The sequence below is a fragment of the Cornus florida genome, unplaced genomic scaffold (assembly GCF_030987335.1).
Source record: "Cornus florida cultivar Cherokee Brave unplaced genomic scaffold, ASM3098733v1 CherokeeBrave_3.0.0_Hap2_Chr11, whole genome shotgun sequence".
Classification (NCBI taxonomy): Eukaryota; Viridiplantae; Streptophyta; class Magnoliopsida; order Cornales; family Cornaceae; genus Cornus; species Cornus florida.
In genome coordinates, this window is record NW_026775581.1 from 117,581,549 (window position 1) to 117,653,637 (window position 72,089).

Sequence of the window (72,089 nt, forward strand, 5' to 3'; positions counted from 1 at the left end):
CGGGTTAAACCCTTCAACTTTGACCTGATACAGTTAAGTAAATAGGTTAATCGCGTCGACCCTTTTATGACTCAAATTTGTTTATGTCAAACCCAAACCTTTTTAACTCGTGTCGTAATTTGCCTCCCCTAAAAAATTGACAATAAGCAACTAAAAAAAACCCTCTTTTAAAATTAATTATCATTGAAGACTGACAAAGTGGATTGAAATAATAACAATACATAGGAAATAGAGATTATCATAACCTAATATGGGTTAAATACAATCGCCTCCTAAATTTGACCTAATTACACTAATTAAATGATAAAAAAATTTGCAACTTCCCTCGAGGCTGAAGCGTACAGAAGTTAAAAATTAAGATAAAATTACTTTTGTACCCCGGTTAATTTAGCAATAAAATGATAAAAAAAATTTGATTACATAAAATGACATATTTCCCCAAATCTCGTATTTCCCCTTAGTTCTCTCTCCTCTATTCTTAACTCTCCCATCCTGAATCACAAGCCAATTTCCCTCGTTTATATCACGCGCCGCCAAATCCAATCGCATACAACATCTCTCACCGCGATCGTCTGCCATAACCACCAAAATTACTGTGACCTCCACGGCTCCACCACCATAGCATATAATGAGCCTGTTATTTGTACACAATATGTATTGTCCCTAACAAGACTTATACATATATATATATATATATATATATATATATATATATATATTCAACCATCTGGACTAATATCACATGACAGATCCCAATATATACCAGATAGTGACTTCAAGGAGGAAGAATAACCTTTATTAAAGGAGGGTTATAAATTCTCGATGGCTGACCTAAATTATAGAATTTTTTGCTTCTTTGTGAGGTGTAAGAAACTTAATTATCACTTACCCAAAAAAAAAAAGAAACTTAATTCTCTAGTTGAAACCATATATATATAGTTCTTATTATTTAACCTAATTAAAAAAATTATAGTATAAGAATGTCCTGACTCAATTATACATTCAGCTGAATTAGTATTCACAATAGGAATGACAGAATATGGACACTTGCTAGTACTGCACAAGCTTGAAATTAAGCTTTCCATGAATATATATTAAAAAGCCATTCTGCATTAAACCAAGAAACATTTTCATTCTGCCTAGATATTTTAGTTTTGATTAGATAAAAATTTAGTACTTCCTTTTAATATTATATATGTGTGTGTGTGTATATATATATTACTTTCATGGGCTACAAGGAAAAAGAAAATTAAGATAGAGATTGAAGTAAATAAAGAAAGTGGAAATTAATTAAGAGAGAAAAAATGGATGGAGACATTAGCTAGCTAGGTTATTCCTTCTCACTACTTTGGCTCCAGTTCCTGATAGCTTGCAGCACCGCTTGTTTGACCACTTGAGCATCTATGCTATCGTGTTTTCCTTGATTCTGAGAAATAAAGAAAATACAAATTTTAATTAATAAATGAACTCTTGGATCAATCAGTTTTCAATTCAATTATACTAAAACAAATATAGTTTACACACACACACACACACACACACACATCAATAATATAAAAAATGCATGGATTAGTGTAGTGCAGCGTGCACCCAGTATCCACAACCTTGTAATCTATTGAATTGATAAATTTTTTTTAAAAAATTACAGGCTTAAGAAATTAATATATATATATATATATATATATAATATAATAGTAGCCACTCATCAATTTGTCAGTACACAAAATCAAAAATCCGAAATGAGTGGTTCAAATCTTATAACGCTGATTTGTACAAGTCACACGTGATGTTACAAGTAATAAATGAGATTAGAGTTAAGAAGCTAAAAAAACAACAGGACGATTCAGATAAATTAATTAGCTGATTGATAAATAACAATACAAGAAAAAGAAAAAGAAATTACATCTCCTCCAACAGCTTCTAGACGGAAATTGTCTGAACAAGAAACCCTAGCATCGAGGACGTCAAGGCCCAGCTCTTGAAAAGCTTCCAGTATAGAGACAAGCAAGCCTGGGCAATTCTTTTCCGAAAACACGTTAATTAGGAAACCCTTTTCTAGAGTTTCCACTGTAACCTCCTGAAGTGTATATATATAGATAATTAATAATACTAAATGAATAAAGTTTATATAGATATATAGTAATACTATTGAAGAAGAGATGAATGAAGTTGTGGTGAATTATATATATATATATATATATATATATATATATATATATATATATATATGTATGTATGTACCATCGGTAATGGGTTTGAAATCTGTGAAGAAGTTGCAACTTCTTGGTGCAATCTTTCTACTTTATCCTTCAACTCCTCTATATACTTTGATGCATCCACTATAATTGAGGTCTTGTTCACCTGCACCCAAACAAATGATATATATATATCCACAAATTAATTGAAAAAAATGGGTAGTCTAAGATTCAAGTTCACAATAGACTTTAATTACTTTGTATTATGATAAAGAACTTGGAATTGAAGAACTTGTTGAAAATTTCACTAGTCCAGCAGGTTCGATCTCGTTAATTGAGATGATTACTTCTAGATATCTCACTAGTTGTTTGATATATATATAACACTTCAATAAATCAGATTTTGAATATTTATAAGAGAAATTTAAATGAATAAATTAAGATATAGCTAGAATCTACATATAGAGTTATGATATTCTTAAAGTTCTATTGAAAACATATATGCGTGACACGTTTATTGGGGATGATATATATATAGGATCTGTGTGTGTGTGTGTAAGGAATAGTAATATATATGTATATGTAGGTAATTAAAAGGTTCGGTGGGTGTGTACAGCAGTGGAGTGAGTAGCAGAACGAAGTTGTTGCAACTTTTCATATAGAGCCGCTCTCTTTTGCTCCCTAGAACCCATCCGGCCTCTACCTTCTTCCTCCTCTTACCAGCTTCAGCTTGATCCCAACTTCTCTCTCTCTCTCTCTCTCTCTCTCTCACACACACACACACACACAAAAATACACATATATGATATATTACAGCTAGCAAGTTTTTGAGGGGTTTTTAAAGAGAAGATGAGCTCTCAATTCACATGATTTTTCTCTCTCTCTCTTGTTGGTTTACTGCATGAATATGCCAGATATATGGGAATTACGACATTGCCACGTGATCATTCTAGACTACTGCTTATAATTGATGAATTAATGCCCTCCCTCTGGTGTGGTGTGGTTCAGGCCTGACTGACATCATCATAAAAAATGACTCATGCATAAAAACAGTAACCCAACATTGGTTGGTGAACTAAATTATTCATGTTTAACTTATATATATATATCATTGCTATGTAAAAACTTGCCCCACAAAAGAAAAGAAAAATTTAACTTCCAATCCATGGTGTTCAATCATATACTATATTACAGTAACTTATTAACTTGTGGTATATTTAGGTTACTCCTTTTCATATATATATATATATATATATATATATATATATATATATGTATGTATTATGTGTACGTCTTTGGCTCTATTAGATTCAGATTGTATTAGAGCTTCTGGTTGAGCTTGATTTTTGGTTGCCAATTGCTTTGTTTCTGGTTGCTGGTTGCTGCTCTTTGACAGTGAAGCTTGTACCTTCTTTAGGTGATTTGTTTATATATATGTATGTATTATGTGTACGTCTTTGGCTCTATTAGATTCAGATTGTATTAGAGCTTCTGGTTGAGCTTGATTTTTGGTTGCCAATTGCTTTGTTTCTGGTTGCTGGTTGCTGCTCTTTGACAGTGAAGCTTGTACCTTCTTTAGGTGTTTTGTTTACATTTTTTGTTGTGTTGCTTTTGCTTTGCTTTGAGCTGTTTTTTTTCTAGCCCCCAACTTGTCTTTGAGCTTTATTTGTTGTGCGTGTAATTTGTTGTCTAAAGTTTTTTGGATATTTTCCATAAAATTCACCTCTCATCCATTTTTTTTTAATAAAAAGAAGGGTAAGTATCATGAACAAATTATGTAATCTTGGAGTTGAACCGGAGAAGATGACCATTGTATATATACACACACACACACAACAAATTTTATACCACGGTCTGCTTTTGGAAATACTTGTCTCCTACTTAACCCTTTAACAGTGATTCTGTATATCCTTTCAAAAATGCATGGAAATGGGGAAAATGATTGATGGGATAGTTGATGATTACCTTTTTGTCCCTTTGTAAAAAGTGAAATCCTTTTTCTTTTTTTTTTTCATTTCTTTTGTTTTTTCCTTCACTTTAATTTTCAAGAATAATGGAGATTGGAGACTCATTACTAATATTATTATTATCTTTTTAGCCATAGTTCCATACCTACCTGCTCAAGATGCAAGGAGGAATGATTTCATCTTTACAGTTAATGTGTCACGATATTATTGGATGTTCGTCATTTTATAATATTAAAAAAAAAAAACTAAAATAATGAAAGAAAAATAAGGTGCACGGTATTCGTTCAAAAAACTAAATACTCTACCAACTAAGTTATTTGATAATGCTTGAAAAAAAAAAAAAAAACCTAATACTTTTAGATGGGACAAATTCATTTAAATATAATCTATTAATATAATGACAAATCAAATGAAAAAAACCTAGTACTTTTAGGTGGGTCAAATTCTTGTTTCTCTGTAGTCTGTTCATCCTAATATGTGGAAAGGTTAATAATAACCCAATCTTTGCTCCCAGAATCAATTTTATTCCTTTCTCTCTCGTTTTTCTTCTTCTTTCTCCTTCTTCTTTTACTTATGCAACCCACTCTGATGTAGAAGGGTTTGCCAATGACTCTGCAAATTTTTTGGCCTGCCTGAAGTTTAAATGGGAAAGTTGACAATTTATTTTTTTTTTTTATTTTTTTATTTTTTTTGTGCTTACTAGTTTTTAGTAATTAGATGTCATTTCTTATTATTCTCATAATTTTCAAAGATAGTTCAAAGAGCAGGATATTCCTTCATTTGTGTGTGTGTGTGTGTGTGTGTGTGTGTATCAAATTTCTCTACAACTGAGTTCGCCTATTCATTTTAAGCATTCAACCAATTTATATTCTGGCGTCGTCACATTCTTAATCTCTTTTTCTCTAGTTTAATTTAAATAAAATCTTTCGCAAATCAGATATTATAATCATTGTTCTAAATTTATAGGAGAGGATCGGAGGTAATGATGTTTCTGAATATAAATTTATTATGTTTCAAAATCCCTAAAACTCCGAGGTGAGTCAAATGTAAGCTAAGTTTATGTTCTATGGTTCTACCTTTGAAGAAAACATATTAGGTATGATCAGCACACCATGTTATTGTGCTTACCTACTCAACATGCTTCATTCAAAGAAAATGAGTTTCATTCCTTTTTGACATGGTTGCTAAAGAAAACTAAATTAGCTAGCTAGTGCGACATAGTCAATAAGAACCTTGACGGAAGTCTTTTCGCAGAATATATATATAGAAAGACTTACCAAAAAACAACAAAATAAATACTACTACTACACAAAAGAAGTAGAAATGAAACTGCAGGGTCAATTTGGTAAATGGACGTGACACTGACATTCAGGATGAGCCGTAGATAGCATTGCAAGGAAAGTGTTATCATATGAAATTACAACACCAAAAAAAACTCTTGTAATCGCTCATTTATGTGCACGTGATCTCAGTCCCTAAGAAGATCGTGTTGTATTATATTGTCTAATGATTAGTCTGGATCAATGATCTCCACGTCCTACAATAATTTTTCATGTATGGTCTAAATATTTTAGATTTATTAATTTTTTTGTAAATTCTCCAGAGTGTGAACCATCATGTACTGGATAAAGCTCACATCTATGTGAATTAGCATTCCTCCCAATTGGTATTTCTCATTTTGAGAGATTCCGGTGAATTATGCGGTGATACATAAACAAAAATTGAATTAGTATTGACATATTTATTTATGTGTCCTCACATAATTAGTCCGAAATTTTTGTGATTACGGGATCATGCAATAATTTTTTAATTTCTTAATTTCTCATAATAGGAAATGTTGATTCTCACACACACACACGACACACACATGAATAAGAGAGAGGACAAAAGATGAGGACGAGTGGAGAGAGACAGACTGGGGGAGTGTCTAGAGGAGGATCCCCCGTGAGAAGCGTTTGGAAGCATTTGACAGCTAATACAAATACTACTACTATTACACTCATACAACAACAGTATCAATATATCTTTAACGCCTTCCTTCGCTGCTTTCGATGCGCGCGCGCCCCTTCTATCTCTTTCTATTTTCTCTCTCCTCAACCCCTCTACTTCACGAGCCTCGTTCTTCCTTCCAACGCGTTTACTCTCTCTCTCTAGGTGTCATTCTTTTCACTTGCGTTGGTCAATTCGATCTTTTCGGTCATCATACATTATTATTATTCTACTGCTATTCCCAATTTGTGGGTGGAGTATTGGAATGGATCACTATATTTTACAGTAACTCATATAATTAATATCATATGACACACAGTCACACACATTCTCTCTCTCTCTCTCTCTCTCTCTCACACACACACACACACACACACCCCATAGACAAGTACTGCACATACTATTTCTACATGTGATTTCAACACATATATATTAAAGATAAAGACAAGCCAGATATAGATTATAGACGACACAGTAATATACAGTATATTTTGTATATATAATATAACAAATACATAAATTTCCTAATTCAATATTATACAATGGCTAAGATCTTCAATGTCATATTATATATATGCAGCTAGCGAAATCATCACTACAACTAGTATTACTATACCATAAGGAAAATGTAAGAGAATTTTTTGACCAAATACTCTGTATTGGTTATGTATGTAAAATATAAAGAAGTTGGACGCGTCACTTTCTTATTTAGGCAAGTTTCGAGATATTTTGCTCAACTATTGGACTTGAGCAGTACTACTCATATAATAAAGATCATGCTCTTTGATTGTAATCATTTTTAGGTAAAAGGAGCAGGTACACAATATATATAACCATTAATTTTTATTTAATATTATTATTTTTTGGAGGATAAGATTGAAAACAACAAACTACAAAGAAGACAATACAGATATATAGACAGAACTATATATATATATATATATGGTCACATTTTGTCCTATGAGTATCTATTTGTTCAAGTTGCTGCAGGATGTTTTGATCATAGTATTAAAAAAAAATGATCCAATGATTATATCAGTTCAGAGATATGTTGAAATACTAATACTATGGATGAAAATCTGTCTCAGCAAATAAAACTTTTCTCAAAGGTTTAACGTCAAATGTGATCTTGTTCAATTTACTGGGGAAAAAAAGAAAAATAAAAGAAAAGAAAAAAGAAGAAGAAATAAAATGTCCACCTTTTTGTATGTAATATTGTTGGATATTGATTTTGAAAATCTAATAATATATTAGTTAAATATTATATAATTAATGTGGATGAATATTGAAAATCTACTAATTAATTGGGGTTGGAAGATCGAGATTTGCAAAAGAGTAGGGTATGGTAGAAAATTAATGGAACCATGAACAAAAACTTGACCTAACACCATCTTCCTGCATAAATAATCTCTAGAATTCACTAAATTAAGCTCACCAAGACTAAAATGAAAGTCAACCTAGCTAATAGAATCTACGTACGCTCATATGTATGTATAGTCACACCTTCGGTTCTCGATCACTCATATCTCTTAATTGGCTTTTTCCTTGGTTCCCTTCTCTTGCATGCATTGCCTTGAGGAGTGTCCTAGCTAGCTCGATCACTTTCTTTTCTTCCTGGACACTTAGTGTGTGACTGTGTGTTCTGCTGTCCACATATTCTATATGTGGTGCAAAGCTTGATCATACTGTTTGGTGTTGCTGGACGTTGAACAAGTTAAAAAGTGAATTTAGGTTGATTTTTTAGTTTTACTCGTATTTGGTAACACAAGAAATTTGCACTTAATTTTAGATAGAACATGTTTCGACTCACTTAATTTTAGATAGTACATGTTTCGACTCAACAATGCTTTAGTTTAAAAATATTAAATTTCGTTTAGCTATAGAAGTACAAAGTTTAGGGTATTTTATTTACATTCCTTTATATTTTTCAGATTAGCGGAAAAAAACCCCTAAAAAACTATATATATATATATATATATATATATATATATATTCATATATATTATATAATGCATTACTAAAAACTATTAGACTTTCGAATAGATAACAATTTTTTGACAAACATATCGAATTTTTTTTACTTATTACTGAAAAAAAATAAAATTGAGAGCTCCTAGGTAAAAGAACATATAACAGCAGCAATATGTAACAAGCAGGCATATATTCAGGTGTATATGGCAAAATCTTGAGTCCATTTCCTCTAATTATAAGGGTCAATTATTATTTTTTGTTAAAAAATAAGGGTCAATTATTGCTCACTAAATATTGCAACAAATTTTTTCTGAACATGAATAAATATTTTCTTTTACCTTCCACCAAATAAAAATAAAAAACAACTCCTATAATCTAGGTACACCAAGAGTTTGAGCTCAATATCTCTTATAGTACGATTTACTGACTGCATAAGATAAAGTGATATTGAAGCAAAATAATTTGAGGACGATAACTTAGATGAAAAAATTGATGAAAGAGTTGACATCTACTAAAGTACTAATAGAAATGAAACAAAAAATAATATATTGATGAATAATTGACAAGTTTGACCTTAAGACTTATGCCATTTCTTGAAGAGAGATGACAAAAATGTTGTAGTAGGTATGTTGAATTTTATGATCACATACATAATTGAACAAAATTAATTTGTAGCATTTTCTTATTATATAGAATATTTTACAAGTAATGCAGAAGTGGGGAATTTGGTAGATATATATATATATATATATATATTTTATCCAAGTAAGTAAGCATAGAGGAATCTCAACAACCATGGAAATTTCCAAAAGAAGCCCAGCAAGATTGAACATCAACTTCAAATTAACATAGATGAATAAAAAAAAAAAAAAGCACTAAGAAGTTTTCCAATTTTCCATAATTGAAAAAGTATAGAGAAACAACAAATTTGATGCATTTTTTTCTTTTTTCTTTTTTTTGGTTAAAGGGTAAGCTTTATAAAATAAAAAGAAATATGTACATCATGAGTCAACCAACCACCCCAGGAACATTCTCCAAAGAAGTGCCACAAAAATTTGATGCATCTTGAATATATATATATATATATATAAACTTTCCCAGTTGCCAAACACTGTATGGATATGGGTGAGATTTCAAGAAGAAACAAAGGGTTACAGTTTAGAGGTACATTTTCACCTTCAAAAGTAAAAAGTTCTAGAATTCAAGTTTACGTGAATTTCTTGCTAAAAAAAAAATAATAATAATAATAAAAAGAGATCTCAATGATCTGAGTGAAAGTTATTGTAAGAGGGATTTTTGTAGACGCAATTGATATTCCAAAATTAATTGATCCGAACATTGTCTCCATTCCAGATGGACAAACCACAGCGTACCCACCTATTCACATGTGTGCATTAATCATCAGAATCAAACAACCCATCACACAGACATGTAACCTGTTCCAACCTTGTCTCTTCCCCTACTTCCAATCTTCCTCGTCGTAGGGTTTTAGGGGTATCACTCAAAATACTAGCCAGCAACCTTTTTTTTCTTCAATATATATATATATATATATATATATATATATATCATTCTTTGATTGTGCAATAGTAAAATATCTCACACAATTGTCATATACAAGCTTCTGCGTAATATTAATTAATCATGACGACCTTATATAATAGGATTGATTTTGTGTTCAGTGTGGTTGTCGTTTAGGTTTTTATTTTATTTTTTCTGTAAATAAGATTTTATTGAAAAAAAAGAAGAAAGAACCCAACTGAGCTAAAGAAGAGGTTGAGGTTGAGGTTAGCAAAAACACATTCTACATTTGATGGCATGCATAGCTTGGTGAGAAGAGAAGAGATTCCAGATAATTTCTGGAGTTCCTTTCCTTTCTGAAGTAATATATAAACATATATTGTATTCATAACCGTTTTAATTTTTTTAAATTTTATGAAAGGTTTTGTATTCATAACTTTGTACATCAAAGACCCCGTTCCCTTTTTTTTTTTTTGAGTTGACTTGGTGCCATGGTAACTTTATTATAAAAGCAATAAAGTTATTTAAAATTGCCTAAGACAAGCTAAAATCTGTCATTAATTATTCCGATAGTTTGCAATTACGTCAGAACCCCAGACCTCCCTTTTATGGAGGAAGCGGTGATACCACTGAGCCAATTGGTCCTTTGGTAATCTATCAGCTTTAATATGCAATTTTTTCAAGTATAATATCATATAAAATTTAATTGTTAAAAAAAAATTGTACATTACCCTGAATAAAAAATAAAAAACATTTATATAAGGAGCCTAAAATAGTTTTGAACACTCTTTTATTTAATAACCCATTGAAACATTTATTATATGATTAATTTAAATTTTTAGACGTATAAAAAAAGAACTCAATTCAATAGTCAAGTAAGACGGGTTGATTACCATTTGTCATGAGATGACCATCTTGAAAATATTATTTTATTTTTAATGACACATTTCTCTTAAAAATGAATAATAAAGTCATTGAATTGTAGACGTAGTTCAAAATAAACTATTTTACATTTCTTCAGGAATTAAGAACCTCTTCTGTATCTTTTTGGTATTGTGTTTGTCTTCTGTATTTATATCGGCAGCACAATAATTTTAAATCGTCAATACAATAATTATATAAATATGTTAAACTCTTAATTTAATGGTGTTACATAATTACAATGAGTAATATGATGGACATATATTTATATCTTCGATATATATGTGTTATTTGTGTGATATGTCTTTGTTGTCGTTGTTGGTGTTGCATAATGTTGCATCTCGTGATGTCGTGTTATACTGTGAATATAATGTGTACTACGTGATGGTGCTTAAGAATAATGACATGAATGGGCCAGGCCTTTGCCTGTTGGGCTTCTGTTTGATAAAAAGAAAGTTTATGGGCCACCAAAAAAGAAAAAAACATATGGGCTTCCCAATGTAACCTGCTTTCCTCCGACGCTTCGTCGCCTTCTCACTTGCAAATTACGATTCACAAACTGAACGGAAGATCAAAAGTCGAATACATTCCATCACTTCGGGAAAAAAGAGAACGAAGTGCAATGGATTAACCCTTCATTTTGGCTACTGAGTATTTAGTTTGTGTCTGTGTGTATATATTATGCTGCGACTTCTACCCTCTCCCCATATTCTGTTGCGCTTGTTCTCCCTCAAATTTTCTCGGCAATTTTCTTTTCTCGGGAAGATGAATCTTGCCAGGAATTTGCACCCTACTGCCAATTCTTCAATTCCCCGTCAACCTGTGAGTCTTCCTCTTTATATTTATTTCATTGTTATTTGATTTCTCAATTTACCAAATATAATTTTTTTTTTTATTTTTTTAATTAAGGTTTGAATTTGTCTGCGACATCTTTGACTGTATTCTATCCACTTTGTATATATAAGCTTGTTATTCTGTTCCTATAGCAAATTCAATAGTTCCCTGAAATTGCAGAACTCAGCAATGGAATGTGTAATGCTTAAAATATTTAGGATTTCAATTAATGGTTTGATGAAGTTTTGAAGTGGTTAATTTTGTGTAGATTTAAGATATTGCTAGTTGCCTGCTGAAATTGCAATTATGGAATAGAGGGTAGGCAATTTGCTTGTGGATTTGAGTGGTGGTGGACAATATCCTATGTTTGTCAATTAGGTTAATGAACCACCATGGCATTACCCACCCAGTGACCTAGTTGGTAGAATGCCCAGCTCTCTGAGCTTGTGTGTTCGAGTCCCCTTTCCCCCTAGTTTGCCAGGATAATTAATAATAATAATAATAATAATAAAATAAAATAAAAAAGTTCACCATAAGTGGTATTTCATGTCCCTTCAATTTAAAAGGTAGAGAGATTGAGTCTACCAAAGTGTAATGTGGGAGTTAATTGCTGGGAAAAAAAGCTTAATGATAATTCAACAAGGAAGAAAGATGGCATATTTGAGAAAATTCTTGTCTTCCTTTGAAAATGATAACAGGGTGGTTATGGCGTTGGATTGTATTCACTTAGGCTCTATTCAGATTGAAGGATTTGAAATGAATTAGTTATTTAAGAAGAATAGCTTAAATTTAAATTTAAGTTTTAACAATGTGTACAGATTGATTTGAGAGGTAAAATAAAAAAGGATGGCATATTTGAGAAATTTTTTATCTTCCTTTGAACATGATAACCAGGGTCATTATTTTGTTGGATTATTAACCAGTTTTAACAATGTGTATAGATTGATTTGAGAGCATATTTGCATAAATTTCTGTTATAACCCGTAAGGAGTTATTTGAAATCTATGCTATTAAAGATTCTAGTCGCATGCGGATTGATATAAAGTGTCTTCCATTCATCTCATCTTACACCTTCAGTTGCTGATCATCTGTTTAACCTCAAATCCTATCATTTCAGACATTCATTTATCAAAATGCACCTCTATTGCCTTCAAATACATTCGTGATAAACCAAAATTTATTTTTTACTAAAACCTTTTTTTACTACAAACAAACAGGTTGGGGCGCATGGGCCTTCTGTTTATATTACATCTGGTGCCAATGGTGGAAATTCCCATGATCGAAACCAAGATTCTCATCAGAGTAAAGTGAGTGATTTTACAGGACATCCCAATTATTGTTCTACTTCTGATTCTGCCTATGAGGAAGATTTTCCTTCACTTTCTGCCAGTATTAGTTCTGGTTTAAAGAGTAAAAGGAGAACTAGGATTGATTTGAGAAGTCAGTTTGAGCAAAAATATGAGGAAGAGAGCGGGGACGTTGGTTCAATGCAACTTGAGACCACCCCCATAGCAAAATCCACAAGCCTGCAGGATGATTATTCTCTCCCTACTAGTTTTGGGAAGAAGCGTGTGCCATCTCCCAACAGAAAACCAAAGCATTATAAAAAATTTCCTGCTTATTCTGGTACTGGAAGTGTTGGAAATTCAGTAAGTGCTGAAAGCTTTGCTGCAAACAAACCATTTGATATCTGCTTCGCAAAAAGCATTAAATCTGTTGTACACCAAGATTCTTCACACAGAAAGAGTAGGAAAATGTGGATTTCAAAAGAGCATTCCACAGATGTGACTGGACAAATACTGAGGCCTGGGATGGTTCTACTGAAAACTTACATCACCCTCAGTGAACAGGTGCTATAAGACCATCACTTCAATTTGTGAATTATACCTGTTAAATTTTTGATTCTTTTTTTTTTTTTTTTTTTTTTTTTTTTTGAATTATCATTATTTTTTTCTGTTTAAGTGAGTAAGTTTAGTGTTTTGGTCTTGCAAATTGTTTTTGTGAGCAACAGGCGACAGTCATTCACCTTGCATGAGTTAATCTTTCTGAACATTCCTTATCCTATGCTACCAAATTTCTATATAACATTTCACATCCAATAGACAATTGGGTCTCGATGCCAATCTATGTTTTTCAAATTTTATCTTGGTTGTGTCGTATACATTACCTTGGATTCTATATTAGTTAACTCTTTATACCCATCTAATTATTTTAGGTTAAAATTGTGAAGAACTGTCGAGAGCTTGGTCTTGGCCCAGGGGGATTTTACCAACCTTCTTATCGTGATGGAGCCAAACTTCGTCTGCAGATGATGTGTCTTGGTAAAAATTGGGATCCTGAGACAAGAAAATATGAAGATCGTCATCCAATTGATGGTTCCAAACCTCCTTGTATTCCTCGTGATTTTATTTTGTTGGTTGAAAGAGCCATTCAAGATTCCCATGTTCTAATTAAAAAGGACTTAAGCGTGAGCAAGGTGGAAGAGATACTTCCTGGCATGTCTCCTGACTTATGCATTGCCAACTTTTATAAAACCAGTGGGCGACTTGGCCTCCACCAGGTCAGTAGTAATTTAATTTATATTACCTAATCCTAGAGTTGTTTAAGTAATATATATTTTCACTACATTATTAACACAGAGAGAATAATATTTCTCATCAAAGCAAATATCAATATTTACTTGTCCGTGATTAAGCAACTTAAAATTGCAAATATAGTGGTGATCACAAATATACTGGCGACCTGCAACTTGAAATTGCTTGCTTTTATAGTACAATGATCAAGAAAGTCTAAAGATAAATTTTCAAAATGAAGGGCACATTTAGATGTCTCCTGCATATTGAATTGCCCCTTTATTTTGCACATAATGTTACCTTCAATAAAAATCTTGATAGAATAGAAGCATTAGGAAAAATGGCAGCCATTTTAACGAATGATTCAAATTACATATTAATTGAATTGAATATTTCAGGAATTCCCAAATTGATTCTGTTCCTTCACTTGTACTGAAAACGAACCTACATTTTTTAAGGTTCATATTAGTATGTGTATTGTTTGCAATATACTGGTTTAATTTAGCAGATGATAACAAAATTTGATTTTAAATTTTGTATATATGACAGGTGAAGGTATGCTTCAATTAGATGTTAGGATTTTGTTGGTTTGTCCAGAAGTTTCACATATTGTATTTTTAGAAATGAAAGCTTGTATAAGAACGTATACATCTGGCTTACTTGAATGGCTTTAGGTTTTGGTATATATGATATTTGTGATAATAACTTTCCTTGTTCTAGATTACCGGATGATGTATTTGCAGCATGAACTTCAGAAACATACATATTCTTCCTAACAATTCATCCTACCGTTTGTAAACACAGGACCGTGATGAAAGCTTGGAGAGTCGTAACAAAGGATTGCCTGTTGTCTCCTTCTCTTTTGGTGACTCAGCAGAGTTTTTATATGGTAATCAGAGGGATGTGGAGAAGGCCGAGAAAGTCTTACTGGAATCAGGAGATGTGTTGATATTTGGTGGTGAGTCTAGGCATGTTTTTCATGGAGTACGGTCCATAATCCCCAACTCAGCTCCCCCTGCTCTGTTGGGAGAAGCTAGTCTCCGTCCTGGGCGTCTCAATCTTACGTTCAGACAGTATTGACAAAGCAGCCATCGACTCCTTAGTTTGCGATTTGTTTGAATTGGTTCAGACTTAAATGTAAGATGATCAATTTCGAAATTTGTTCTTTGGCATCATACTGCTCAGCAGCCAAACGAGTAAAATAGTGTAATACTTCCGAAAAAGCTTTTGTAGATAATTATGTATTGGGCTTTTTTTCTTCTACTTCCACAAGAAGTGCTTGTAGCTGGATGTATGAATCGTGTTTATGCTGAGCAGGTTTTGTTGGAATAGCAATGAACCAGAACAAAAAGTTGATTTCATTGATTGACGCACCTTGGACGTAAGTTTAATTATCAGTTCAGTGGACAAAATACTGTGAAATATTATGCAAATCGTTATCCTTTTACAAGCTTTGTATTTTTTGGTGTTTGGTTGAAGTTGAAAAAGAAAACCCAACTTTCACCCACTCTGAGGAAGGAATTATTTGTATATTGCAGGTTTCTAACGTTTGTCATCCGCAACGAATCAAATAAAATAAAATAAAATAAAATCTCAATTATGTTAATTATTTCAATCTTTATTGATTTTTTATTTTTGAAAAGTAATAATGTATGAAAAACTGACAATTCATTCTTTTATTTACCCAAAAGAACAATTTAGACGTTAAATATCATAATTTCTTTAATTTTTAGTTATTTTACTAAAATGTAATGACTCAAACTACTTAGAGTATTACATACAAGCATATAGTATATGTGTGTGTTTATATATATATGTTTTTTTTAACTTGATAAGAAATTCACTCTTTTTTAATTGTGTAAGGAATTTTTTTTTCTTTTTAATAATAAAAAATTAAGATATATATATATATATATATATATATATATATATATATCTATATGTATAAATGTAAAATTTTAAAAATAAATTTAAAATATTTTAAATTAAAATTAACCTGATAAATTAGGAGAGGGGTATTCAAACACACCAAAGCTGATAATGCCCATTTGAAATTATTTATTAGCTTTGTATTTAAAATTTTTTTTTTTGATAAATAAATCTTTTAATATATTTTGATTTCAACTATCCCCTCCACCTGTTCTCGTTGTAGGTCAAGGGCGGTCAAGGAGGTGAAGGGCACTCATACTAGGGATGGCAACGGGGCGGGTTTCCCTAAATCCCGCCCCACCCCTTTTATTTTTTATCAAGTCCACCCCGCCCCGAGACCCTCGACGGGTTGGATTTTCCTGTTCAGTCCCGTCCCGTTGGGAAATACTGCGCCCTCGTGCCCGTCCCGCTAACAAATTTTTTTCTCCCACTTTTTGGAACTTAAGCTCATGCTATTTGAATGTGTAAAGCCTGGAAATGGCACAACATAAATGAAATTATGTATCCCAACAAAAATAAAAAAAATAACATGCACATAAAATAATTCAGAGAATATAATAAACAAAAATAAAAGTTTAATACAACCAATAAGTTCTAAACTCCAACTTCCACCATAACCAAAACAAAAGCAAATTTATCACAAGAAGTTCTAAACTCCAACTTCCACCATAACCAAAACAAAAGCAAATTTAATACCAAGTTTATATATATATATATATATATATATATAAAAAAAATATAGTTATATGCTTAACGGGGTAGGGCGGGGCGGGGCTTCTAGGATATGTATATTGAACCCTTACCCACCCCGTGACCCGCGACGGGTACAAAATTTGTATCCATGCCCGCCCTAACAGTATAAAAAGTGTTTCATATCCTTTATTAACGGGGCGGGACAGAATGGAGCTCCGACTGGAGAGTAAAAATTGACATCCCTAACTCATACTTATTTGAAATTGATGCACGTGGAAGTGCGAAAAAACAGGGACAGAAACCGATATAACGCAAATGTATATTGTACAGTATACATTACATATAGGTATGCATGGTTAAATATAGTACAAGTATATAAATTCTGCCCAGCTGTATTATGTATTATGGTACTCTCAATACATACAATTACTAAGATACTCCTTGAAAAATAAAATCAATAATAAATTATAAAGACATGCATGGTTATATATAGTGCTAGTATATAAATTCTCTTTTTATTTCGGACACTCTTCTTCGTTCTGCCGCACTGCTCTATATCCGTCACCTTCTTCTTCTTCTTCGATACTTTGATTTTCTAGGGTTTCCAGAGCCTCTTCACACGGTTCTTTCGAGCTTTTATAGGGTTTACGGAGTCTGTTGCTTCTTAGAACAATTTCCATGCGCTGCTGTTCAGCAGCTTCTTGATCAGGGGTTTCCTTCTGACCTAGTGATAGGGCTTCGATTCGTCCGTCTCTACTATGAATTTTCATTGCATATGGTATCGTTAAATTAGGCCAAGTTTGATCGTAGGAATTTTTTTTTGGTATTTGTTGGTCGAGTTCGGATTTGAATGGCACTGGGAGATTTGAAGGCGTCTCGATTTTCGCAATCGTCAATTGCTGATTCGAATCAATTGAGTGAGTGTTCGAGCCACAGAGACGGTTATATTGTTGGGCAGAGAAAGGATACGGACTCTGAGACGGCGAGCTGTAGCTATGGCGATCCCACTACAACAACGTCCGCTACAAACATGGCGTATTTGCCGCAGACTGTCGTTTTGTGCGAGCTACGACACCAGCCATTCGAGGCTTATGTTCCCTCTGCTCCGTCTGATACCCTGTTGGTCTCAAAATGGCGGCCTACGGATCGAGTAAGCTATTGTTCTGTAATTCGCCTTTTACATCGTTGTATATTTTTAATTGAGATTTTGGTTATAAAAATTGTTTGGCTTTAGTGTTGTGCTCTGTTCAATGTAATTGCCTAAATTGGTTTATTTTTTAAAGGTTTGAATAAATTTGTATACAAGATGAAACCCATTTTATCAAATTCTATAATTATATCAAGCATGACTTGAGATGATTTTTAGCGATTAGGTTGTCATTATTCTTGTATTTCCGTAGCACTTTGTCAATGTCATCTGAAGACTAACAAGGCATTAATCTGTCCAGAAGAAATTTTTTTGAGCCTCTGGCAAGTTGCCATGGTTTTGAATGTGGCAGCTTGCAACGTTATGCTTTGATTTCAAATTAAATTTCACATTGGATTATTGTTATCAAAAGCTTTGACGAATTGACAGTGTTCATCTGTTTGAGCCTGGTTCTTTCTTGGTTGTGATCGGGTCTGTCAGTGGCCATTTCAACTGAAATTCTGCTAATGAAATGGAATATTTATTGCAATTGTCATCTATATTAAATGAACTCTTCAAATGTAGGTGAAGTACTCGTGTTGGAAACAAAATACTTAGACATGAGTATGAGAAATGACGACATGTGTCTCGCACTATTAATTGGACATGCACTTAAAAAACATTTTCGATATTTCAAATTTTTAGTATATTATTGCTTAAAAATTGACTGAAATGTCTATATCAAACACCATTTTACATAAAGATTTTATTTTGTTCTAAAAAATAAAATAAATATGAATATATAGCTGGTATCCATATGCCCTTATGTTTGGATATTTTGACACGTCTATTCCGTGGATACATACAGGTACCCGACATATATAGCCGAATCCATGTAACATAGGTTTCAGTATTGAGTGTGAATTGCCGCCTAATGGGGTTCGGTGATGAGGCAGTATTTGCACACTCTTCATAAGTCCATAGTAGACCTCCGGGGGCAAACAAATTATTCTGAGGTGAAGCTAAGCACTTGATGTGTTTCATAGACATATAAAATCTGAAAACAACTAATGGATTACCATTTCATCTCCCTATAATTTACTTATTTAAAATAAATCTCCTTATAATTTATCTCGGTGACAAAACTTTTCTCAAATAAAGCTGTTCCTTTGCCAGAGGCAATGATGAACTTGAATTTTGTTAAGCATTCCTGCAAATTTTTAGTGATAGAAATAGTATCATGAAGCAAATATCAGGTGAACAGACATTTCCCATTTGCTTTATCTGTAAAAATTATTTGTATTGATGAATGGTTTCAGCTTTTGGAATAAGCCTGCTTAGAGATTTTTTGATTTAAATACATACGCAAGCAGCAAAAGATCGCAGGCTTGATCTTCTGTGCGAACGTAGTTCTGTTAGTATCCAACATGAAGAGAAAATGAGTTTGAAACTACCTGGAGGAGGCCCAAATAATGGTGATGTGAAGTACAGAAAATTTGCACTTTGTAGTGGGGAATACCAGGAGAAGGTGAAGATGGTAAGTCGAATATCATGATTATTCGTCATTTAGGAACAAATATTAATCACGAGTAGGTTTGAAAATATCTCCTTCCTCTTTGTAATGTGGAACTTAATGCAAGCTCCAATGATTGTTGATTCTTCAAATTGTTTATGAGAATAGATATTGACATACAGTGGAAAATTGGCCCTTAAGACCAACAGGCGAGTGACCTAGCGGTACCAGGCTCCTACTTTCCAAAGGGTGGTTAAGGGTTCGAGCCTCAGTGGAGGCATCTGTGTGTGAGTACCAATTAGGGGGAAAAAAAAAAAAATTTGGCCCTTAATGTAAGCTGCAATGATTGTTGATTCATCAACCTGCCCTCAACATTGTGCTTTACAGGAAATTGTCTTATTTCAGAGTTGGTTTTGCGGACACATTTGAAGACTTATTTTCATTGGAATATAATTATTCTTAATGGTTAACTTTATTGATTGCTTGATACCCGTGATACTTGGAGCTTTCTGAGAGGCCCGTGATACTTGGAGCTTTCTGAGAATCCCTTGATCCCCTTGCCACCCCTCCTATTCCCTCATAACTTATGGAGCTAAGATTCTTTTTCACTATCTCATCTTTTGCAAACCAAAACCTGCTCTTATCCTCTTGTCCTCACTACTTTTCGATCTCCGCCTTTATCTATTGATTTAGAGAACTTCATAGCCTCATCAGAAATGTCATTCTTTCATATTTGTTTTGTTTCATACGATTTTTGTTTTTAACTTGAAGTTGTCTTTGCTCGGTGAGTATGGCCAAAGTTTTAGATGCTCTCTTTTTTTTTTTTAGTTGGAGTTGTCCTATCTTGGTTAGTTCCTCATTTTAGTGCATTCTCAAAAATTTATCAGTTGATATTCTGCATTTTTTTATTATATTATATGCATATATTCATATGTTTTGGTTTAATGCCCAACTGTCATTGCAGATGAAGACAGGGTGCGTTGCTCTTGTTTTATGTTTAGACATTGGCATTGATCCACCCAACGATGTGATTAAGATATCTCCTTGTGCTACATTGGAGTGCTGGATAGGTACAGTTATCACACTATTTGTTTTTCATATTGCCTTTCATTTCTTTGTGGTGGAATGTTTTTGCTGTATTTTGGTTCTATCTGCTGGTACTGGAAGTTATGAGTTATCATGGTTTAGTGTGTAATCCTTTAATATACTTATCAATAGTTTTTATCTAAGGAGACTCAATGACATAAAATCTGGTTCAAATGATTTGATAGATGATATGTTGATTATAGGATGGATTATTATTGCTTGTTTCTTGTCCTCTTTTTTTTTGGCAGAAAAACAAATATTTCTGTATCATTATATGTTACAGTTATTTTTCGATTCATCCTCCATAGCTTTGTTTGTATCTTGTAATTTTCTTTTATTTAACAATCTTCGCTTATTTATTTTTATTGACACATTCACTCACTTAGTACACATACATCTAAACATTGTCATTTTGACTATGCTTGTTTAGTAGGCTTTTTCTTGACTTGCCCAACAATTGCGCCATATAGAACAGTTGGTTATACAGCTCATGTAGTTCTCCTTTACTTCCTAATTCTTATATATCAATGAATCCATATGCTTGGAGCATATCATTGCTTCATTGGTCCATCTTCATTTCTTTGGTTAACATTACACTAAATATGTCCTACACACCTACGTTTTTGAAGTTATAATTAATGGCCTTTCTTGACTTGAGCACGATCAGTGTTGTTGAAGGCGTCTTCAGGCTCATACCGTCGCAACACTTGCACCTGTTGTGTGTCTGGGTGTGCCTTTAACAACATTTGCGCCTTTAATATGGAATATAAATATGATTTAATATTAATTTAATTAAATTGTGTGCCTCGCTTCACTCAGCCACGCCTTTGGCCTTTGATAACACTGAGCATGATCCTGTTTGAACTTAATATGTTATAATGATCATCAGGGGAATTTTGTCCGAGTGTAGAAATTTGGCTATGCTGAACTCACACATAACATAATCTTCTCCTAATGTTTATATAGGTACTTCGTAATTGATGTTATTCTTTGTTCTTGACATAAACTTATTGGATTGAGTTAGGAGACATTGGTTTATCAACTTCTCCCACAAATCAGTAAAAAATCAAGTTTGATAAAATGGAAAGCACACCTAGTGGTTGCGAAATGCAGATGGAGTCCATAAGTTGGTAACATCTGTTCTCTTTTTACTGGCCATTAATTTGATGAATCCTTCGCCGGATGTGCTTAAGGTTTACCATTGGCCAATGAAGCTCATCCCATTTCTTTCATAATGCAAATAAAGCTATGCAGAGCATGGCACCATATTTTGGAGTCATTTTTGGTTTCTTTTTGGCACATTGGATGGTTTTGCAAGAAAAGGGTTTGATACTTATTTTCCTGGTTCAGGCGTGATTTCTAGACAAAGAACTTTACTTTTTTGTTATTTGATATGCTGTGCCATCCACATAATGACAGAGAGAATAAATTAATAATTTGATGGCTTTTTTAGGTGGTTAAGCTATTGATCCAGGCGACTCATCAAACTTCCCTGGTTATGAAATATATTCTAAATGAAACATAATGGTCTTTCATTTTGATTTTTCTAGCTTATTGATTCAGTCATTGTGCAGTATGGTTCTGTAATGTGCACTTATACCCTCGTTATGTATCCTCTCAGATGTCGGTATGTTGACGAGTAAATTTGGTAATTTTGTCTCATTATCTCCATTCAGTGGGATACAAAAGAAAAACATAGCATTGACATTTCGTCTTGTTCCTTACTATGCTGTCATGTATTATGCCATGTTTGGCCTTTAACATGGTGATTGTACTGGATTCAGGTGGTTTGCTGTCTTTTCTTGTTCAGCCTCAGTTTTATTGTTATAGCTACGGAATTTTCTTTTATTTCATTAGGATCTTTAATTAAGATTTATTCTGCTGATTCAGTGGTTTCGGTGAAGAGGACCACTTTAAGATAGCAAGAAAATCGATTAATTCACTTTTGTTATCTTTTATTTGCTCCCCTTTTGTAGATCCATCGTCTTTGGCATCTGAAAGAGCCCTAGAAGCAATCGGTACAACCTTGAGTCTTCAGTATGAGAGGTGGCAACCAAGGGTAAGATATATATATATATATATATATATATATTAATTTATTTTATTTCTATTGTTGATTGTTAGTTACTTCATTAGGTTCAAGTTTTCACTTAACTTGTTTTGAGTTTTGATTAGGCTCGCTACAAGATACAGTTAAATCCTACCATGGATGAAGTGAAAAAACTTTGTACCGCATGTCGCAAATATGCCAAGTCAGAGAGAGTTCTGTTTCACTACAATGGACATGGCGTGCCAAAGCCAACTGCCAATGGCGAAATTTGGTTGTTTGATAAGGTTCTATTACTGATGTGTCTCTTGTCGTGCCATTTTAAGTTTATTGTTTGCTAGATTTTTGTAATGCTTTGACTGTGTCATTTGGTGTAGCATTATAAATATGCCCCTTTGCCATTCAGCGAACTTGATTTCTGGTTAAAAAGACCATCAGTATTTGTTTTTGATTGCTCTGCTGCTGGAGTGATTGTCAAGGCCTTCACAGAGGTACTAACATTGGCTATCACCATTTGATAATGGGTTCCTCTCTCTCTCTCTCTCTCGGTTGTCAACTTGTAATCATTGAGTTTGTCATCTTATTTATCTTCCATATTCTGACTTCAAATTTGATTGCCCCATCTTTGTATAGCTCCAGGATCAGAGTGCATCTAGCTCCTCTGGACCATCCACAAGGGATTGCATTCTGCTTGCAGCCTGCGAGGCACATGAGACTCTTCCTCAGAGTGCTGATTTTCCTGCTGATGTGTTTACATCCTGCCTTACGACACCCATCCAGATGGCATTAAGATGGTGACTTGTATTCTTTTGTTATTGTCTGTTTTTATTATTACTCTTAATGCTTTTCTATTTTTTGGAATATCTGCTAACTTCTAGCGAGACTTATAACTATGGCTATTATGTTCCTTGTCTATGATAGTTCATCTCAGTAATTTAATATGTTTCATAACCTTTTCTTTTAGCTCCATTTTAATTTTTGTAGTTCTTAATTTCTTTAATTTCATTTGTTATATTTTTCTGAGATTAACATCATTTTTTGGACTTTGGGTTAATTGAATTGCTTAGAGAATGCTCGTGTCACTGCTGTTCAATGAGGACCTGTATTGTCATGATTTTAAAGTTTCTATTGTCACATGTTTGAAGTGTTTACATATATGAAGCATTTGTGGTCCCTAGCCGGCCTATTTTTGAAAAATGACATCATGGAGAAATAAACTCCTATTGAAAATCTTGGATGAGCAGAGCTAGCCACATTTTTTTATTTTGGAGAATACCCAAATATTTACCAGTAATGTGGCAATCTTTTTGTTTATTTCTAACTTGATATGATATTTAACATTTTTGTATGTCGACACCTCATTGAATATAAATGAGCGCGATCTAATGTATTTTCTCATTGGACTGAAGTGTAGCCTAAAGTTATACAAATTCTTTTTCTGTAGGACATGTATTCTATAAAACTAAGAAATTAACGAATGAAGTAATTAATGGTGGTGTTACTATTATTTTTTTGTAATGATGAGCCCTATTTTTTGGGGTCTCTCAAGGGGCGTGGGGAAAAAGTGGTTTTTTTGTTCTGCGCTTTTGATGTTTAATGATGTATCTTTTTTTGTTCCATTGATTATGAAAATATAGTTATAAATAATTTAAGAGCAACATAGCCCTATTTTTACAAATTAATTTGTGAAGAACGTAGTCCTAGCTACAATGAATATCTTCTGCGATAGAGATGCGAAGGAAATCTATCAATAAAATGGAAAGAATAGGTCCCATTTTCTCTTTTAGGGATGAGATGTTTACGCTCCACTTTTGTACTCTTGCACTCCTCTTGATTTCCTAATGAAGGAAATGGTACAATTACCCCCTCAAAAGTGGTGTGTAGGAGTAAATGCTTTCTGTGGGTCATTGATTCCTAGTGGAAGATCTGTCTGTTTAATTCCACATGACAGCACCAGCTACAAGAAAAGACCAACTATCAACTTTTTGAATTAATTGGGAATGTGAGAGTGTTTTTAAAGGACAATTGTTTTATTTCCTTTTTTCTTATTTTTTTTTAAAAAACAAGTGGAGTGCAGATTCCTTCCCCTTTTTTATTGATAAAACAGGGAAAATCCTGTTGCACGTACACCAAATAGAACATGCTGGGGACCATAGCTTCGGACAATTGTTTTATTTCCTTTTTTCTTATTTTTTTTTAAAAAACAAGTGGAGTGCAGATTCCTTCCCCTTTTTTATTGATAAAAGAGGGAAAATCCTGTTGCACGTACACCAAATAGAACATGCTGGGGACCATAGCTTCCATTACATAGCTACTTTTTGTTCTTCCTATTAAAAATCCTTTAACTCTTTTATTTTTAAATCTAAAATTTTCAGTGTGGGTTTTGGCATTAGGACTTGCCAAATGAAAGACCGAGCCTGGTGAAGGGCTTAAAAGCGCCTTGGTGGCAGCTATCTGTTGGATCTTTTCTAAGAGGTTAGGTTGGTGGTTGAGTCCAAGCAGTTATTAGTGGTCTCCTTTTATCCCTTCAGGCAAATTTCTCTGAAAAGTGGGACTTATTGGCCTTGGTGGGATTTGTTGGGGCCATAGGGCCCCAATTCTTTTTTATTTCTCTGAACTAAGGTCATTCCAACACTTTTAAGGCTGATTTGTTGGCTTGCGTATTTGTTTTCAGCATATCCAGTTGGCCTACATTTATAGAACATATAGTTATTATGTATCGGGGTTCAGGCCTGTGAAGACATGCTCAATTGGTTGTATTATCTATTTTTCATAGTTCATTGGCTGCTTTTTTTTTTTTTTTTTTTTTGTTTGTGGGATTTCTCCATTTTTTCAATTTTTATTACTGCATTTGTGCTTCTTTTTCCTTGAGGTAGTTTCTTTTTTTTTGGGAATTAAACCCTTTAATTCGGCACGGCGGAAGCAAGATACAAACAAGCACACACAATAACACTATTTAATGTGGTTTGGCCGAACTTGACCTACGTCCACGGAGAGAAGAAAATTCACCATAATGAATCAAGAAGAGAATATACAATTGTAGAGAATGCCCACCCATTTATTGCACCTTTCTACTCTCACCCACTCTCTTCCCTTTTCACTCACTACTCCATTCTCTTTTCTTCTCTACCTTCTCCACGCAACTCCCTCTCTATTTATAGAGTTCCTAACGCTAGCTTGGTGAATGAGTAATAAAAATCCTTGTTCGGTAAGTAATACAGTTACTTGGGGCTCAAGTACAATTACTCTCGGCCCAAGTCTAACAAAACACTCTCAATCCATTACAATTCAAAACCCAGCCCAATAAGAATTACAACAATTTTTTTACATATTTTCCCCTGTTTAGTAATTTATGTTTCCTAAATCAAAGAGTTTAAACCCATGGCAATGGGAATTGTGGCAAGGGAAGTGAAAAACACAACATTTTAACAACTAACTTCCAACCTTGTTTATTGTTTCTTTGTTGGAAAATTAATCTTCTTTCTGTGACGCCAGCCTCTTCTCTTGTGACCCTACAACCTTATCCTCAACTTGAAATTTTTTAATTTAACACCCTAAGGCAAAGGCACAATGAGTTTACCTCACCAAATCAGCATTGAAATTTGTGTTGCTTCTAGGATGGAAGATTGCACCTAATGATCATGAATTGGAACTCAACCACTGAACAAAGAAAGGGGCAATGTTAGATGGCTTGGCTACGCCTACGGGGCATGGGGTGTGGTTGTGCATCATTGGACCTCTCTGTATCCCAAAACTTAGGGTACAGAGACTTGGCTTAAAATATGTCCAAGAATTGGATACAGTTTTATGGACACATCTTGCACATTTAAGTACATAATATGCTATATAATAGCGTAATGTATAATGCTATAATTCTGTAAATATATACTCAGTTATAATTTTAATTTAATTGAATGTGGTGAAAAAAAAAGGGATTCCATCTTTGCAAAATAAGAAGCTAGTCTTTGCTATCAGATTGAATTTTTTTTCTTTTTCCATCTTTGCATGTAGAGAACTTGAGTGTTCAGTTTGGACATTTGTCTCAGATGCCATACCCAAGTCCTTTTGAGTCGACAGAAGTACAGTTAAGGGGATTAGGAATTGAGGAGAGTCCATTTAATGCGGGAAGGGGACAAAATTAGCAAAGAAAATATGCATTTTGTCCCTTTACACCAGTATATGAATGAAATGGCCAATGGTCTTGGAAATACGGTAAACTCTAGTTCATTGAGTGGATTCCTATGTCTCATGCCCTTTGAAATTCTGGTGAAAGCCTTTTAGGTTCCTGTCAACCACTAATTTTTTAGTTTTTTTTTTTAATTATAGAAACATCGTTGTTACATTGTGTTTGTTTGCTGGATGATGCACACTTGGGTATGAACAGAAAGTTCTTCAGTTATGTACTTTGTTGACAGCATGTTATATCGTGAAGTAGGTTTTTATATCTCATAAAAGGGCCAATAAGCTTATAAGGCATCTATCTCTAAAAAAGATTTATCCGATTATCTTCACTTCCCTGCTAGGAAGTTATTAGAAACCAGAAACAATTATAAAAGATGTATAGTATTTGGTCTACTGATATGTCTCTTGCTTCAGGTGCAAGTGGTCTTGAATAATTCTTGGCGCGTTTCTTACTTTTCAAGTACTAAATATTTATAAAATGATTTTGGTTGAAATGCTAATTTTGAGGTTGTCAGGTTGATGTGTTTAAGAGAAATTCGAAAGAATTATTGAGAAGTTTTAAATGCATTGGTTGGGTACAAAGATAATACATGAGTGGTTATGATTTTTCTGATAGGTGCAATAGAGATAGATGACTACACTGGTGAGGGGAGACATATAACATTTGCTTGCATAAGTTTGAGTTTTGCTGGTCCTTTATTTGGGCATTTTGTTTATATGTGCAGAAACAAGGGAAAGACTGAAAATAAAGTAGGCTCATGTAGTTAGGGAACATATGGTAGCATGGGATTTAACTAAAGGGATTATTCCATAAAATGGGATTATGGAAAGGCCAAAATCATGTAGTCAAAGTCAATGTTTCAAAAAAAATGGAATATGTCTTGATTACCAAATTACCCCTCAACTGTCTTGAGAAATAACCCTATTACCTCTCCACCAACTTTCTTAATTCACCTACCCTTTGTCTCTCTCTCTTCATCTCTCTTTCCGGCAATAAAGAAGCACCAAGGAAGTGAAGTAAATGAACATTCTGGTAAGCTTAATTTTTTGAACCAAGCTTCATTGATTCCGGCCAAGCTTCACTCATACCATATATGTCCGGCGAAGCTTTAGAGCAGAAACAAACCGGTGAAGGAGTGGCGGAACTGGATGGCGACACTTGCAATCCATGGAGCTGGCTGGAAGTTTGAGCACAGTTGGAGATTGAAGGTTGGCCGAAGCTTGAGATGATGCTGGAGTTTCGCCATCGGATACGTCCTTCCACGGCCTACCTGGAAGACTCGAATAGCAAGTCTGGTCATGTTTTCCCTCCACTGTTTCAATTTCACTCTCAAAGTCTGTACTCTACAGTCCCACGCACACATTTTCCCTCCCCTATTTCAGTTTCTCTCTCAAAGTCCATACACACACCCACTTTTTCCCTACCCTGTTTCAATCTCTCTCTCTCTAGAAACTCTACAGGCACACACACCCATTACACAGATCAGAAAGAAGCTCAAGATGATAAAGTCTTTCAGCAGAAACTCTGGTGACTCTCCCCAACATGCACTGGAGCTGGCGCCTTCTCCGCCAGCTTCTGCCTCAGCCCTCGGACCAGCGAGACCAATCCACAAGCACAGACCAAAGATGTATGGTAGATTTCCATGATTTTGGCCAAAGACACAGTAAATTTTCAAAGGGGCAGTTTGGGAATCAAAATACAATGTACAGTAGATTTCCATGATTTTGGCCATTAACCTCCATAAATTCATTTTTTTAGAAAGTGTAGATTTGACTCCATGAATTCGGCATTTCACCTCCAGAAATCCATTTTTTTGGAATAATCCCTTTAACTAAAAGCATGCCTTTATAAAGGGCAGAATGGTAGAAAAGGTTAGTATTAGGCCCACTTATTTGGGAGCTATGTTGTGAGGAGTAATGAGAAATACGATTTTGTAATAGTTGGGCTTTTCAGCTTAAGCCCTAATTAGACTAGAGTTTAGTCTCTTCCTCTCTCTCTCTTTGAATGCATATAAATATATCTATATATATACGTGGTGTTATTCTTATGGTATGAGGTATGTTATAATCAAGCAGGTAATGTTGACATCTGTCAGGGACTATGATCGGTTATGGTTGTTTTAACCTTCTAGGGCTAATGGACTCATTTTTGACCTTCTCCCTAAGTTTCTATTTTTGCCTTTTGGTAGACGCAAACTCATAAAAGAGTCTTCTTGTTCACTTTTCTCTAGTTTGTGTTTCAGTGTTGTGGTGACACTTTCTCCTCCCCTCCTCCCTTTCTGCCACTTTTATTTGTCTCATTGCGCAAAGAAACCAGGGGAGGGGGGATAATCTTGCTCACTTGGAGTAGTTGTCTGGATTGTTTTTTGTTGGATTGATATTTTTAAATTTTCTCTTAAATATTTTTCATTATACAATGCAAAGTTCTTGGAAATGCAAAATTTGTAACATATTTATCAACCTTTCTGTGCCTAAGAAATTGATGAGGCCATAGCCTTGTCATTGCTTGACCCATTTGTTTTTTTTCTCTCTCTTCTCTGAAGACTAGAGGGTTTTAATCTCTCTTACTAAATGATACGCCCCTTCTCTATAGCAACAATTGGTGTGTCAGAACTTGTCAAAATGTCAGTGCGCACCCTTGTCTCTCACTTTGTGTTGGTTTTGCATAGAAAGTTCACCCGTGTTTAGTCCAAAAATGCGTAAAAAAGAACTGAAAGATACCTTTACGCTATGCTATTTGTTTTCATGTTGTTGCTTTTTTTGCTTATTTTATTCCTTAAGGTTCTTCGACATAACACAAAAACTCAAACAAAGATAAATATGTTCAATATAGTGATTCATAGGGAAGTATATTTAGATAGTACAAGTTTATTACTGACAGTAACTCACTCAACTTTAATTGATGGTGTGTGAGTTTACATTTAAAATCTGCAGTATAATCAGTTTGCAGTTTGAAACTGATGGAAATGTAGGATATCTTATTTGCAAACTGGTAGTTACATGAGCTCTTCCATTTGGTTCCTTTCAACAATTTTGATACATGAGATTCCCTTGATGCATCCCCATTAATAGGAGTTTGCATTTTGTAAAAGATTTTTTAAGTGTGACAGGCACTTCGTATGATCGGTGTTTACTTATAAAATTGAAAGGTAAATTTAATAACATAGCTATAAGATAATAAGACATTCCATAATTAGGGGATTGAATGTGGGTGGCTAAGGAACTTCATATTAATCAAAAGAGTGCATAACAAATGCAACTGTTGAGATAGATGTGTGGCAAGACAAAAAAGATAGAAACTAAAAAAGAATGCATTCTTGAGGTGGTTGAAGTAGTTTTCATTGGAGATGAAATGAGAGAATCAGTTATGATGGTATGGCCATGTGCAACAACATCCAGTGCCGGTAAGGAAAAGTAATGTGGTTTTTAGCGAGGGTAATACCGGGAAGAAGGTGAAGACCAAAATTAACGTGGGTTTTGATAGTTAGGAGAAATTTGGTAGTATGTGGTTTAATTGAAGTTATGTCCTTGAATGGAGCAAAAGAGCAAAATGAAAGTCATGCAGCCAACACCAAAACAGTAGGGTATTTGTTAAGAATTTTTAAGTGTGAAGTTGTACCAATAAACTACTGTTTTATATTTTCCACTAGCCTGCTTGTCTATCGTCCCTTGTGCATTCTTTATGCTTCTTTGAAGATTTTTGACTCACCCATTTCGAAAAGATACACATTAGAGGTCTATTTTCTTTTTAAAGTTGTTGGATGTTAAACTTGATTTATCTTAATGCCATGGAAGGATGTCAGTGTACTTTTAAACTTATCTGGCATTCATCTTCATAAGAATGCTCAATTATTTTCCATGGCTAAAGTACCCATTTACAATTTATCTATTGGTAAAAAGAACAATGCAATTAGACAATCTTCCCCCTTCCAAATAGCAAGTATATAACCTTCAAGAGAATTAATGCCCTCCTTGCCTTGTTGGTGCCCATAAACAGATATGCATTTTGTTCCCAGGAGTTGCTGAGTTGGTTGTTGTGGGGGATGATTTGATCGTTTGAACTGTAAGTTTACTTGCATTGACATTCTTCACTTTGTTTATTTTGGTTTTGAGGCTATAGGATTTAGCCATGTTACTTGTGACTAAGTTGATGAGTAGTCCCGGTTCCTTTATCCTGCTCTCTTCTCTGAATTTTATAGTTTATTATTGCTTTTCTTATTTTATTTCAAGAAGTAATTGGATTTGACTAATTGTTGATCAATTTTGTATTATTGTGTCTTTTTTTGCTAATTAATTTTATATTTTTGTTTGGTTGTAATATTGGTGTCCACTATGTACCTTTCTAAATTTGCTTTTAAGATCGCTCATAATTTTTTTTTTTTTTTTTGAATTTTTGCTGGCTTTATTGGCAGTATGTGAGTTTGATGCATCAAGTGGTTGTGGAGGTTGTCTGCTTTGCTTATTATCATATACTTGGTCATTATTGTTTATCTATCTATTTTTTTTTTTTTTTTTTTTTTTTTTGTAATTATTGGGTTTTCTAATCTTCTGATCACTTGCCCTGTTTCCCAGGTTCTGCACTCGTTCATTACTTAGTGAATATCTTGATTATTCACTTATTGACAGAATTCCTGGCCTCCCAAATGACCGTAAAACACCTCTAGGGGAACTAAACTGGATTTTCAGTGCAGTAACTGATACAATTGCCTGGAATATTCTCCCACGTGGTAATGAAAGAGACTTACTGATTGCATGTGGAATTGTGCTGTTTTGGGATTTGGATTTTTATTTATTCCTCTTTTTGATGGGTATGTTTAGCTATGACTCAATTTTGCATCCTGCAGAACTTTTCCAGAAATTGTTCAGACAAGATCTATTAGTTGTCAGTCTTTTCCGCAATTTTTTGCTTGCAGAAAGAATTATGCGTTCTGCAAACTGTTCCCCAGTCTCACATCCATTGTTACCGCCTACACATCAGCATCATATGTGGTAACTATTGGGGCCACTCCTGAGCATTATCTTTAACGTGTTCATTTATTTTTTCTTAGTTGGTACTCACACACACATGCCTCCACTGAGGCTTGAACCACGACCTTCCTTTGGGAAGTAGGAGTCTGATACCGCTATGCCACTGGCCCATTGGTAATGTGTTCATTTATTTCTCATTCTGTGTCTTTATGTGTGCTATAGGGATGCTTGGGACATGGCTGCTGAAGTCTGCCTCTGTCAGATTCCAATATTGGTCGAGGATCCTAATGCCAAGTTCCAGGTTTGTTTCCTTTGATTTGTGAATTATAACAACAATTTCTTTCCTGTATTTGCATATATATTTCATGTTCTCCACGATTACCCAAATTATTCAGGGACATGGTGCTTTTAGCTTTCTGTATACATTAATATACTTATCAATTCAGAGTAATGTTGCATTTGCTTCATTTCAGCCAAGCCCTTTTTTCACGGAACAGTTGACGGCGTTTGAGTTGTGGCTTGATCATGGTTCTGAACATAAGAAACCACCAGAGCAGTTGCCTATTGTTCTTCAGGTGTGGCTCTTTTCTTTACCCTTCTCTTGTGGGGCAATAATTTATTTTATCTACATATGGTGACAAAGTAAATATTCTGTATTGTAGGTTTTATGATTTCTGCTTGATGTAGGTTGGGTTGGGCTGCTTTGATACGAATTTGATGTAGGACGAGAGAGAGAATGAGAGAGAGGAGAGAAAGAGAAGGAATATGAGGATGGGGATCTGTAATCTCTACAATCAATAGTCGATAATTATAAAAATTTATGTGCCTTACTACATTAAGCCTTATTTATAGTCAAAACCCTGCTTACTATTTAAAAGGAAACACTGCCAAAATAATAACAACAAATGTAAATTGACCCTAATTTGTAGTGAAAGATGACTCTGTAGGAGAAAACAAGTCTGACATGCTATCTTTAGTCTCTTCTGACATCTTAAGAGGTAATAATTTGCCTTTTGAAGTTTCCTCATTTGAAGATGTAATCAAATTGCCTACGTAGTCTCCAGGTTTCCACATTACCTTCATTAAGACTATCTAGAAGGGTATTGAATAGTTTTGCAAAACAATATCAATTCCTTCTAGTACAAGAGCCATTATTGTCTCCATAGCTGAAAAGCTGCTCTCCAAATGATAACACCTGCTTCTTTTAGAACGTGCCGGAACATCTTGATAATCAATTTGTAACATTCCAAATCTTGCATTCCGAAGCATAACTTGGCCTTTGCGAACATGTTAAGAATTTTGACCTCTTACTGTAAGAATGAGTGAACGTATTAGATATGTTGTCCAAGGATAATACAATGGCATGAGGAGGTTCCAATGCCTTAAAACTTCTTCAATGACTAATGCCTTCATTATTTGCATTGAATTACATGGTTCTTGTTGTATCTTGCATAGGAAGTGAAAAGCTTTATTAAGCAACCAAAGGAGCTCATTGACTGAATATGATGATTGAAGAAGCCTATTTCCAATGTACAAAAGCTGTTGTTTTAATTTTCTTTTTGCACCTGCTTTTTCCCCCTTTCCTCTTCACACCAATAATGATCATCATTTGTAGGAATTCCAATTGATGGTTAGCTTGGGGTGCACCTTATATTGTTAGTGTTTGTCTTAGCATGAATCCTCTGGGGTGTCAAACAAATGGCACTTTGGGCTGAAGGTATTCGGTTAGGTCATGATTAAAAAGACCAAATGAGTTTAGCCAACTCAGTTTAACTGGTTTTGATACCAACTGATGTAGGATTAGGATGCTCTGGTACCAATCTGATGAAGGACCAGAATGAAAGCAGGGGATGAGAAGATAGAAGAAGAGCTGAGACTAAAAGGAGATGAGAATACATATTGTAAAGATATGTTGGATAGACTGAAAGGTTGAGAAAGAGCTAGAATAATGGGGGAGAAGAGAAAATAATTCTGGAATGATAATAATTACTAATCCAAAGTTAGACTTGTTTAATTACGTAGTAGCCTTTATATAGGCAAAGCATAAAGTAAAATAATAAAGTACTAAACTATTCCTAAAATTAAATCATTAACAAAATAATAATAATGAAGAATGAAAATTAACCCTAATTATATATCCTTGCCCCTTCTCCAAAAGTAGAGGCGAAATAAGCATAGCTTATCCATGCCAGTCACCGGTCACATCTCGTTCTCAATCTCCGCTTCTCCTCTCAAGTCCTGTTTCCTTAGATATTGATTGGTAAGGTGGGGTGATAATATTTTCACTTTTGCTATACATTGGCTAATTTGCTGATCATATGGTAAAACCTCAGTAATTTATTCAATGCATTTGCTAGGAATATGACTTGTTAAGGTGCATTTATTTGAAAGGGAGTTTGTATCTGGGAGTCTACTATGAGGCTTGCGTAAACAAACTAAAATTATTAATGTTTACTATGATTATGAAAATGACATTACATGTCCCAGTTTTTCTAATGTGGTATTTGGAATAAGTTATATCCAGAGGATTTGATACAAAGTCCCATTACTGGAGTTAGCATATCATTCCTACAGATTTGTGGAAGCTCTCGTATTGATGGTTATGACTGAGTGGTAGGTGCAATGATGTTAGCGGTGGTGATGGGTTTTTACATGTCTCAGTTTTTCTGATGATATTTAGCTTGAATGTGGTATTTGGAATAAGTTATATCCAGAGGATTTGATACAAAGTAAAAACCCATTACTGGAGTTAGCATATCATTCCTACAGATTTGTGGAAGTTCTCGTATTGATGGTTATGACTGAGTGGTAGGCGCAATGATGTTAGCGGTGGTGATGGCGGTGGCTTTGAATTGTGATGTGGTTGTGGCAGTTGCAACGTGGTTGATAAAGGCAGCAGACAGTCAGCAGCAGTGGGAGTGGATGTGGCTATCAGAAGCTATAGTTACTAATGTACTATTTTTTCTTACTTGCAGCTCATTTGGAAAACCAAATGTTCCCCTTGGAATCCTAAAGTAATTTAATTTAATTTAATTTAATTTATTATTATTATTATTATTTTTTACCTATAGCATATTGTTAATATACCAAAGAAAAATACTAATATAAATTAAAAAACAAAATAGAAGAAGTTTGATCCCCAAATTCCCCTCTCGTGACTCGCTCCTCTTGAAACTCTTTTTAAGTTCGTTTCTTAGAGAAAAAACATCAATACTATACAACTTAATCTTTTAAATTTTTTATGATTTTACTTCGAATAAACCAGATCCTTTTTGCACCATCTTGAGCCTTGTGCTCACTAAATGTGTTATACTTTTAACGACTTTTGTTTACGCTTTTCCTTGAAATTTAACGGTAAGTTATCAACTTTAAATTTCTCAGGTTTTACTTAGTCCATCCCATCGATTTCGTGCTCTGGTGCTACTTGGACGATTTCTTGATATGGGCCCCTGGGCTGTAGATCTGGTAGTCATTTGTGGCTTTCCCATTGTTGTTGTTTTTTCGCTTTTGGATTTTTTACTAGTTTATGGCATGTTCATTGATAACGCCCTTGTAAAATGGATTTTTTGTTCTTGCAGTCATTGTCCGTAGGAATATTTCCATACGTACTAAAGCTGTTGCAAACAACTAATCCGGAACTGCAGAAAATTCTTGTGTTTATATGGTCAAAGATCCTTGCATTTGATAAGGTATATTTAGACATGTTCTGTGATTCACTGGCTTTATCTGCAAGAATTTTGTTATTACTTGTAAATGTCAGAAGAACCCTGTTGTTACTATTAATTCTTTTGCTCTCTCTCTCTCGTATTCTCGCAATTTGTGTTCAAGAGCATCCATTATGTTTTTCATTTCACTTTTTCCTACTATTGAATTTACTCTTCTTCTCTCTTTTTTTTTGGTATCGGGGTGATAGTCATGCCAGGTTGATCTGATAAAGGATGGTGGTCACAAATATTTCATTAGGTTTCTTGATAGCATGGACGCATATCCTGAACAGCGCGCAATGGCTGCATTTGTTTTGGCCTTGATTGTAGATGGACACAGGCGAGGTCAAGAAGCCTGTATTGAAGCTGGTTTAATACATGTGTGCTTGAAGCACCTTCAGGTTTCTACTCCCAACGATATACAAACTGAACAACTATTTCTTCAGTGGCTTTGCCTTTGTCTTGGAAAGCTGTGGGAGGACTGTACAGAGTCAAAAATAATAGGTTTGCAGGCAGATGCCCCATCTATATATGCCCCTTGCCTTTCTGAGCCCCATCCCGAGGTTTGCCTTGTTCCTTTTTAATTATCCTTATCTCTATTAATTCAATAGTTCTTGACTGCTGCATTTAATCGTCAACCTCCATGTTTATTAAAGAGACTGTGTTACAGGTTAGAGCCTCAGCTGTTTTTGCACTCGGCACACTCCTTGATGTTGGGTCTGATTCATCTAGAAATGATCTTGGAGGCGATGAAGAATGTGATCATGATGAAAAAGTTAAGGCTGAGATTAGTATCGTCAAGAGTCTTTTAGATGTTGTTTGGGATGGAAGCTCACTTGTCCGGGCAGAGGTTGCTGTAGGTATGTAATTACTCATGCAATTTCCCGTCAGATGACATGAGTCATGCGGTAAAACTTGTTCATTGCTTCCCAGATACTGAATTATTTGTTCCTTTTATTTCGTGAAAAACAATTAATTATTATACTTATAAATAAATATATATATATATATATATATATATATATATATATATATATATATATATATAAAATTATTGCAGTTACGTTTTATTGCGACTTCTGAAAATCGGCATGATAGAATGTTGACATGTGTTTACATTGGTAACATTTGAGAATTAGCTTTATTCTCATGATTTTCTTTTCTTCGATCATCTTTTCTGGGCCTATCTGGAGAATGTTTTTGACTCCTGTAAGCCCCTGGCTGCAAACAGATCTAATGCATAGGGTAGAAGGGATGTATTAATATTGTATGTGTAATATCAATGTGTTCCCATGAAGTGGTTGAGGCGTAATGTACGAAATATAACTAGTGCTGAAAATAAATTATAGATAAATGCTAGACCAGCACATTTAGTCAAATCAACCAAAAAATAATGCTTTTGCTTTGAATGCAGTGTGCTGTCCTTATTTTAAGCATCTGTTTGTGCCAGTGTTGGATATTTACTTTCGCGAAATTCCCCTCTTCTTTTGTTTTCTATTTCTATTGGGGTTCCTTTTTAGTTTGGTGTTTTGGGGGGGGGGGGGGGGGGGGGGTGTTTAAAAGGGTTTCTTGCCTTTTGAGGAGCATTTGACTCTCTCTCTCTCTCTCATTTTTAAATCCATGGCCATTAAACTGGAATTGTTGATGAATTTTGTTTATTAAAATATTTCTTGCCATTTAAAATACTTTTTAAACTTTTTTACAGCTCTAGCTCACTTTGCCCGTGGCCACAAGAAGCACCTAAAGTCAATTGCTGCTGCATATTTGAAACCTCAATCTAACTCGGTGCTTAGTTCCTTGCCTTTATTGGCTGTCAAGGGTACAAGTAACAATTATACTACAAACCAGTACATGCCGCATGAGAGTATTGTTCCTTCCCAAATTAGTAGGCTTCTGAAAGTTGACGGCGATAACCAATTTGTGGTTCGTGATGGGAAGGCCTTCAGTAGCAGCATCCATCTTGCAGCTTCTGGAGTAATAAATGGATCTCCACCGTCTGATGATTCCCCTCAGCATTCCAATTCTGGCATATTGAACGACTGTGTGAGCAATGGGGTTGTTAATCACACAAGGCCAAGATCACAAGACAATTCGTTGTATTCAGAAGTTGTACTGGCTATGCAAACGCTAGCCAAGGATCCATCACCACGCATCGCTAACCTTGGCCGTCAAGTACTATCCATTATTGGGATGGAACAAATGGTGACAGCGCCTGTCAACTCCACTGGTAGCAGTGTTCAGTCTGCTGAACCCACAGTAACTCCAACCTCTAGTCTTACTGGACTAACCCGTTCATCTTCATGGTTTGATATGAGTGCAGGTCTCTCTCTTTCTCGGTTTCATATTGCATGTAGTTTATCTTGCAACTTTTTAGCTTCCATCTTTCTTTTATCTGTTTTCAGCTTGCAAATGATGGTTATTTACGTGACATTTTATTCTTGTCTGTGCTTTCTAAGTTTGTCCTTCTTTTGAGCTGTTTTATAGGACATTTTTCACTGGCATTTAGAACTCCTCGGCCAAGTTGTTTAACAGGAATGCGAAGAGTTTATTCTCTAGATTTTAGGCCATACCTATATAATTCTCCAGACTCGGGATTATCTAATCCACTTTTAGCTTCTGCTGGATCTTCTGGTCTCACAGAGGGCAGTTTTCTTCCACAGTCAACTATCTACAATTGGAGCTGTGATCACTTTTCAAAGCCACTTCTTACTGCAGCAGATGATAGTGCAGAAATAATAGCTAAAAGAGAGGAGAGGGAAAACTTTGCACTTGACCACATTGCAAAATGCCAGTACTCTTGTGGGTTCTTTTAATTGAGTGATCTTTTTTTTTTTTTTTTAAAGCAAAGTAGCGTTGTTGTTGTTGTTGTTTTTTTTTTTTTTGTTTGAAGAATCTATTATGATTTTTGTTTTTTGTATCAGCGGTTAAGAAGCTACATAATCAAATTGCTAGGTGGGATACAAAATTTGAGACGGGTGCCGAAACAGTTTTGCTGCAACCTTTCTCTCCAGTTGTAGTTGCTGCAGATAGGAATGAATGGATCAGGTATATGAGTCTCTCTCTGGTCCATGATTTATTGCAGACATGCTCATTATGTCTAGAGAACTGCAATGTAGAATATTCATTGTTGCAAAATGGTGGGAAGCTTGAGTTGTAGTATATCACTAGTACAATGCTGGTGAAGCATATCATATCAGTGACCTCTCATTTAGCTTCATGACAAAGTTCTTGGCTTTCCATTGAATGACTTGGCACCATCAATTGGAGGAAACCAATACCCTTGGTCAAACCACATATAATCTTATCTTTCCTAACTAACTCTACTCGTGTTAACTTGGTCTCACTCTCCTAGCATTTCCTTGGACCATGTCATTCCTTCTGATTAGTGCACTTAGTGGTTTCTTTGCACATGTTCAAATCATCTGAACCAATTTTCTATCATTTGATTTTCAATGAGTGCTACTTCAACAATCTTACGAATGCGCTCATTTCTAATTCTATCATTTCTTGTCTTGCACCACATCCATCTCCAATTCACATTTCTATCACACTCACTTTGTGTAACATGTTTCTGAGCTGCCCAACATTTTTTCCCATAAAGACTGGTGAAACTAATAGTGTTATTTCTCATCACTTCCATTTCAATCTTAGAGGAATACTGTCACCACCAGCCCCGCTGTGTATTGTCTGCTTTGCAAACTTTCCGTGCTCACAGTTTTCAAAACTCATCTACACAATTAGGAGACATCCAAACATATAAGTGCCAGCAACTTCATACCCCCAGACGACGTGGGATGTGACAAATACGCCTATCACACAACATTCTAGATGTACGGCTTTCGGGCCAGGACACCAAACAAAACAATTCAGTCTCTGGGCGAGCTGGGAAGAAAGGGGTCAAATTCACCGGCATTCGCCATCTTTCTATCTGAACTATACCCCATAATTGACGTAGGCCAAGACTTGGTCCTGCCTAGCATCAAATCAAGATTTTCTCACTTATGTAACTGACTTTCATTATACTTTGTTGAATAGCTTCGGGAGTCCAGATCCCAAAGAAAGTTCTTCAAGTCTCATTGCTCGGGAGCTTACCAACCACCCCATATCTGAAGACAGACCTTCGCGTAATAAGTTCAGGCCGCTTCACCGCATCCTGCTCTTCTTCCATTTAACCCATTCTTCCTTGATTCTATGATTAATATCATATTCAATTCTTCCTTCATTGTGAATAATTGAGCCTACATTGCGGATATTTTCAGTTTTTCCTCCAAAACTCTAATTTAGCACTTACCCCTTCTCTAGTTTTGTCAATTAAAACAATATCATCCCCAAATAGTATACAACATGGAATCTCATCCTAAATGTCTCGTCAATTCCTCCATTAAGGCAAAAATATTTGAAGCTTAAACTGATCTGTGATGGAGGTCTTAAGTAATTGAAAATTCACTTATGGTTTTCCATGCCATTCTAAAATCTATCTATAGTCACACTTTCATCATACTTGTCGATTATCATGTTGGGATATTCCTTTATGACTCTTTTCTACGTACCTTATCATAGGCCGTCTCTAAATATTTTTTTTCGAAAAGTGAGGCTGTCTCTAGATTAATAAAACGCTATGGATTTTTTATTTTCTTTATATATTTCCATTAGTCTTCTCAAATAAGTAAACAACTTCCATCATTGACCTCCCTCCCCATCATAAAGTCAATTTTTTCGACAATTCAGGTTTTTGTCTTAGTCAATGTTCAATCACTCTCTCCCTAAGCTTTTTGATTCATTAATTTAACCCCACAATATTATTACAACTTTGTTTATCCACTTTATTTTTATATATATGGTACTAAAATGCTTTTGTTCCTTGAGACATTCTCTTAGTTATTAATTTTTTAAACAATTTTAGGAGCTAAGACACACCAAATTAGGTGCTTAAAGTTATAGAGTTGTTTTATATTGGAAGTAAAATGTAATTTCAAATCTCTTCGAACTTTGATTGAGTTTTATTTTTCTAAGGATGTTATGTATTGTATAGTTGTTTTGAAATTGTTCCATTCACCCCTTTCTTTTATTCTTGTTGTAAACCAGAGTTCCCTGCTGAAGTTGTGATTCCAAATATAGAGAGTATATTTTAGATGGATTGATGGACTGTGTCATGTGTGTTTGATGTGGGTATGCATATAAATTTTAATATATATATATATATATATGTTTTATTTGTTGGGATAAAATAATAGTTTTCTGTAAAATTCTCGTGGTTTGTAACTCTGAAAACAGAAAGAACTGAAAATCAGAAAATTGTACAAAGACTCTGCATGGTTTAGTTTTCTGAAAACTTTGTAATAAAAATGCTTGTTTTCAGAGAACTATCTTTTATAGTTATCTGAAAAGAGTATTCTGCTTTCTGAGTTCTTCATAACTCTTTTCAGAGTTGCAAACCAAGCAGACCCTAAGCATTCAACATGGGAACTAAACTCATTTTCGGGTTGCATGTCCTATCTGATAGCATTATCCTCTCGCCTTTATTATCCTTATGAATAGGGTTGGCCACATGAATTCTCTTTTTCCATTCTATTCTAAGCTATATCACCTCTTATATTTAATTTCTTAAAATCATTTTCAATTACTTCATCCCAAGATAGTTTTGGGTGGCCCCTTTGATTCTTACCCTCTATGCAAACTAATCGTTAGACATACATTGTATGTGTCCAAACAACCTAAGCATGGTTTCTCCTATTTTTTTTCACTAATAGGCCCTTCGCCTAACTTTTCTCTTGCATGTTGATTATTAATCCTATATTTTATGGCCACTTCTATCAGCAATCTTAAAATTCTCATTTTCGCTCCATGTATGATCAGGCCTATTGATCATCCCATAGAATGTTGTACCTGACACATATCGCATAACCATACCCGTATGTTGAGTGGATACTTCATGCATTAGCAGCAGTCCATGTAATATAATGTAAAATCATATTTCCAATACTATTTTATAATCTTGCCTTTAAGAGTTACATTAATAATCACTATAAATATTACCTGTCATTATTCTAAATCTTGGGTACAACTATATATTCACCTTTGGCTATTGATCATGTAATTAAAAATACTAATGCCATTAAATACCTGTGATTCCTTCCTACTCATGACTGCAACTCAGATATGGTTCTATCTGAGTTGATGGTGTAGATGCACTAGATTTCTTAACTGGATGTTATTTGTAGTTTGAAATTTATTTATCTTTGTTTTGTCAGGATTGTTTTGTTTAATGTCATTCCACTTCCTTTCTTACTTCGTATATCTAATAATGCTGGGCAATTCTGTTAATTTAGGATATGGAATTATGAGGATGCTACCTTGCTCAACAGTTTTGACAATCATGATTGTCCTAACAAAGGAATATCAAAGCTCTGCCTTGTGAATGAGCTCGAACTCGATGACAGTTTGCTTCTTGTTGCTTCAAGTAATTTTTTGTATTGCCGTGTTGATTATGTTGCATGATGATTATAAAGATCTTTCACTGGGGTTTTGATTTTTAATAATCTCTTACTTGTGTGTTGTTCTTATGTTATGTAGATGATGGAAATATCCGAATTTGGAAAGATTATGCTCTAAAGGATGAACAGAAACTTGTAACTGCATTCTCTTCAATCCAAGGTCATAGACCTGGTGTTCAAAGTGTAAATGTTGTTGTGGATTGGCAGCAGCAGTCTGGATATCTGGTATATACTGTAGAATATATATGTATAAAGGGTGTTTGTTTCTTCTAGATTAAACTTCATTTTTTCTCTGTTCTTATACATTGTGTTAATACATTCCTATCATGCTGCCACTACCAGTATGCTTCTGGTGAAATATCTTCCGTTATGGCTTGGGACCTGGATAAAGAGCAGCTTGTCAATTCTATTCCTTCGTCGTCAGATTGTTGTATTTCAGCATTGGTGGGTTTTACCTCATCCTCCTATTTGCTTTAAATTATTTGTTCCATTACCATATTACCCTATTGGACATGTTTTCCGTCCATGGACTTGTTTGTAACTTGGTTTTTAGGTCTTCATTTTTTATTTGTACATAATGCAAGGTAAATATTTTATACTGTGTAAGGTATAATTATATGTGTTTTGTGGTGGTAAATAAACAAAGATGTATGGAGTTGACCTATACCAGGATATTTTGCTGAGTATTTTGAGTTGGTTCAGCTGATGTAACTAGATGTGGGTTCTTCTATTCTGTTTTATTTGTTAATTTTTTTTTTTTTTTTTTTTTTTTTTTTTTTTTTTTTTTTTTTTTTTTGTAGTTGTTAAGGACCCCAAATTAGCTGTCCCCCAGTTCATTGCCCCTAACATGTTTTATTTTTTATTTTTCATTAGATACTTCATGGATTAATCACATTTGGTTCCATTTTGGCTTAATTTGGAGGGGGTTTAGAATTGTTTCAGAGGGCATCTGTTCTCTTTTTTGTTTCACATTCATTTAATGTGAGATGAGGTATTGCTCATGTGATGTGCAACCAGTTTAGTGCAAGCAGTTTAGTTGTGTTGCTTTGCAGTTTCTGGTAGTTTGTCCAGAAATGGGGAATGACATCCCATTCCATGGTGGATATGATGGATACCCATGACCAAAAATGAACATAGCAAAGCGCTAGCCTTCCAAGTGGAGTTGTTTACTCATATTTAATGATTTTGCTCTCTCTATTCCAAGGATATATGCTGTTGTCGTAGTAGCGTATTTAATTTATTTTATGTAAATATATAGTTGTTTCAGTAGCACAGCACTAACTGTCCTGAGCTTTCAAGGTTCTGCTGTTTGCAAGTGTTACTCTTCCACTGAATCTTTTATTGCCTGTTATCATCAATGGCAACATTTAATGTTGTACTTTCCGTAATCGTTATTTTCATTCATGCCTTGTGTAGTCTGCTTCTCAAGTTCATGGGGGTCAATTTGCAGCTGGTTTTTTGGATGGTTCCATCAGACTGTTTGACCTTCGAAGTCCTGAAATGTAAGCACTAATTCTTTTTCTTAGTTAAATGTAAGCACTAATTAAATATTTCATTTAAAATAAAATCACTGACAGTAGCATCACTGTTGCTGAGGCTTTAATAGCGCAATGCCATCCATTGCTGTGATTATAAATTTATGTGAGACATGATGGTCTGCCTGGAGATTTTCCTACCGGCCATTAACATGACCAGCTCACTGTTGCCACTTTATATTAAGCTTTTCGGGAAATTAACACTCAATCTTCACAATCATTTTGAGCATTCGACATTCCTCCCTTTCTCTAACTGCGTTTATTATGTATTCATTTTATTTTTCAATGATCTGTTTAATTCAGGCTTGTTTGTGCAACATGGCCACACACCCGAAGAGTAGAAAGTGTTGTGGGAATTGGCTTTCAATCCGGACTTGATTCAGCAAAGGTATGTGTGAGTGTGTATAAGACCTTATCTATATCTCCATTTAGGTGAAAGTTGTCTTCATAGTTAGCCAGAATCTTCAGAAGGCTTTTGTTCTAGATTAGCTCCCTTTTTTCCGCTTGAAAACCATTATCAAACTAAACATTTAGGTTTGAAAAAGTTTAGTTTGTTATGCTTTGTTTCAATTTTTATTTGTTCTTTCAGATTGTTAGTGCGTCTCAGGCTGGTGACATTAAATTCCTTGATATTAGACACCAAAAAGATGCGTACCTCACAATTAATGCTCATAGGGGCTCACTTACTGCTTTAGCTGTTCATCGGCATGCACCAATTATTGCCAGTGGCTCAGCCAAACAGCTTATCAAAGTCTTTAATTTGGAGGGTAACCTATTAAGCACCATCGGTTACTACTCCACCTTCAAGGCCCAGAAGATGAGACCTGTAAGCTGCCTCTCCTTCCATCCATATAAAGTACTGCTCGCTGGTGGTGCTGCAGATGCTTGCATCTCTATCTATGGTGATTAATCTCTGTGGCAAGATGACAAGATAAATGTAGATTTATTCATATCCTTCTCTGAAGGCCTTTTTGTTGGGAGGCAATATGAGCGCATTAACTTGCATCGGTGTGACAACAATGTGGCATTATGGGTGCAGATGGAGATCAAGTTTGAGTCTTTCTGCGTCTCCAGTTCCTCCTTGCAATTCATGTTTCTGAAAATACAGGTTAACCTACTCTGTCGATATCCGATGCTATCTATTCATTAGCCTCCATTAGTCAGACAAGTAGGGAGAAATCCAGCATATTCCTTGTGGATGCTTTGGGAAATAATCTGATATAGATATAAAAAAAGGTGTAAATATTCTCTCCTTTTATTTAGCCATGATATATATATATTTTTTCCCATCACTTTGTACCATGTGTAAATGTACAAAATCTATTGCGATTATAAATTAAGTGTTGTTGACGGGCAGTTTTTGTTCATGGTTTATCCCCAATAATGAGGGGATGAATTATATCATGTTCCTGAACTTGTCTTGTGATTATTTTCATCAGCATTACCAGGCCTTCTTGGCGTTGAATTGAACATCTTTGGTTTGGGGCTAGTGTCATTGACGTTGCTCTTCATTTGGTTCATCACAATAACTAAATGAAATGCGCACATGATCTGAAATTTGGATGGTCTTAGTACTAAAGTGCTATAAGGTTTATTATTCTTATGAGATCAATAAACAATTTATTTATTGTCAGAATGATAAATTAGTAAATGCAAATTAATTAGTTTCAGAAATATTACAACACAGCAGATTGAATAAAAATTCTTATTTAATTTTTCAGATTGCAAATCGTTTTGATTGTTTAGGAACTACTCCGTATTTGTTTATGCTGTTCAATTAACTTCTCTTGACCAAGAAATTAAAATGGAGACTCGCAATATATATATATATATATATATATATATATATATATATATATATATATATATCTTATTTAAATTTTCAAATTATAAATCATTTTGATTTTTATGAACTAATCCGTATTTACTTGCAATATGGATGATGGGGAGCCAATTAAATCTAACAAAAAACCTTACTCATATTAATACAATCTGTTCTCTATTACAATGTGCTAACTAATAAATGGAGCCAGACTACACTTGGGAAAAGATACACCAAAACAATTGCAGCAAAATCAAAATATCAGAATACACTCTGGAAGATCAAGAATTCAGAAGCTACAGATGAATAGAATCACAACATTTTGCCGGATAAAAAAAAAAAAAATAAATAAATAAAAAAAATAAAAAAATAATAATAATAAAAAATAATGCCGTTTATATTTCTTACAACATTTCGCAACCTTTTACATTTGTTACAGAGGCGATTATTTAAAATCTTATATTTCTTACAACATTTCGCAACCTTTTACATTTGTTACAGAGGCGATTATTTAAAATCATAAGTATTTATACTATAACTACAGGCCATTTCCTGTTGGAAAGAATAACATGGCAGATGGCAGATTTCAATAGAAGGGTGATATATAGGTAATAAAAGAAAAAAAGAAAAGAAAAGAAAAGTAATGTAATGATGTCTAAATGTTATTAGTTGCAGATTCTTATAACAAGGAAAGCACAAAATAATTTTTATATTTTTGGTAAAAAAAAATACATCTCCAAAAAAACAGCTTATAAAGTAAACTAAATGTTTTTTCTTACAAAAATAAAGCTTGAAATTTGTATTTCATTCATGAGAAACTCACATTCCTTGTTCCAATCCCTTTTTTTCTCTAAATTAGTAAACGGACCAGAGAGAGTCACTCTTTTTATATTTCCGACTTAGTTATGCCATGAGCTGATTCTTTCTCTAGGTTAAAGAATCGAGATCTCTCATTCACTCATTTCTCTCTCTAGAATCGACTAGAGAGACAACTCCTCATTGATTGATTTTCTGTCTCTGGCTCCAATTCTAGTTTTCTCTTTCAACCTTCCACTGCTTTCCTCATTTTCTCTCTGTTACAATCTAGAACTATATAAGAAATAATTGATTGAATTCTTGAAGTTGGTCTAAAATGTATGTGATTTTTAATGTTATTCGGAGAAGTGCTTGGTCCATGGTACGTCGTTTGTCGAGGGTTGAATTGATTAGGAAAGCAAAATTCATTCAAAATCGTAACAACATGACTGAAATTGATCTTGAAGCTGGAAGGTCACAATCGAAAGGATCAATCGAGAGGGAGGAGGAGGAGAAATTTACCCAGTATAATGCACTAAAAATTCTGATCCTGATTTCACATCTTGCATTTGTGATCTCCTCCATGATGGTGTTAAACAAATTGAATGACACAACTATTGACAACTCTGTTCTGGACTTGGTGTTCAAGTGGTCGTGTGGATTCATGAAGCTGATGAAATTTTTTGACAAACACAAATATATATTGAATTTTATTTTAGTCATTTTCCGTCATTACTTTTGTGTAGCTGCACCTCTGACCTGCCGTTCGGGAGTGGAGTATATATTTTCGCTACAGTGGTTTCCGAATTTTGCTTTCTCATTGAATCTATTTTATTTGCTTTGTTTTAACTTTTATTTTTGGTGAAATCTTGATCTAGAACTTGTTATGCGATTCGAATTGCATGTATATAGGTCCATGGATGGGACACAAAACATGCTATTCTAGATGCCTATAAATAGCCTCAAATCGGTTAGACTATTCTAGATGGATGTTTTTAATGAGACATGCAAATTCTATGGAATCAATGGGCCGGATGATAATCAAATTCGTTTATTATATATATATATATATATATATATATAAATTTTAAAATTTTCGACAATGAACTACAACATATATTTTTTTTATGCCTTTTGAGAATAGAACTAGAACATTTTTTTTACAATGGTTTTTACGCTTTTTGAGAATCGAACTAGAACAAACTTTTTTTTTTTGTTTCAACATGGACTATTTTTAGAGGCTTATTTTTTATAATCAATCAATAATATAATTACTCGTATAAATCATAGTTAAGTGGGGGCATTGAAGACATTTTTTTTAAACTTAAGGTAAAAAAAAATGATCCCAAGGCCCAGTAACAAGCTGATAAATAAATAAAATATATAATGACACAAAAAAAAAAAAGAATAAATATATATATATATATATATATATATTTATTTATTTAATGGTTGGTTATGGGGAGAGAGAGAGGGGGGGTGCAGGGGAAAATGGGCTAGGAGGGGGGATTATACACATTATGTGAGGGGTGAAATGGGAAGAAATAAGGTCAAAATTGGATTTTTCATATTTACTGTTTCATAAAAAAAAATAGTCAGGAGGGTTATTTGTACATTTTTTGAAAAACAGGGACTACTATGCAACTTTTTTTAAAAATAAGGACCGATAATGCTCACATTTAAAAAAGAAAAAGTATTTGGTGCACAAAACTTATACTGCAGGGCGAAGATGTCACGAAGCCAGGAGGAGGAAATAACACAAAGCTAGGTGGAGGAAATTTTATGATTATTGTATTTCAATGTTGCAAGGAAAATCTCTTTAATCAACCCATTATTTAAAGATAGATTAATCGTTGAAGATAAATTTGAAGAGAACGAGTGATCAAGCTAAGGTATCCGGGTCAATGATGATGAACAAATTGAACAATGGATGAAAATGTCATATATACAGGGTATACAAATTTTCAAAAGCACATATTTCGAAAAAGCAGCATACCCAAATATAAATATATTATTGTTAAATTATTTCAATTGTGTTTACATTTATATGGGACGAGTAGATATTGAAGGTTTTATAATTAGTGTATCAATTCAATGATAATACACTATTTAAACAAAAAAAAAATTAACTCACATACGAAATAATATGTTATATTTAATTGAATAGATACACAATAGATATAGGGCACCTAGCATGCCCAATAATTATAATCTTTTGTGTTTTCCAATAATTATAGTAATAGCTAATTACAAATGTAAATTACTAAATTGCAAACGTTAGAAAACAGATAGTATACAATTTAAATTAACAGTCCACAGCTTCTAATATAAATTCATAAAAACTATATTTACCCATATAATTGAATAAATGACCTCATAATTCATTTTTGAAATAATCTAGTAGGAATAATAATGTCCCCTTTTCTTTTTCATGTTTTACCCCTTTTGAAATTTATTGAACAACATACATGACAATACATGATTACATATGGTTGCAATTATTACTCATTTATTAAAAAATATGCATATTTTTAAAGTCTCATTATTATAAAGTATGAATATCATTAAAGTATATATTATTATTTGGTCACCCTTTGACTAAATAATAAAGACCCTATTACCCTAATTGTGTCATCAAATTACAAGGAAAAAAAAAACTTTATTCAAAGGAACAAATTTACCCTTTTCTCTCTCCACTCACCCCACACTCCCTTGCAATTTCCAAACCCAATAACTCCACCGCCTCTATTGCTGACAAGGGTCATATGTTCCACGTTGGATCTGAATGAGAAAGTGATTTGGTATAAATGGGTAGATATACAACATTACCCAACAACTTGAACTTTTGGGTAAATGGACAAGCGCCTACCCATTACAGTTAATATCAAAGGCAGGCCTAATCATTAATCCGGTGTCACGCCAAGCGCCCGGCTCGGAAGGCATCCGGGTGACTCACTCGGGTAGGTAGGGTGACCCGACTGCAATGAGAGCGTTGCAAGTTCGAGTGGGGGAGAATGTTTTGTCCCACATCGAATTCGGATGGATAAGTTTCACTCCTCCACCACCACCACCAAGCATCATCTCCCTTATCTTCATCTCTATATATCTCTATATACAATATATATACTTGGTGAATTTCTATGTAATAACTTAACGTGGTTTATAAAGTCTTTGGAAGTTCAATTTAGGTTGCACACGGTTTGGTTTGATACGATTTCTGATAAAATCGGAATCGTTCGTAACGATTTCAAAAACACCGGAATGCAATATATTGATTAATTAGGTAATTGAATGGTATTCTATCTTAATTTCTAAAAAAACAAAATTGTTATCTTTTGGAGAATTCAACTAATATATGATTACAAGAATTATATTATTTTAGATAAATCATTAGGAAACAAATGAATATCATCAACACCATATTCACCATATCATTACCGACCAAATACAGATAGAGAAGGCAATATACAATATATAAAAATGATATTGAAGACCGATAAATTAAAAGGAATAACTTTATTTTAAAAAAATTATATGTCGAAATTTTTAAAAAGAATGGTGAACACTTTTTTTTTTTTTTTGGACGAATGCTGAACACAATATCATTAAAATCACAAATTCAAACAGTAAGCACTCCAGAACCCACCATTTTTGTTGACATCCTTTTTGGTAAATTTTGTATTGATGACGTGGCAATAGAGAAGGGTGATATTCCACGTAGATTGAAGTTGAAATTGCATACAAAGATGGGAAGATTATTTTGAATAAGTTGTGGATAAAGATCATTATTTTAAGACTTATCTTTCAGTTAGTTTTAGTTGCATAATTATGTTATCGATATGATTAGTTTATTTTGAATTTATAGTTTAGTTTTGATAGAGTTGTAATGCAAGTAAAATACTTGCATATAGGAATTTGTTTTACGAATTATTCTATAAATAAACAAAGGCATGCTGAATTAGTGGTCTAGCACCCTCAGAATCATTATATTATTTTGTTTGCTTTCTCAAGCCCTTTCTTAGAATATCATCCTTGCTATTTCTATCTTTCTTTTTTTTTCTCTCTTTCTCTATTTCTCTCAATATCTCGTTCTCCCTCTCTCTCTCTTTCGTTCTCTTTCTCTATTTATTTCTATACTATTTCTCTTCCCTTTCTATTTTTTCAAATTGTTACTATAAATTATTCATTGATAAAGTCCTTTTAGTTAAGGCAATCCTGAACTCAAAAGAGTAGTTTTATTATTCTCTTTTTCCTTGCATCGCCTGGTAGTCAATATTCTCAAAGAGACTAGAGTTGACAACTCACACTTGAACCATATAATTGGTTCTGGCACGCCTGTCACACATTAATTCCGAATCGGATCTTAGGAGCCGATCTTAGCGTCAACATTTTTGGTGCGCCCAGTGGGACCCCACTAGGTAAGTGATTTATAGTAAAAATATGCAGTCGGCTTCTCAACCGACATACAAATATTCTGATCAGTCAAATTAGCCGATGTATTAGTATTCTAATCAGCCATATAGTTGGCCAGACGATTATCGGCATGTTCCAGCAGCCAATTATCGACAGACGCCAACAGCCACTGATTATCGGCATGTTCCAGCAACTGCAACTGATTATCGACATGTTCCGGCAGCCGCCGATTATCGGCATGTTCTAGCAGCCGATTATTAACAGGTGATAAATCAACAAATGGGAGAATTTAAGGAGGCACTTGCCGATTATCGGTAGGAGAATCAGGAGATTAAAGCAATGATGGCTCAAGTTTTAGCCCTAATACAGGCCGAGGTAGTTTAGCACGGTCCTCTCGCACTACCAGCGGCTGTCGGGGGGCATATGATTGCAAACCCCAAACAAAAGTTAGTTGATTCATACCATCTACTTTAGCCTGCCGATTATAGTGAGGTCATGTTTGCCGATCAATGGACTTTTGGGCATGATGTAGTCCTGCCGATTGAGCTGAATGTAAAATCGACTGAGGCAAAATCGGCTGAAAGGAAATCAGCTAAGAAAACTCCTTATTGGCACAATTTCATTCATCTAGTACAACTAATAGATAGATCGGCTAGAATGATACTTCACAATAATTTAATTTCTGCCGATCATGATCATGATTTGCTAGCGGAGTTGGAAAATGCATGGGGGCAAGTCTTTCATTAGTTTATGGGCTGGCAATATTGGCAAACTATCTAAAAATCTAGGAAGAAGCCTAAATCGGTAGATTTGGCTAATATGAAATAAAAATCATCTTTGGAGCTCGTTGATTTGCAATTTGACTCCAAGTGACTAGCGTAACCTTTGTTCAAAATTTCCTTCCAATGTACGTTAAATTTCAATTATCTTATCGGTTTGGGCGGTCAACAGCCGATAAGACATTTAAAATTGGGGGGGCATTGTTGACACCCTTTTTGGTAAATTTTGTATTGATGACGTGGCCGTAGAGAAGGGTGATATTCCACGTAGATTGAAGTTGAAATTGCATGCAAAGATGGGAAGAGTATTTTGAATAAGTTATGGATAAAGATCATTATTTTAAGACTTATCTTTTAGTTGGTTTTAGTATTTTAAGACTTATCTTTTAGTTGGTTTATTTTGAATTTATAGTTTAGTTTTGATAGAGTTGTAATGCAAGTAAAATACTTGCATATAGGAATTTGTTTTACGAATTATTCTATAATAAACAAAGAGGCATGCTGAATTAGTGGTCCAGCACCCTCAGAATCATTATATTATTTTTTTTGCTTTCTCAAGCTCTTTCTTATAATAGCATCCTTGATATTTCTATCTTTTTTCTCTCTTTCTCTATTTCTCTCAATATCTCATTCTCCCTCTTTCGTTCTCTCTCTCTTTATTTCTTTCTATATCTATTTCTCTCCTCTTTCTATTCTCTCAAATTGTTACTATAAATTATTCATTGATAAAGTCCTTTTAGTTAAGGCAATCCTGAACTCAAAAGAGGAGTTTTATTGTTCTCAAAGAGACTAGCGTTGACAACTCATACTTGAACCATATAATTGGTTCTGGCACTCCTGTCACACATCAATTCCGAATCGGATTTTAGGAGCCGATCTCAGCGTTAACAATCGGCTGGTTAGATCCGATTCGGAATTGATGTGATACGGGCGTGCCAGAACCAATTATATGGTTCGAGGTTAAATAGTCAACTGTAGTCTCTTTGGGAAGGTTGACTTTCAGATGATGCGAGGATAAAGAGAACAGTAAAACTCCTCTTTGAGTTCAAAAATTACCTTAATTAAAAAGACTTTTATAATGAATAATTTATAGTAACGTTTTGAGAATAGAAAGGGGAGAGAAATAGATATAGAAAGAAATATAGAGAGAGATTGAGAGAGAAAGAAAGATAGAATGAGATACTGAGAGAGATAGAGAAAAAAAATATAGCAAGGATGTTATTCTGGGAAAGGCTTGAGAAAACAATAACAATATTGAAATGATTCTGAGGGTGCTGGACCACTATTTCAGCATGCCTCTTTGATTATTTATAGAATAAAACATAGAAACAAACTCCTATATGCAAGTATTTTACTTGCATTACAACTCTATCACTTAATCAACTATTAATTTAAATTAAACTAATCTGAGAGATAAACATTAATATTTAATTAAAACCAACTAACAGATAAATACTAGCATTTGATCCCTATCCATTAGTTAATTCAAAGCTCTCCAATCTTCCACCTTTTCATGCAACTTCTGTTACCTTTTTCACGTGTCAATTTATACCCAAATTGGTTGCCATGTCATTAATATGAAATTTATCAAAAAGGGTGTTAACAGTGCCCCCCAATTTTAAATGTGTTATCGGCTGTCAGCCACCCAAGCCGATAAAATATTTGAAATTTAAAGTACATTGGAAGGAAATTTTGAACAAAGGTTGCGTTAGTCACTTGGAATCAGAATGTAAATCAACGAGCTCCAAAGCTTTATTTCTTCTGAATCACCTCTAAGATGATCTTTATTTCATATTAGCCAAATCTGCCGATTTAGGCTTCTTCTTAGATTCTAAAAATTTTTGCCGATATTGTCAGCCCATAAACCAATGAAGGACTTGCCCCCCATGCATTTTCCAACTCCGCTAACAAATCATGATCATGATCGGAAGGAATTAAATTATTGTGAAACGTCATTCTAGCCGATCTGCTTATTATCTCTATGACATTTTCTCAGGAAGAAGTTTTCTTAGCTGATTATTTTTCAGCTGATTTTGTATTTAGCTCTATCGACAAGACTGAATCATGCCCAAAATTCCATTGATCGGTAAGCATGACCTCACTATAATCAGCATAAGTCGAGATATGTCGTAGAATAACCTTTGCTGATTTTACATTCAGTTCAATCGACAGAACTGCATCATGCCCAAAAGTCCATTGATCAGTAAGCATGACCTCATTATAATCGGCATGCTAAAATGGAACGTATGGAACAACTAACTTTTTGTAATACCCCTAATTTTAAAAGGATAATTTTGGCATTTTGTTTAAATTATTTAATTGTAATTGTTGTTAGTTTAATTAATTTCTTGCTTATTTAAATTACTTATGGATTTGGTTATTTAAATTTTATTGTGGTTTATTTATTTATGTGCTTATGTGGAATTGTATTGTGTTTTAAAATTATTTTAATTGATTATTTAAATTGTATTGTGTTTTAATTATTTATGTGCTTATGTGGCTTTGTGAATTAAATGTAATTTAACTGTTTAATTATTAGGGTTTTGTGTTATACATCGTGTCTAGGTTTTGAGCCGACTTATAGTTGGTTTAGGATTTAACTTAGGGCTTCAAGTAAAGTCTATAAATATATAAACATACGTCTGCCAAGGGTTGTTAACCCTACTCACGTAACAGAGTCATACAGAGAGTTATGAGGGCAGAGAAATAGAGAGGGAATTTGAGTAATTTACAGAGAGGCTTAAGGTGGAAGGAGTGGAGTGCTTCTGGGTTGAACTAAGAGCACCGAAGGAGTGGAATGATAGTCTAGGACGTTGTCGGAAACTTTAAAGAAGGTGGATTACAGTTTCAAAATTTGAAACTGCAGGCAAGTCTCTGTTATTCTCTCTCCCGTTAATTCGTGTTCTGTGCATGCCTAGTTAAGACTCCAGGGATTAATCAAAGATTAAAATAGATGAAAAGAATGCTATGATTCATCTAATATGCATGCTTAAATCAGTTTTTAGTTCCATTGAATTAATCTGTTTTAGTGTTGCTTAAAAGTTTTAACTGAAATCTTGTTGTTAAATCTTGTGTTAAATTCTTATTGTGAATATATATATTTATGCTTGAGGATTAGTCTAAGACATTAAATGAACCCTAGAATAAGTGATTAACACAGCATTTAATTTCACCAAATTAATCTGTTGTGGGTTGCTTAAAAATTTCAGACTAAGGTTCTGTGATCGTTACTTCTAAAACTATGTTCCAAGCATGCTATCATTGAATATCAGTGGTTTAATATGTACCTAGGACTGAGTTTGAACCTAGAACAAAGATTTAACAACACCACAGAGGCTCCGTTAATTACCGGAGTTGGAGAAGAAGACACAGAAACGGATGACGGCGCCTAAGGGATCAAGAGCAGGTTCCAAGAATGGACAGAGCCAGCTCTAAAACCCTTAGAGCCGGCTCTTGGTGGACTAGAGCAGGCTCTAAAGAGTCTAGAGTCGGCTCTAGATGGAAAAGAGCAGGCTCCTATTTTTCTAGAGCCTGCTCTCTTTTAAAACGCACTGAAATTGAGTTTTAGGGACTTTTTGGCTGAAATTGGATTTTCTAAAATTATTTAAAGGCTACTGGATGTTGTAATTTAATGTTTAAGACTTATAAAAATGTTGGGAAGCATGATTACAAGTAGGAATTGAGAACGGAATTAATTTAAGATTAAACAGTGAACCCGTGGGTGGATGATTTGAAAATTAATTTCTCTTGTCTACTATTTTTGGAATTTTATTTCTCTGCAAAATCTTAAATTGTGAGACATGTTTTTAGCTGTGATATAAGCATATAGTAGTTAAATATGTGTATGCTTAGTTGGAATTAACTGATGTTTAAAATCTGCCATACAATGCATCAGTTATGGTACTATATGGAGAAGTAAATTGTATAATCTTAATTTATCAATTTAAAGGACTGGAACTGGGATTCTAAAATTGTTATTGGATGCATAATTTAGTTATACACATGTTAAACTGTATTTATGCAAATTTTGGAGTATGGTTGATTAGTATCTAATACTGTTTTCGCCAACTATGTTAACTGGAGGAGCTAAATGTACAGTCTTTTCGTTTATATAAAGAACTGTAATGAGATATCTAAATGTTACATTGGATGCATAAATTGGTTGTATACATGCTAAACTATATTTATGCTTATTCTGGGATGTGGTTAATAAATAATTATACTGTGTTATTAACTACGTAAACTGGAGGATGGTATGCACCGGTATGGGACGGTGTCATACTAGGTATGGATTAGTTCAGACACTTAGCCCTACCTAAATTTGGATTAAGGTATGGATTAATCATAAAGGTTAAGTCCATCACCTACATGTGTCATATCAATTGTGAATTGAATGACCTACTATGGTTTCAGGATGGAGTGTTTACACATATCAGACCATAACACGGATGACTGATATTTTGTGATAGGAGTATGGACTTTATAGATTTATTTTATGTGCCATGGTTTGGGCTTGAGTCTCAGGACCATGGTTAGGGCTCATATATCACCTAGGATGGATAACTGGACATAGGTGTTGTTCCCTGGTAGGTCTAGGTACTCATGCCCACCCTTGGGTGCATTTTCGCATGTTACCTTCTATTCAGGCTGAGACAGACCTATTGGATTAGCAAGCGTCCTATAGTGTGTATCTATACATATATGAACTACTCTAGATATTGTTGAGTCTTCCTAGAATGTATCTGCGTATCGAATTTCTGTTTGGATTGTAGTAGTTCAGGAATTGCATGTGGGCTTGACCCACTCTTTATTTTTCAAGTGTTCGTCAGTTCCAAAGTTAGAGCTGGGACGTGCAACACAGATACAGACATTCATTCCTCCGACTACGTAGGAATCTTCTCTATGTTAGCTTTAGACTTTATTTCAGTCATTTCAATTTTGGATTGAGAATTTTTAATAAGGGGTCCACTGGATGGATTCCCGAGTTGTAATCATGGAAGTTTTGACAGTTGAATTTTACTAAGTTTTATCAGTTGAGGATTTTATTTTGGTATTCTTTTCAGCTTTTGTTATTTATTCTTATTTCCTCTTGTATTCTGTGTTCGTTATAAAATATTAATTGTTTAGTATTCCCTCGGGTTTGGGCCTGGGCCTGATCAACCCGTGTCTCGGATCCGAGGGGTATCACACTTTTGTTTGGGGTTTGCAATCACATGCCCCCCGGCAGTCGCTTGTTTTTTAGCCAATTTTCTTTCAACCAATTTTGTCATAGTCGATTTTCTTTCAACTAATTTTGCCTCAGCCAATTTTCTCAACCGATTACTAAGTACCCTTGTGAAATTAACATCGACTAGTCTTTTTCTTTTTTTCTTGAAGTTGGGCTAAGGACAGCGAGTTAAAACAATTCTTTCAGCTGTTGATTGTTTTACCGATTATTAGATGTCACAATCGGCAAAGAATTCTGGTACATAGGCCGTTTTGCTTTCAACCGATTTGTACCCTTCCATTCATCAGTAACATGCTGATAGCTTTTTCAACTTTATTGTTGATAAGTCATCTATTATGACTGATTTACCGCCTGCTGATAATCGGCTGCTGGAACTTGCCGATAATCGGCAGTCGGTAACTGATAATATTTTGGCAAACTTTGCTGTCAATTTTTTGATAAAATTTATTGTCGAGGTCGACAGGACTAGCCAATTTCGGTATTAGTTATCGGCAGCCCCTCATGTAACAGATGTTGTGATACAAGGGTGACATGCTGATTTACCACCTGGTCAAGATAAGGTTTCTTGTACACAGGCTAAGCACGTTTACGCCCTTGAGCTACCTCGGCCTGGATAAGCTGAGTCATCAATTCTTTAATCTCCTGATCAACCTCCCCTATTTCTTGCTGTTCTCTCTGAAGAGGAATCGGCATAAGTGGTGGGCGTTGTAGAATAACCTTTGCTGATTTTACATTCGGCTCAATCAACATCAATGATATTTCTATTATTATCGACAGATTACCGATGTATAAACTAGCAGTTACACTTGGTTGGCTAAGCCTTGTCATTGCAGTCTATTGCACCTGAGGGATGTGTGTCAACGGCAAAGAAATATGCTGAAGAATTGATTTATGAAATGCCGAGATTTCGGCTTGATTATGGCGACTCTGGGTAGCTGATATATGAGCCATCATTGCTTTAATCTCCTCCCTTATTTGGGCAAATATCTTATTAAACTCTCTCATTTGTTGATTTAAATCAGCTACTGGTGATTGGTTTGCCACTGGCTGATAATCGGTTGCTGGTGACTGGTAATATTTTGGCAAACTTTGCTGTTGATTTTCTGGTAAAATTTCCTGCCGAGATCGGCAAGGCTGGCCGATTTTAGTACTAGGCTGATAGTTTATCCAACTTTGTTGTTGATAAGTCATCTGTTGTGACTGATTTGCCACTTGCCGATAATCGGCTGTTGGAACTTGCTAATAATCGACTGTTGGCGTCTACCGATAATTAACAACCGGTTGTTAATAATTAACTGCTGGAACATGCCGATAATCAGTGGCTGTTGGCATCTGCCGATAATCGGTTGCTGGAACATGCCGATAATCAACAGCTGTTGGCGTCTGCCGATAATCGTCTGGCTAACCATATGGCTGATTAGAATACTGGTACATCGGTTGATTTGACTGATCGGAATATTTGGATGTCGGTTGAGAAGCCGATTGCATATTTTTTTTTATATTATAAATCACTCATCTAGTGGTCCCACTGGGCGTGCCAAGAATGTTGACGCTAAAATCGGTTGGTTAGATCCGATTCGGAATTGATATGATATGGGCGTGCCAGAACCAATTATATGGTTCGAGGTTAAATAGTCAATTGTAGTCTCTTTGGGAAGGTTGACTTTCAGACAATGCGAGGATAAAGAGAACAGTAAAACTCCTCTTTGAGTTCAAGAATTGCCTTAATTAAAAGGACTTTTATAATGAATAATTTATAGTAACGTTTTGAGAGTAGAGAGGGGGGAGAAATAGATATAGAAAGAAATATAGAGAGAAAGATTGAGAGAGAGAGAAAGATAAAACGAGATATTGAGAGAGATAGATAGAGATAGAGAAAAAAAATAGTAAGGATGCTATTATGGGAAAGGCTTGAGAAAGCAATAAGAATATTGAAATGATTCTGAGGGTGCTAGACCATTATCTCAACATGCCTCTTTGATTATTTATAGAATAAAACATAGAAACAAACTTCTATATGTAAGTATTTTACTTGCATTACAACTCTATCACTTAATTAACTATTAATTTAAATTAAACTAATCCTAGAGATAAACATAAATATTTAATTAAAACCAACTAACAGATAAATACTAGCACTTGATCCCTATCCATTAGTTAATTTAAAGCTTCTCCAATCTTCCACCTTTTCATGCAGCTTCTGTTACCTTTTCCACTTGTCAATTTATACCCAAATTGGTTATCATGTCATTAATACAAAATTTACCAAAAAGGGTGTCAACATAATGATTTAAATTTTCTCATTATAAATTTGTTAGTATTATGAATTATGAAACACTTTAATAAGTTTTTATTATTTTTATCAAAGGCTGTGTAACCTATGAGAAGGTGCTTGCTAGGTCATTGTAGGTCTATTAGTATATTTCTTGCCAATTAAAAATAAAAAATAAGAATAATAAGTTTCATTATTTTGGTTTCTTCCCTTCTTTAATTGCATTAGGGAATTACCAATGCTTAGGATCCTGCTTCTTGAACTAATCATTATAGCAAGAGAAAAAATAAATAAATAAATAAATAAAAAGAATTATTCATTCTATTTCATTTATAAAAATAAAAATAAAAATATTGATTCGATACTCCCAAATATAAGTGTTGCCATATAACTATTGCCATTTAATACTTCCGAGGTAGTAAGTGAATTATGTTAACAGAGATTAACGGTGACGAATACCATTAACCAATATCTGAAACCATTTACTCTCTTTTGCAAAAAAGAGAGATTGGTAATCTATTTACATAAATATATATCTATATATCAGCACATCCATCTAGTGCCAGGCTGAGTTTTCTCTCTCGAGATTTTCTTCCTAATTTTTTTATTTGAATGACTCGGCGATGACTAGGTGATGATATGACTTAATTTGAACAAGTGACTAGGTGATGATATAGAAAATGTGAATTAATAGATTTATTATTTTTAATTGGGTGTTTATGCAATAGTGAGATTCTCCAATTACTTGTATTTAGTATAAATAATCAATTAAAAATTATTCAATTAGAGAATTCACTACAAGTCTTCGGTGTAAGTATCATTACTCATATAATAACCCATGGTAAAAAAGAAAAACATACCACACCATAGCTTGATTATGAGAGAGAATTGAACTTAATAATGGTGAATTGCCAATCAATAAAAGCATAGTGGCTCTCATGTCATGTGTTTAATGAAAAGAAAAGTTTGTGTCTAGCCAAAGAAGCAGTTTAGTAAGATAAATTAGATAAAGGAATACGTGATTAATTCCTCTCTCAAAACAGTTTTAAAAATTCAAACTTTTCCTAACTTATTTCGCTGCACAACTCACATGCATATGTGTGTTGCTTATATGTTTGTTCCACAAAATAGAATTTAGCTTAGTAAATGATTAATGATGGGAGGAAAGAATGAAAATTCAAGTAATTTATTTTTATTTTATTTTTCTCTGAAGCCTTTCATTTTTTTTTTATTATTTTTTTAAATATCATAAATCTATCAAAGATATATCTGAGCATTAACTTTACATTTCTAATACAAATACAATAAATAAATAAATAACCCTTCCAATGGTGTTCATACTTTATTCAACTTTCTTTCTACACTTGCTTAAACGCATATTCTATTTAATTTACTTACGTTTTTAAGAAAAAAAATTCGGATAACACCATGTTACACCAATGATGATATTTTAGTAATGAATTATTCTTGATTTTAGATCAAGCAAGGGATATTTTTGTGTCTTTGTGACAAATAGTGCATTTAAAGTAGATGGATGTTTGATTTTCTCAATCCCTCCTTATTGGGAGTAAGTAAGTATGTGGTGCATTGTGCACCGGGTTTGAGCCGTGTGTGCCGTCACGAATGACTCAAATTAGTCCCGTGCATAAGCGCATTGAATATTTATTCCCTTATTTGAAGGTTTTGTGCAAAAAAAAATTTAAAAGGGGAGTTAGACGCAAATTATTATACAAGTGGGACTTTTTTTTTTCTTTTCTTTTTCGCAATTCGTCCTATCAAAAATATTAATGGTTTTCACCTAACCCAGAAAACAAGGGAAATGTTTATTGGAGAGGCGTTTAATTCCTCATGTCTCGCGCTAATATTTTAGAACTTTCTATTGTTTACTCTAGTATGGTATACCATTAATGTGGTATAGTAGCTTCATTTAAAGAACCAGTTGATATTTATTTAAGTTGTTTAACCCCTCCACCCTTAAATGTTAAACAAGTAATATTTTGTCACCAAACGAATCAAGTTGGTTACACCATGAAGTGCATTTTGTCTTCAAGTCTCACCCATGACAAAATGATAGGTGTGTGAGTAACAATTATAAAGAATAAAATAATAATAATAATAATAATAATAAAAGGAAATCGAAGTTGGTTGTACTTGTACATGGATGATACAACCAATTAATATTACTCATATTAATACCATTTTGGAAATATCAAACATGCTTTTGGTCAAAATTGGGATGAATGCTCCTAATGCTACGTTTGGTGTGCATGAATGGAATGGAATGAAATTTGGGATGGAATGAGAATGAGAATAGAATGGAATGACTATTACCATTCTAATGTTTGGTGTGACACGGTGAATCGTTATGGAATGGAATGATTATTACCATTTTATTGTATGGTTGAATATCATTAAATCTGGAAGGGAATGTCTTTTCTCAAAAATGCCCTTTTCATTGGAGGAAAGAAAAATAAAAAAATTATAACTAAACCAACTCACCATGATTGAATAATTAATCTAAAAAATTGATGTAAAGGCTAAAAAATAATATATATATATATATATATATATATATATATATATATATATTTAATGATATATCAATTTTAATAATATATAAAAAATCGTGCACCATAAGATCAACTCAAACAAAGTTAAGGAAATAAATAAATCATCAACCTGACAAAAAAACCTGGTAATATTTCCAAGCACCTGTGTAATTTTTTTTTTGTTGTAGATTTCTTGAAAATTCTAGTTTTGATAAAATTCTAATCAAGCAAGGTTCTCCAATCATCCAAGAATGAACTTGACTAAGGGTCCAAAAGTCAAACTAGTTCACTTTTGGTTCCAGATGATTACACAAATGTTTCAACACAAAGATACAAAAATAAATAAATAAAAAAGAAAAAGTGATATAGTAAGAAGATAAAAGAGATTTAATACCTACTTATCAAAAATAAATAAATAAAGAAATTAATACTTGTAATTTAGTTGAAAGTCCTGCAACTTTTTTGTCAATGACAGCTCTGGGTATGTTCAGAAAAGATGTAAGATGAAAGACCTTTACCACGTCTAATAAAGAAGCCGATAAACATGAAAAATGGAATGTGAAAGATTTTTGGCGAATGCGAAATATTTTTGCCTTATTGGAATGTGATTAAGGGCTTATTGGGAATATTACAAAAATATTTTATCTTACTACGGAATGGAATGGCCATTCCATAGGTTTACTAATGGAATGGATTTTCATTCCATTGGAATGGTTATTCCATTCCATTCCTGCACACCAAACAACTGAATGGTTGGAATGAGCATTCCATTCCATTCTATTCCATTCCTGCATACCAAACGTAGCATTATGTTTAAGACATATTGCAACTGGTGAGGCTGGTGAGCATTTTTCTATTTGTTCAAAAGTTTAAGTTATTGGGTAATATCGCATACCCACTCATTCATACTCATTTCACTTCCCTTTCGAATCCGATGTATAACAAGTCTCTCCTTATAACATTCTTTCACACTCGAATTCGAAACGCCCTCGTTGTTGTAAGGCCACCCTGCCTACCCGGGTGGCACACTCGGACGCCTTCCGGGCCGAGCACTTGGCGTGACACCGGATTAAGAATTATGTTTGGCTCTGATATCAATTGTAACGGGTGGACACTTGTCCATTTATCCAAAAACTTAAGATATTGGGTAGTACTGCATATCCACAAATTTATACCCATTTCACTTTTCATGCGATGTGGAACAAGTCTCCCCTTGTAACACATATCCACTTTGAAAAGCGTTTCTCTTCGAGAGGAGATAGACGTGGTATAATTACTTGCTCAAAAATCATTTCTAGTTAAATTAGAAATTGAATTCAAAATAACTCATTTGATAAGATTGAAAATCTCCAGTCAAATAGTGTGCCATTTCCACCATTTTGGAATAAGTGGAGGAGAATTGGTTACGTCAATTAAAAATCTTGAGTAACTAAATTTTCACCACCTTTGTATTTTATATATAAAAGCTTTAAATATTGTATTCCATATATATAAACACATTTAAATATTGTATCCAAAATACGTTTGTCTTCTTCCAAAATGTCGTCTTCTTCCTTTCTCTCTCTAAAAGCTTCATCAGCTTCCATTAATAGACTCTCTAAGGACTTATAGTAATTTTTGAACTTCAAAACTTTACTTCAAAACCCAAACACACTCCAAAAACCTATGTAATTTCACTAGAATATTATGTAGAAACTTCAGAGTATCATCCATAAATCTAAGCTTTATTCATGTAAATCTCAATTTTTGGTTTGTTTTTTCTTATCTAATTAAAGAGCACAACTATCACTGATTCGCACTTTTTTAGTAGAATTTTGTTGGGATTTAACGTATAACATAAGCATGAAATATAATTAGTTCTGCTTGAGATACAAAAATACGTATTGCTATGTTAGGATGTTACATACAACATATACTGACTTAAATTACAAACTATTGGGATGTTATGTACAAATAATCTATTAGGATTATGTTGGGAACAACGTACAACTTATATTGACTTAAATTACAAACTGTTTAGGATGCTATGTAGTACACAAATAATTAAACAAAAAAATCAAGTCAATCCAGATGTTGCTCTGTTCCAATATTACTATGTTAATTTGGAATAAAATGACCTAGTATACGAAGAAAGGGAAGTAAAAATTTATGGAAACAAATGAATGGAGAAATAGATCTGAGAAATTTATGGAAACAAAGGAATTGAGAAATAGATGTGTGATTTGTTTGTGATTTGTTTTGAAAACAAATCAAAAAGAATTATCGAGATTTGAAAGAAGAAGAAGAAAATAAGTAAAAAAACGATCTATTTCTCTTTCTGACTCTCTCTGAAACCTTTGGGCAAATCTAAGCAAGGCGGGATTTGGGTTGATTGAAATATCATCAATGGTCCTTAATCTCCACGCAAACTGCAAAATCTGGGTTGCTGAAATATTTTGGAAAGAAATCAAAATTTGGGTTTTTGAAATGGTGGGATTTTGGAAAGAAATCAAAATCAATATTTTGGGGGAGAAGAAAATGGCGGGATTTAGGTTGCTAAAAATAAGGGAAGGAAGAAGAAATGCGGAGTAGTATTTGTGAACAGTTTATATATATATATATGTGAAAATTGTGTAGAAAATAAATAAACATTTTTACCCACCTTAGTAACTACTGTTCATTAACACAAAAAAGAGAAAATGGGCTACTGTTGAACTAGAGGTGATCCTGGTCCGATTTGATATGGGGTAATCAGACATTGGAAGATTGAGTATAAGATGTGGTTACATATGCTGGAAATGGATATGGATTTAGGCTCCAAGGCGCACCCAAGTTTTCTGGAGGGCCCTAACCCAAGTTGGGTTTAACCCATCCAACACACATGCACAAAGCCCGATCCGGACTTGGGCTTGCGTCTCCTAACTCCTAAGCCAATATTATTTTTGGACTAAATTATATTTACTTGGGCTTCGGATAAGACATGATGGTTTGGGTTTAGTGGGTTCACCAAATCGGTGCAAGTCGGTTATGGACTGAACGGGTACAACAGTTGTCGGTTCAGCCCGAACAGGTTCAACCCAAAAGGTTGTGTTTGATGGCGGTTCGGGTTGGTCAAACATGCACCAAGAAGTCTATGAATGGCTGCATTTTCAATTCCTTCATTTTTCATAATTCTGGTTGATTCCTCTAATTTGGAGTGCTGCAGTGAAAGTAAAATTGTTGTATTTCTTTATTTAATTATTTATTTTAGTTGTGCATTTGCATATTTTACTCGCACTCTATTACATACAAAATGTTGGTACAAGGAAATAATTACTAAATGAATGGAGCCAAACTACACATAGGAAAAGATGCACCAAAGAAATTGAATTAAATTAAAATATCCGAACATCCTCCGAAAAATGAAGAATTCAGGAGCTACAGATCGAGTATATAATTAAGGTGAATAAAATCTCTTTTATTGAGGCAATTATATATAAAAATCTCTCACTAATCAGCCCGGTTGACCTCATCAAGGATCACCATAAGCGCGACGATGAAGGCATAATCAACATTAGGATATACTGTCACCATGAACTTGTCCTTTCCAAGCAACACACTTTGAACACTGTGTTTCTTATGCATCTGCATTAATTTCACAAACGTACGTCAAACCAAGGAATTCATTATTTCAGTTGTATATACATATACATATTTGTCATATAAAAAAGTATATATACAAGTGATGATGGAACATGAAATAATCAATTAAGAACACATCGAATGAATGAATGAATGGTCATGTTTGGGACAAGAGATGCAGTAAATAAATTCTCAACTACCTGGGCAACAATAGTGGAGGAATCTCCTGCATAAACAACACATGATCTTTCCAACCAGCTTCCTTTGACCTTAAAATCGCAATGGTCTTCTGTGGTGTTATTTGTTAAGAACACGTCTAAGTTGGTTTTTATTTGGATTATAGAAGATGTTTTTGCAGTGAAGATAAGATCTTTTGAGTCTGAGCTATCTCCTCTATACACTCTCCATCTCTGATGTGCTGTCAATATCTGCAATATTGGAGAATTATTTTAGTGACCTTCAATAATCAATATATATATAACAAATTATAACTTGGTTATGTTACAACTTAATTATTTGAATGAATAAATTTATAAATCAAACCTTTTGGCGTAAAGTGAGGATGGGTTTTCCGGTAACATCAAGTATAACTCGTCTGTCATGAAGGCTGAGAAAGGAACCTTTTACGTCGAACATGACATTCCCATTAACATCTGTGACAATGAAATTGCCATCGGTTATGGTCAAAACCTTTCTGGTGATTCCCAGATCAACAGGATAAGGAGCACAAAATTGGGTTCCAACAATCGGAATGGGATTACTCAATGGTTGTGCCATTATTTGAGACTCGATCTCTCTCAGATTTTTTGCATGCATTGTGGTGATCATATTCTTATATATATATGTAAATCTTAGAATAGACGCGTGAAGTTGTGTGAAAGAAAATTCATATTCAACTTCGAGGTAATTTACACATGGATCAGTTTGGAAGAGTCTTTGTTTTCTTTTTGGGGATAAACTGGAAAAGTCTTTTTTTTTTTTTCTTTTTTTTTTTGTTAGACTGGAAAAGTCTTTGCTGTTAGGCTTCTTCATAGTTTCCTTTTTAGACTTGGTACTTTGGTAGATGAAAACTACGACTTATCAGAGGTTAATTTGATTGTTGAATGACTTATTTACAACTTGACTATTTCGTGGGATATCCCATACAAATTTGGTTTTTTTCTATCTGTTTTTTTTTTTTTTTTCATATATAAATTTGGTTCATATAGCGTGTATATGTGTACTTTTTTATTTTTTTTTTATTTTTTTATTTTTATTTTTATTTTTTTTACAACCACAACAATATACGTCCACAAGGGCGAATCCAGGAATTGTTAATGGGGGGCTAATATTAAACAAGGGGGAATTAGGGATCGAAAGATTAAAGAGTTGGAAAATTTTAGAAGAAATATGGTTAAACTTTAGAGGGAGAGAATGAGTGAGCTATCTGATTTGTACAAGATTAGGAATTTAGAAGTTCTCTTTACTTTGACTTGGTGATTATTTATGGCTTGTTTGCCTTGTGCCTATTTGGTTGGGCCTCTGTTTTAAAATTGTGGCTTAAATATTGGGCTTGTTTGGATGAATTAAAATTGAGAGACTAATACTACTACTAATTTTTTCTTTTTAAAAATATTGGGCTAAATATACTTATACTTAAAAAAAAAAACAAAAGGCTCAAACCCACCCAAGTCCCCCCTTGGATCCGCCACTGGTGGCGAACGAGCTCGGGGCAGGCAATGGAAAAGGAGCCAAGTTTGCTACAATGGTGTCAGTGATGATATCTATAGTGATCGATCTATTCTTTTGGTTATTGATTATGATGTTTCACAATCAAATTGCCTTAATATTCACATCTAGTAAACCTGTCCTCGAAGCAGTAAACAAGCTTTTAATTCTCTTAGTTTTCACCGTTCTCCTCAATAGTGTTCAACCAGTTCTTTCTGGTAATAATTTGAACTTAACTTTACCTGCACAAATTATCAACGCTCAAATAGGAGTAACAAAACAAATTTAAAGGGTTGATATATATATATATTTCTTCTTTTTACAGGGGTTGCTGTTGGATCGGGATGGCAATCGTATGTTGCATACATAAACCTTGGCTGCTATTGTAACAACCCACTCCACCGCATGGTATGATATTGTCTGCTTTGGGCCTGAGCCCGCAAGGTTTTGCTCTTGGGTTTCACCCCAAAAGGCCTCATACCAATTGGAGGTGATACACTTACATATAAGCACTTCACCTTTCCTCTACCCAGACGATGTGGGATTGTGCACCCGTAACTCGCCAGTGTGGTAGCCTGACAGTGTCTCTCGCACCCGCCCACGGCACACCCGCCCACAAGGTCATCACAATCCACCCCCCTTGGAGGCCCGACGTCCTCGTCGGCACACTTCTGCACTTCCGGCTGGGTCAGGCTCTAATACCATTTGTAACGACCCACTCCACCACATGGTATGATATTGTTCGCTTTGGGCCTGAGCCTGCACGGTTTTGCTCTTGGGTTTCACCCCAAAAGGCCTCATACCTATTTGAGGTGATACACTTACATATAAGCACTTCACCTTTCCTCTACCGAGACAATGTGGGACTGTGCACCCGTAGCTCGCCAGTGTAATAGCCTGACAGTGTCTCTCGCACCCGCCCACGGCACACCCGCCCACGGCACACCCGCCCACAAGGTCATCACAATCCACCCCCCTTGGAGGCCCGACGTCCTCGTCGGCACACTTCCGCACTTCCGGCTGGGTCAGGCTCTGATACCATTTGTAACGACCCGCTCCACCACATGATATGATATTGTCCGCTTTGGGCCTGAGCCCGCACGGTTTTGCTCTTAGGCTTCACCCCAAAAGGCCTCATATCAATTAGAGATGACATACTTACATATAAGCACTTCACCTTTCCTCTACCCAGACGATGCCGGACTGTGCACCCGTAGCTCGCCAGTGTGGTAGCCTGACAGTGTCTCTCGCACCCGCCCACGGCACACCCGCCTACAGGGTCATCACAATACCCTGTGGGCGGGTGTGCCGTGGGCGGGTGCGAGAGACACTGTCAGGCTACCACACTGGCGAGCTACGGGTGCACAGTCCGGCATCGTCTGGGTAGAGGAAAGGTGAAGTGCTTATATATAAGTGTATCACCTCCAATTGGTATGAGACCTTTTGGGGTGAAACTCAAGAGTAAAACCGTGCGGGCTCAGGCCCAAAGCGGACAATATCATACCATGCGGTGGAGTGGGTCGTTACAAATGGTATCAGAGCCTGACCCAGCCGGAAGTGAGGAAGTGTGCCGACGAGGACGTCGGGCCTCTAAGGGGGGTAGATTGTGATGACCTTGTGGGCGGGTGTGCCGTGGGCGAGTGCGAGAGACACTGTTAGGCTACCACACTGGCGAGTTACGGGTGCACAGTCCCACATCGTCTGGGTAGAGGAAAGGTGAAGTGCTTATATGTAAGTGTATCACCTCCAATTGGTATGAGGCCTTTTGGGGTGAAACCCAAGAGCAAAACTGTGCGGGCTCAGGCCCAAAGCGGACAATATCATACCATGCGGTGGAGTGGGTCGTTACAAAGGGTATCAGAGCCTCACCCAGCCGGAAGTGTGCCGACGGGGATGTCGGGCCTCCAAGGGGGGTGAATTGTGATGACCCTGTGGGCGGGTTTGCCGTGGGCGGGTGCGAGAGACACTGTCAGGTTACCACACTGGCGAGTTACGGGTGCACAGTCCCACATCGCCTGGGTAGAGGAAAGGTGAAGTGCTTATATGTAAGTGTGTCATCTCCAATTTGTATAAGGCTTTTTGGGGTGAAGCCTAAGAGCAAAACCGTGCGGGCTCAGGCCCAAAGCGGACAATATCATACCATGTGGTGGAGCGGGTCGTTACAGCTACTATCTCATTGGAGTCCCACTCAGATTTATAATGGGATAGGGTTTTCACCAATGAGTCATGGTATGTATGTGTATATAATTATAATGTATGCATATTTCATTTGGCAATGAAAAACGCTCTGCTATTCAAGTTAATAATAACAATTCTTGAAAATATGGGGAAAAGAGTTATTATTGATTTTAATCATGTATAATTTGATATTTGTTATATTAATCAATCTATATGCATTCTTTCATAATCAGGGTATATGGGCCGGAATGATTTCAGGTGGAATTGCGGTTCAAACTTTGATATTGGCGATTGTTACCATTCAATGTGACTGGGAAAAGGAGGTAAGATCATACCAAGTACTTGAGTAATTTTTTTTTTTCCCTAAATCTAATTATGTGTACAATTTAATTAAGTGATTTAATTTGATTAATTGTATGTTAAATTGCAGGTGGAGAAAGCAAGCATGCGTATGAAGAAGTGGGGAGAGTCAGAGAGATAATGAATCAACAATAGTCCATCCACAGTTGGATAAAATAGTTTGGCCTCGCGAGAACTTTTAATTTATTCTGCAATCCATGTGGACCAAAGTCTTGAAATGTTGGAATTTAAAGGAATTAAATTAATATATGACCATTATTATTTAAAAAAATTAGCTATCAAAATTATGTATGAAATTATTATTGTATTACTTTTTGGTGGAGAAGATTAAATTAAACAAAATGCATATATTTGGACCTGGTCTGGTTGATAGGGAACTTCAGTTTTGGTGTTATGAAAATTGATTAGTGTTAGAAACAAAAGAAGCCCAATAAGGGCCATACAAGGGAGAAGCCCAGTTCAAATTTTCTTAACTAATAACCGCCATTAATGACTTAGCCGTTACTTTTCTGGTGCTAAGCCCGCGTAAGAAGATGACCGGTGCGAACCTCAGTCCGGTGGACTCGGTGACAACATGAAGGAGATAAATTTAGTCACTTCAGATTCGTCTTGAGGTGGGGCAATCGTGGAGGAAGTCTAATTTCAGATTTTAACAATCCTTGAACATGGGAGAAGGTATTATTCTTGAATGTGAGACCAGTAATATCCTCCGCCTGCTTTTACTCGTGTATGTTTTGTATATCTTTTATTAGTCGAGGTACATAGAAATTTACTTAATAAAAAAAAAAAAAAAAATTGTACCTATAAATTCTTCAAGTATTAAAATAAAGTATATATTTACCAACGGATCAGTAACCTAACCTCTTACCTCCCAATAGGAGGTCAGGAAGTCTCAGAAGAGACAATTGTGTGAACCAAATTTTTTTTTTTTTTAGAAAAAAAAAAAAAGTGTGTATATTTACGGTGCAATGTCTAATCTTACTCATAAGATATGATTAATAATACTAATAATAACGTATCAAATCCCTTTGAATGATATGTTATTCATTGGATTAAAGTTTTAAATTTGATTTATTGAGATGAGTTAGAGTATAAATTTAACTTAAAAATTTAATAATAATTCAGGCGTTGTACATAAAAATTTACTTAACAAAAATAAATAAATAAATAAATTGTACACAGAAGTTCTTTAAGTATAAAAGTGTATATTTATAGTGCAATTATTCATATTGATGAAATGATTAATAATACTAAGGGTTAATTTCACTGACATCCCCTCGAGTTTGGTCAAATATCACATTAAAATAACTTTCAAAAATAATTATTACTCATGCTACAAACGTTTTTTCCGTTTTTCACTCACACCCCAACTATTATCTTTATACATCCGATACTATATAAAATGACTTAAATGCCATTTGGCTTTGTCAAAAAAAACTTTAACCTAAAGAAATGTACTAAAAGACTAAAATATCCCTAAATGTTTTGCATATTTACAACTATATATACCTTTACAACTATAAAATAAAAGGCATTAAAGAAATATACTAAAAGACTAAAATTATTTATTATATAAAAAGACTTAACTACCCATAGAACCCACTTTTAGTGACTAAAATACCCATTGACAGTTTGACACTACCATTGTCACCATCACCACCACGGGCACCATATATATATATATATATATATATATATATATATATATAGAGAGAGAGAGAGGGAGGGAGAAAGTATACGGAGAGTGTGATACCCCCGGGTTTCCGGATGCGGGTTGGCCAGGCCCACACTTGATTACCCGAGGATATCAAGCCAATTAGCAATAATCGAACACAGAATACAATTAAGACAAATGAGATAAATAAAATTTACTGAAATGAAAACTAAAATGATGATCCAATAATTGAAACCTCAGAATAAATAATTCCATTGATAAATAAAACTATTCTGTTACAACTGATCCTCCACGAATACAAATCGTTCTCCAAATTATACAACTCGGGAATCCATCTAGTGGACCCCTAAAATATCCCACTGAACTCAAATGACTGGAAATAAAACCAAAGCCTAAAACATGAAACAAAATCCTACAGCATCGGTCGAGTGAATGACTGTATCTGTTCAGCACGATCTAGCTCTAAGACTGGAACTAACGAAAACCTGTAAAAATAAGAGTGGGTCAGGCCCACATGCAAATTCTTCTCTAACTGCAATCCAAACAGTGACCCGATACGCAGATACACCCTAGATATCTCAACAATAGCTATCTAGTCCATACATATATATATATCCACACTAAAGGGCATTCACTGGACTACAGTAGCGGTCTCAACCTGAATAGAAGGTAACATGCGAATATGCACCCAAAGGTGGGCATGAGTACCTAGACCTAACAGGGTATACCCCAGCTTACTATAGCCAGTTACGCATCCACTGCATATACGCACCCTAACCAACGAGTCTGAGACTCAAGCTCATCTCGTGGTACCATAACCATATATTTAAAATCCGTTCATATCCATCCATAAGAAATCCAATATGTCGTTCAGCTTATTCAGTTACACAGACTTATATAAGTGTAATACTCCTAATTTTAAAAGGTTAGTCTCGGCATTTTAAATATTTTTTGTATTGCATTTTTATTTATTTTATTGTCTTTATTGCATTTTTATTTATTTTATTGTTTTTCATTTGTTTAATTGGTTATTTGAAATTTGAATTAAATTGGTTTTATGTCCATTATTTGGTTTATTTAAATTATTAATTGTTCTGTTTTTTTTCGTAAATTATTAATTGTATTATTTGTAATTCACTATTTTAAACTTAGGTAATTAACTTACTATAATTCTTGTAATGTTAAAATTAAGTTACAAGAGTTTTTAAATACATTAATTGACTCACAGTTTCTTTTGGACATCACCTAGTGTAGCCGACATAGAATTTAATTATAGGTTTTGTTTATGGGCCGACTAGGATTAAGATTAGGGCTCTGTCTCTAAAATTACAAGGATTAGGGTTTTAGAGTTAAACCTATAAATACAACCATTATGCTTTAGCCTAGGGTTTGCAATCATAATTCATAATACATAAACGTGAAGTTAGTTCATAACACAGAGGGTTGTGAACAGAGGCACTGTAA

The 72,089-nt window shown here is 34.5% G+C and overlaps 4 protein-coding genes across 5 annotated transcripts; 2 read left to right on the plus strand and 2 right to left on the minus strand.

Moving 5' to 3' along the window:
• Positions 1–1,054: 1,054 nt before the first annotated feature.
• LOC132285733 (transcription factor SCREAM2-like) lies at positions 1,055–3,233 on the minus strand. Its single transcript, XM_059787927.1, has 4 exons — positions 2,810–3,233; positions 2,242–2,361; positions 1,904–2,077; positions 1,055–1,426 (listed from the first exon to the last, which is right to left on the minus strand). The coding sequence occupies exons 1-4, from the start codon at positions 2,885–2,887 to the stop codon at positions 1,331–1,333; spliced, it is 468 nt and encodes a 155-aa protein (XP_059643910.1). The 5' UTR covers positions 2,888–3,233; the 3' UTR covers positions 1,055–1,330.
• Positions 3,234–11,077: 7,844 nt separating this feature from the next.
• On the plus strand, positions 11,078–15,332 carry LOC132284375 (uncharacterized). Its single transcript, XM_059786476.1, has 4 exons — positions 11,078–11,386; positions 12,616–13,248; positions 13,614–13,958; positions 14,776–15,332. Exons 1-4 carry the CDS (start codon positions 11,246–11,248, stop codon positions 15,049–15,051), a joined length of 1,395 nt encoding a protein of 464 aa, XP_059642459.1. The 5' UTR covers positions 11,078–11,245; the 3' UTR covers positions 15,052–15,332.
• Positions 15,333–17,108: 1,776 nt separating this feature from the next.
• Positions 17,109–44,598, plus strand: LOC132281868 (regulatory-associated protein of TOR 1-like). 2 transcript variants are annotated; one of them, XM_059783530.1, is made up of 23 exons: positions 17,109–17,743; positions 20,197–20,302; positions 22,295–22,377; positions 22,494–22,652; positions 22,743–22,856; positions 22,999–23,159; positions 31,120–31,274; positions 31,392–31,536; positions 31,738–31,816; positions 31,989–32,090; positions 34,897–34,980; positions 35,094–35,204; positions 35,429–35,782; positions 35,890–36,079; positions 36,925–37,539; positions 37,704–38,018; positions 38,141–38,264; positions 41,549–41,679; positions 41,793–41,938; positions 42,056–42,157; positions 43,130–43,215; positions 43,552–43,636; positions 43,838–44,598. In XM_059783530.1, the coding sequence occupies exons 1-23, from the start codon at positions 17,444–17,446 to the stop codon at positions 44,156–44,158; spliced, it is 4,068 nt and encodes a 1,355-aa protein (XP_059639513.1). In that variant the 5' UTR covers positions 17,109–17,443; the 3' UTR covers positions 44,159–44,598. The 2 variants fall into 2 exon arrangements, with proteins under 2 accessions (XP_059639513.1, XP_059639514.1); XM_059783531.1 differs by lacking the exons at positions 17,109–17,743; positions 20,197–20,302; positions 22,295–22,377 and having other exon boundaries at positions 22,612–22,652; positions 22,772–22,856.
• A 19,781-nt stretch (positions 44,599–64,379) lies between these two features.
• On the minus strand, positions 64,380–65,773 carry LOC132284577 (protein LURP-one-related 10-like). The gene is made up of 3 exons (XM_059786686.1): positions 65,249–65,773; positions 64,906–65,133; positions 64,380–64,708 (listed from the first exon to the last, which is right to left on the minus strand). Exons 1-3 carry the CDS (start codon positions 65,735–65,737, stop codon positions 64,574–64,576), a joined length of 852 nt encoding a protein of 283 aa, XP_059642669.1. The 5' UTR covers positions 65,738–65,773; the 3' UTR covers positions 64,380–64,573.
• Between the last annotated feature and the right edge of the window lie 6,316 nt (positions 65,774–72,089).

What these genes read in the sequence shown, in the direction of transcription:
- LOC132281868 (XM_059783530.1), top strand. Translation starts at nt 17,444, where the DNA reads ATGGCACTGGGAGATTTGAAGGCGTCTCGATTTTCGCAATCGTCAATT. An exon ending in ATCCAGATGGCATTAAGATG is followed by an intron (nt 23,160 to 31,119) that starts GTGACTTGTATT and finishes CCTGTTTCCCAG; the next exon opens with GTTCTGCACTCGTTCATTAC. An exon ending in TTTGCTTCTTGTTGCTTCAA is followed by an intron (nt 41,680 to 41,792) that starts GTAATTTTTTGT and finishes TATGTTATGTAG; the next exon opens with ATGATGGAAATATCCGAATT.
- LOC132284375 (XM_059786476.1), top strand. Translation starts at nt 11,246, where the DNA reads ATGCTGCGACTTCTACCCTCTCCCCATATTCTGTTGCGCTTGTTCTCC. An exon ending in CTTCAATTCCCCGTCAACCT is followed by an intron (nt 11,387 to 12,615) that starts GTGAGTCTTCCT and finishes ACAAACAAACAG; the next exon opens with GTTGGGGCGCATGGGCCTTC. An exon ending in GGCGACTTGGCCTCCACCAG is followed by an intron (nt 13,959 to 14,775) that starts GTCAGTAGTAAT and finishes TTGTAAACACAG; the next exon opens with GACCGTGATGAAAGCTTGGA.
- LOC132285733 (XM_059787927.1), bottom strand. Translation starts at nt 2,887, where the DNA reads ATGGGTTCTAGGGAGCAAAAGAGAGCGGCTCTATATGAAAAGTTGCAA. An exon ending in CTGCTACTCACTCCACTGCT is followed by an intron (nt 2,362 to 2,809) that starts GTACACACCCAC and finishes GTTTGGGTGCAG; the next exon opens with GTGAACAAGACCTCAATTAT. An exon ending in TAGAAGCTGTTGGAGGAGAT is followed by an intron (nt 1,427 to 1,903) that starts GTAATTTCTTTT and finishes TTTATTTCTCAG; the next exon opens with AATCAAGGAAAACACGATAG.
- LOC132284577 (XM_059786686.1), bottom strand. Translation starts at nt 65,737, where the DNA reads ATGAAGAAGCCTAACAGCAAAGACTTTTCCAGTCTAACAAAAAAAAAA. An exon ending in TCCTCACTTTACGCCAAAAG is followed by an intron (nt 65,134 to 65,248) that starts GTTTGATTTATA and finishes CCAATATTGCAG; the next exon opens with ATATTGACAGCACATCAGAG. An exon ending in CCTCCACTATTGTTGCCCAG is followed by an intron (nt 64,709 to 64,905) that starts GTAGTTGAGAAT and finishes AAATTAATGCAG; the next exon opens with ATGCATAAGAAACACAGTGT.